The 70,805-nt window shown below is 41.0% G+C and overlaps 1 protein-coding gene and 1 non-coding gene across 3 annotated transcripts; one reads left to right on the top strand and one right to left on the bottom strand.

Annotated features, from left to right (window-relative positions):
- The first annotated feature begins 12,106 nt into the window (after positions 1-12,106).
- On the top strand, positions 12,107-21,441 carry LOC122236191 (ral guanine nucleotide dissociation stimulator-like). 2 transcript variants are annotated; one of them, XM_042977082.1, is made up of 13 exons: positions 12,107-12,334; positions 12,803-12,910; positions 14,369-14,556; positions 15,893-16,086; positions 16,235-16,611; positions 17,401-17,616; positions 17,998-18,101; positions 18,604-18,673; positions 19,294-19,362; positions 19,801-19,875; positions 20,458-20,490; positions 20,845-20,966; positions 21,171-21,441. In XM_042977082.1, the coding sequence occupies exons 1-13, from the start codon at positions 12,149-12,151 to the stop codon at positions 21,205-21,207; spliced, it is 1,779 nt and encodes a 592-aa protein (XP_042833016.1). In that variant the 5' UTR covers positions 12,107-12,148; the 3' UTR covers positions 21,208-21,441. The 2 variants fall into 2 exon arrangements, with proteins under 2 accessions (XP_042833016.1, XP_042833017.1); XM_042977083.1 differs by having other exon boundaries at positions 12,256-12,344.
- Positions 21,442-64,961: 43,520 nt separating this feature from the next.
- On the bottom strand, positions 64,962-65,173 carry LOC122236193. Its single transcript, XR_006214310.1, has one exon. It is a non-coding gene; the product is annotated as a small nucleolar RNA U3 (small nucleolar RNA).
- Positions 65,174-70,805: the final 5,632 nt, after the last annotated feature.

The following is a 70,805-nucleotide window of genomic DNA, read 5'->3' as shown; positions in this document are numbered from 1 at the left end:
TGATGGGCATTGAGGAGGGCACATGCTGGGATGAGCACTGGGTGTTGTATGGAAACCAATTTGACAATAAATTTCATATTTAAAAAAAAACTTAGAAAAACAAAGTTTAAAAGAAAAAAAATAAAAATTTAAAAAAGCTAATAAGAGATATGGAAAATTAATTACATGTAATAATGGCAGTATATTAAGGCTTCATGCATAAAAGTGCAATATAGGATGAATAGTATTTTAAAACTATTTTCCAATCATTCTTCCAAATCAAGGTCTTTAAAGATAATAAATTCTGTGGCAAGTAGCAATATGCCTAGAGAAGTGTCTTTAATTCAGTGTGACCATGGTTTAGAAAAGTCCAAGTTACAGTATAAAAGCAGAAGCAAACATTCATTAAATAAAATATTTAAATTGTAGTGCAATTTTTATAGAACACTAAGATATTTTTATTTTTAACATTTTTCTATTTTTCATACAAAAACATAGTTTGCCTGTCTGTAACCTGAAGTTTCCTTCAGAATATTTATTCTATCTGTTAGAATGTATATAAAATGGGAAGTCTATCCAATTTATCAGGTACCGAGTGTGCAATGTCTCCTTTGTAATGTTCTTTTTCTTAATCAAGTGTGAGCCAGTGAGCAGTGTGTGAGGAGACATTCATGTGCATGAACAGTTTTCACTCTGAGTTAATCACACTAGAACATGTTTTAGAGGCAGTTCTATATGTCATTCAACACCTTTACGTATTTAAACTTTAGAAAGTTCCATGTCTCATGCAAGTCCTATAAAGGACATTTTCAAAGGGTTTTAGGTCTTCCTTTTTCAGTAGGGACATTTTGTTGATATATAATTGCAGTGTGAGGTATTGAAACACACCAGGGTACTGGTTTTAATGAGTCATCTGAGAACACAGAGCTAGGTAACAGGGGTGATCATAAATGTACAGTATTTTTTAAAAATTATACACATGTGAATGGGGGATGTCTATTGATTGGGGAGAAGGAGCACATGAGAAACCATGCAAGAACTGCACTGTTCTTCTTAACAGCCAAAGTCAGAGGCTTCAGCACTGCAGCTCTGATGTACAGCAAAGCTAAAAAATCATGGTTCATGCCCATCCCCACAAGACTTGAAAGTACCCCTTTCTGATATAGGAAGTTTAAACCAGTGAACTCATCATTATGCTTCCTTGTTAATGGAAGAAAGAAATGCACAGAGAAGTTCAGTAATTTCCCCAGGCCCCAGTGTTAACTATGCAAGAAAACCAGGCTTACAGCCAGCTCTTATTATACTGTTCTACTTATCATAGAATATCATAAATGTTTTGTTTCTGTGTGTCCAAATAGTCTCCACAGGGAAAAAATAATAAATGGAACAGTATCTTTTTAAACTACGATAAAAAGGAGCACCTGGGTGCCTCAGTCGGTTGAGAGTCCAGCTCTTGATTTCAGCTCAGGTCATGCTCTCACAGTTTGTGATATTGAGCTCTGCACAGGATTCTATGCTGACAGGGTGGAGCCTACTTGGGATTCTCTCGCGCGCGGGCATGCCTGCTCTCTCTCTCTGCTCATGAATGTGAATGCACTCACTCTCAAAATAAACAAACAAAAAAAACCCTCACCAGCCTGTGAGCTACATCGAGGCAGAGACACTGAGCTAAGCCATACCGAGATCACTGGTCCACACAAATTGTGAGTTATTAAAATATATGTAGTCTTAAAATGCAATGTTTTGGGGCAATGTAGTCAGAAAGGAGACTATAACAGCCTACCAGGCCCAGAATGAGGTCCTGCCATGCTTTCCTTTCCGTCCTCTCTCCTGCCAGGTTCTCTCCAGCCTCTCTGGCCAACTTTCTACACTCCTTTGGTCAAACCAACTTCTGGCTCTGAGTTTCAGCACCCATTGTGGCTTCTCTCTGACACACTGCTCCTAGACTTCTTCAGGGTGGCTCCCTCTTGTCATTCTGGTTCTAGCAAGATTCTCCTAGTGACACTTTAAGACTGCCCTCCCCAACCCTCCTTCATTGCACCCTGCAGTGTTTGCACTACACCACTTTCTCTTTTCCTTCACATATCTTTGCTTTTGTGCTCTTATCTATCTCCACTTCAGACTGTGACCTCCTGGCAAGCAGGGACAACTGGGTTACTTTCAACCCCTCACTTAGGCCCACTAGGATTCCTGGCACAGGGTGAGGGTTTGGCACAGAGTTGTTGAATGAACATATGGGAAGATCTTGTGCCCCTCTTTCTACTTTTAACAAACTCAAATAGTGGAGGTGAACACTGCTGATAAAGGGAGATGCAAGTTGTTTCTGAGGCAGGGGGTGGGGAGAGACAGCCCAAAAGACCTCTGCCTAAAGGCACAGTGGGCTCTAGAAGTTTAAGGTGTATAACATAATGACTTGGCATATACATATTGTGTAATGGCTACCACAATAACTTTAGTTAACATTCACCACCAAAAATAAATATATACATTTTCCTTTGTTATATTTTAGGGTTTACTACCTTAGCACCTTTGAAATATATCACATAGCATTAATAACTTATAGAATGTTGTATGTTATATATCTCCACAAAACTGAACAAAAAAAAAAAAAACCCCAGAAAACAATAAAGGAAAAAACTGCCCCAAAACTCAGTGGACATAAAAGACATGAGCCTGCCTTTCTCCTGGAGGTCAGCACCAGCACTGCATCCCAGGCAGAAACACAACCAAAAACAGGCATCTTTATTTGAGTGTCTGCATAACAGAGACTCTTCAGACCCCTAGGGTAAAGGAGCAGGACCTGAAAACTTCCAAGGCTGTGAGAGGGACATCAAGAACCTCCCTTGCTCTCTGATTCCTATCCACCCCCACAATGCCCTCTTTACTTGTGAGACATCCTAACTTACTTCCAGATGAGAACTCTCAGGGTACAACAAGCACTGATCTTGTCCTTAGACAGTGGTATGAGTGCACAGTACTCTGGCATATTCTTCTTTATCCCAAGCTCTTATCCACACAATCCCTGAAGCCTCTGTCAGTTCTAAAGGATCTCCAGGGAGTGTAAATCATTTTCTCAGGTTCTCAGTGCACAGTGGGTCATCACTGGAGATCCAAGGCCATTAGGAACTTTATGAGCATATGAAATTCTTACAGTCACCAACAGGAAGGAAGTTACTTTATATAGGAGGACACTGAACTTTTTATCATATACCCAGTCTACCCAAGGCAAGATGGTCTTATCTTAGCTCCAGGTATCCACAGATGTGGAAGACAAGACCCCAGTCCTGACTTCTTCAGGCTGGGCCAGGGATAGCCCTGAACTAGGTAGAAATCTAGAAGTGTAGGGATCCCCTCCCCATTTTTGAGCTCCCAAGCATGAAGCCAGGAGAATGGATACCCCTGTTCCATGGAAGAGCTGCTTTCATGCTCTTTATCCTCTGCCTTATGTCCCTTACCTGGTTTCTACTCTTCCTTGATTGTACCTTCATGGTCCTCACTTGAGAAGTCAATATGAGCTCTTGTGCCTGTGTACATGTGAGGATGCAGGGATGAAAATAACCCCATATGGGGAGGAAGTGGGCAGGGTTCCTAGGATCTTAGGGTCTCTCATTTCTAAAATAAACCTGAAGGGAAGGGTTGAGACTTGACCAAGGAAGCTGGAGCTTGGCCTAATCTTCAGATAACCTCCTGTGGGATGAGTCAGTACCTACTTCTTTCTGGGCCACAATTTCCCAATTGTACATCAGGATTTAAGATGTGGAACAGCATAAGCAAGTGATCAGCCAGGGTAAGTTTTCATGCTCAATTAGTACTGAATGGGGTGTCAGTGTGGGACGCTGCTCAGGTAAGCATAGGTACAGAATGCTTATTATCACAGGGGTGCATTAGGGGACAAGCCACTAGTCAACAAGGCCTCATTTCAAGACTGGTAGACAACAAAAGCCAGATGCCCTACTGAGGAGAGATTAGGCATGTTGTGCATGCATAGACAGCATATCCATCCCTTTGGTCATGAAGTGCCAGTCTCAGTGCCCTTGCCCCCTCCTCGTCCAATGACATTCCTTCTCTTTCTATTAGAAAATAACATAGATGTTGGCCATGTAAAAGCATCAGATATGAGAATTATCCAATCTGCCTTCACTCTTATCTCTGCCACTATGCACAGGGGAATATGTCCCAGAGAAGTGACCTCTCTTGTCCAAGGTCACACAGGAGAGAGATACTCCTTTTTCATTAGGAAACAACAACAACAACAAAATCCTAAAGGAAGGTTATGCAACTTAATCTTGAAATTCCCACTATGGCAGTTCTTACATTATCTGTCTTTTTGCTCCAACATCTTAGCATGTGGTCCCTATCATCAGGGCTGTCCATGGACCAGGATGGCAGTTGGAGCTTCAGGCTAGACCAACCACCCTGTCTTCATTTCAGACATCAGGCAGGAGAGCAGAAGGAGAGCAAAGCAGGCCCTCCCAGCTGTGTCATTTCTGTTTGAGCAGCCTCCCCAAAGTCCCACAGCATGCTTCTGACCACAAAAAATTGACCTGAATTTCATCTTGTCACTCCTGGCTTCAGTAGACATTGGGAACATTGCCTTGTAATTTTCTGAATGGCTGCCTGAAAAGAAATCTTTCTCTGTATAGATTAAGAGATAATGGAAAGGTGGAAACTACCAGAAGTTGAAGAGGAGAAGAGAATTTTATTGTCACACAAACTGGGCTTTTGTTCACTTTCCATAGCCTCTCTTTTCTATTTCTTTATTCAGCCACAGAAATAACAAAAGTCTTGCTTTGAAAGCAGAAATTTGAGTGGAATCCCTGATTTCTGTTCCCACCTGAATGACCAGAGAGAGGCACTAGATGGCTTCCATCTGACTGTTACTTGTAAGTAGTTCTAAGCAAATCCTTTCTATTTCATACAAGGAGTGGGATGATTCTAAGGTTGTAGCGCCTGTTAGGTAGACACCGTGTTCCTAAAGAGCTGAATCAAATTAGGTTTCTATAATTCAAAATAATACAATGTTTTGACACTTTTTATTTTCCAATAATATATACTTAGAACCTACCTGGTGCATATTATTAGTTATGATAATCTTCACAAAACAGAATAATCAAATGGTAAATAGTCAAATGTTATAATTAACTAAACATTGATGGAACTAAAAATGTATCTGGATATGTTTTAATAGGAATTATAAAAGTCAGAGAGGTTGACTTGGTAGAAATAACAACACCTAAACAAAACTTAAAATAGGAGAATCTGTAGACCTGTAGTCAGTACATGATCATATGTATTAAAAAATCAATCCAGTGGTGCCTGGATGGCTCAGTTGAGCATACAACTTTAGCTCAGGTCATGATCTCATGGTTCATGCGTTAGAGCCCTGCATTGGGCTTGTTGCTGTCAGTGAGAAAACCACTTTAGAACCTCTGTACCCCCCGTCCAACTCTCTCTGCCCTTATCCCACTCATGTTCTCTCACTCAAAAATAAATTTAAAAAAATCAATCCATTTGCGTAACCTATATTAACAGGGCGGTAAAAGATTCAATCAATTAAAAATAATGAGTAAACTAAGATTGTTTTAGTGTGATATTCACTATACATTGTGGTATAATGAGCATACAGGTTTCAGGTTCAACAAGTCTGTATAATTATATACTTGGTGATCACCACGATAAGTGTAGTCACCATCTGTCACCAAACAACGTTACAACTATCTTATTGACTATCTTGCCTGTGCTATACTTTTCATGTCTGTGATTTAATTATTTTGTAACTGGAAATCTGGACCTCTTGATCCCTTTATCAACTTCACCCATCCTCCCACCAACCTCCCCTCTGTTGTTTTTTGTATTTAAAAATCTGTTTTTTGTGGGTTTCTTTCTGCTTTGCTTGTTTTGTTTATTTTTTAATATAATTTATTGTCAAATTGGTTTCCATACAACACCCAGTGCTCATCCCAAGAAGTGCTCTCTTCAATGCAATCACCCACTTTCCCCTACCCCCCACCCACCATCAACCCTCAGTTTGTTCTCAGTATGTAAGAGTTTCTTATGGTTTTCCTCCCTCCCTCTCTGTAACGTTTTCCCCTTTCCCCTCCCCCATGGTGTTCTGATAAGTTTCTCAATACCCACATATGAGTGAAATTATATGGTATCCGTCTTTGACTGACTTATTTCACTTAGTATAATACCCTCCAGTTCCATCTATGTTGCTGCAAGTGGCCAGATTTCATTCTTTTTCATTGTCAAGTAGTATTCCACTGTATACAAAAACTACATCTTCTTTATCCATTCATCAGTTGATGGGCATTTAGGCTCTTCCCATAATTTAGTTATTGTTGAAAGTTCTGTTATAAACATTGAGGCACATGTGTCCCTATGCACCAGCACTCCTGTATCCCTTGGGTAAATTCCTAGCAGTGCTATTGCTGGGTCATAGGGTAAGTCTATTTTTAATTTTTTGAGGAACCTCCACGCTGTTTTCCAGGGCAGCTGCACCAGTTGGCATTCCAATCAACAGTGCAAGAGGGTTCCCGTTTCTCTACATCCTCACCAGCATCTATAGCCTCCTGATTTGGTCATTTTAGCCACTCTGACCAGCATGAGGTGGTATCTCAGTGTGGTTTTTATTTGTATTTCCCTGATGAGGAGTGATGTCGAGCATCATTTCATGTGTCTATTGGGCATTGGGATGCTTTCTTTGGAAAAATGTCTATCCATGTCTTCTGTTCATTTCTTCACTGGATTATTTGTTTTTCAGGTGTGGAGTTTGGTGAGTTGTTTATAGATTTTGGACACTAGCCCTTTATCCGATATGTCATTTGCAAATATCTTCTCCCACTCCATCAGTTGCCCTTTAGTTTTGTTGATTGTTTCCTTTGTAATGCAGAAGCTTTTTATCTTCATGAAGTCCCAATAGTTCATTTTTGCTTTTAGTTCCTTTGCTTCTGGAGATGTGCCTAGTAAGAAATTGCTGCGGCTGAGGTCAGAGAGGTTTTTTCCTGCTTTCTCCTCTAGGGTTTTGATGGTTTCCTGTCTCACATTCAGGTCCCTTATCTATTTTGAGTTTATTTTTGTGAATGGTGTCAGAAAGTGGTCTAGTTTCATCCTTCTGCATGTTGCTGTCCAGTTCTCCCAGCACCATTTGTTAAAGAGACTGTCTTTTTTCAATTGGATATTCTTTCTTGCTTTGTCAAAGATTAGTTGGCCATACTTTTGTGGGTCCAGTTCTGGAGTCTCCATTCTATTCCATTGGTCTATGTGTCTGTTTTTGTGCCAATACCATGCTGTCTTGATGATGACAGCTTTGTAGTAAAGGCTAAAGTCTGGGATTGTGATGCCTCCCATTTTGGTTTTCTTCTTCAATATTACTTTGGCTATTTGGAGTCTTTGGTGGTTCCATACAAATTTTGGGAATGTTTGTTCTAGCTTCGAGAAGAATGCTGGTGCAATTTTGATTGGGATTGCATTGAATGTGTAGATCGCTTTGGGTAGTATTGACATTTTAACAATATTTATTCTTCCAGTTCATGAGCACGGGATGTTTTTCTGTTTGTGTCTTCTTCACTTTCCTTCATAAGCTTTCTATGGTTTTCAGCATACATCTGAAAACATCTTTTACATCTTTGGTTAGGTTTATTCCTAGGTATTTTATGCTTCCTGGTGCAGTTGTGAATGGGATCAGTTTCTTTATTTGTCTTTCTGTTGCTTCATTATTAGTGTATAAGAATGCAACTGATTTCTGTACATTAATTTTGTATCCTGCGACTTTGCTGAATTCATATATCAATTTTGCAGAGTTTTGGTGGAGCCTATCAGGTTTTCCATGTAAAATATCATGTCATCTGCAAAAAGTGAAAGTTTGACTTCATCTTTGCCAATTTTGATGCCTTTGATTTCCTTTTGTTGTCTGAATGTTGATGCTAGGACTTCCAACACTATGTTAAACAACAGTGGTGAGAGTGAATATCCCTGGCGTGTTCCTGGTCTCAGGGGGAATACTCTATTTCCCCATTGAAGATGATATTAGCCGTGGGCTTTTTATAAATGGCTTTTATGATGTCGAAGTATGTTCCTCCTATCCCGACTTTCTTGAGGGTTTTAATCAAGAAAGGATGCTGTATTTTGTCAAATGCTTTTTCTTCATCTATTGACAGGATCATATGGTTCTTATCTTTTCTTGTATTAATGTGATGTATCACATTGATTGATTTGCGAATATTGAACCAGCCCTGCATCCCAGGAATGAATCCCACTTGATCATGTTGAATAATTCTTTTTATGTGATATTGAATTCGATTTGCTAGTATCTTATTGAGAATAAAGAAGGAGGTGTGGAAAAAGAAACAAAGATAAAGTTACCCAGACAGAGAAACTAAAGGGCTTGATTATTCCAGAGAGAGAAAGGAAAGAAGTAGGTGTAGAACATATATCAAGAGAATGGATTAAATATGTCTGCTTAAACAAACCAACAGAGTAACCAGACTAGAGGAGGGAAGAGATTTGAAGGAGAAAAGGAAGGAAGAATATAAATAGCAAGAATTGTCTGAGAATTAATCCAGGCAATGCAGCAGTGCTGGTCTGGAGAAGGGGGCTGTCTGGTTCCTCAGTGTCTATCCCACTCCAGTAGATACAGTTACCTGGCACAGAGGAGTGTGGTTTGGTGTAGATGGGTCCCACTTCCACTGTGGACTCTGTGAACTGATCTCTGAGGCCCCATGTTGCTGGTGGTGGGAAGAAAAATGACGACCACCCCGCAGTCTCTTCTCCACAGACTTGGTGTCCCAAATCACTCTGTTCAAGCTGTTCTCACTGTGCTATGGGTGCAGAGGACGCAGTCTGCCTCACTCCACCAACTCCCGTGCCCCAGTGCTTGGCTAGGATTCAAACCCCCCTCTCTGTGCACCCTGATACTGGGGAAGTGTCTCTCCATGCCACCCAATATGTGGTCCCAGCTGGTTTTGTCTTATCCTGCAGCCCTTCAGGAAGGGGACCGCTTTCTCCTACTGCAGACAGCGTCCTGACCTAGCCACTAAGCCTGGGGTTGGCTCCCCTCCTCCCCAGGTGTGTGAACAGGGCAGCCAGCTCCAGTCTGGAGAAAGTCCCACAGTTAGAGATGGGATCCCTCTCTGTCCCAATCGGAGGTTTATCTCTTGTCCACATACAGCCTTAAGCTTCCCCAGACTCTCTTTCTCTTCCCCTTGTCTCTCCACAGAAGGGGATCCCTTCCCTCTGTGCCAGCGTGGCCCATTGTATCTCTCCCAGTCCACAATCACCCACCTATGGCCCCTCAGGTTGTCCCGGTGTCTCCCTGGTAGCAGCTTAGTCTCTTTTCCTCCCAGACTCAAAGTCATTTGGCTTCAAATTTCAAAAACTTTTCTGTGTCTTGACTGTTGAAAATAATGCCTTCTGAACATGGAGATGCAGAGATTTCTTGGACATATTGTTTTGTTTGCTATGGATGTGTTCCCAGAAGTGGAATTGCTAGATTATGTTCTATTTTTAATTTCTTGAGAAATCTCCATACTATTTTCCATAGTGAGTGTACCAACTTTCTATCCCCCCAATAGTGGACAAAGGTTCCCTTTTCCCCACATCTTCACTAGCATTTATCCCTTGTCTTTTTTATGATAGCTATTCAAATTGATGTGATGTGATATATCAATGTGACCTTGGTTTGCATCTTTCTGATGGTTAGCTACATCAGGCACCTTTTTATGCACCTGTTTGTCTTTGTTTATATTCTCTGGGAAAATGCCAGAGCACTGTACACTGCATCTGGGGTCCATGGACAAGACCAGTCTGCACTGAACCTTCAGGGTCCTAATTGGATATGCAATGGTGGGTGCAGAATCACTCTTCTGGCTGAGGTGAGGGTGATGTATTAGTAAAGAGGACACCATGGGAGTGGACAGAAAAAAGAGTAGGAGGAGGCATCTGAAATCCTTTGCTTTGGAAGCTGAAGGTCCTGTTCTTTTGCCCACGTGACTCTGGAAAGCCACTGCCTTGAGGATACCCAAATAAAGGTATCCCTTTTTTCCGTGGTATGCCTGCTTGGGGCTATAATGCTAGAGCTGGAGAACAGAATTCAAGAAGTCTTCTTCCATGATACCTAGGGTGTTCTGCTGGAGGAACTGGAGCATGAAAAGTCATGTACAGGCCATTGTGGTTGTCCTCCTGCCCAGAAACAACTTGAAACTGTTAGCAGTATTTCTCTCTTCAGTGTAGGTGGTTAAAAGGGGAGATGGGCTCCAAGACCTTGTCATTTATTTATTAACTATGCACTAAGCTTTTAACCTGATGCCAGGTACCTTGTTGGGCCCATGTGTGGAGCTGAAAATACCAAGAGCTACCTGCCTTCCAGGAACTCAAGTCTAGAGATAGGCAATAGCACAAAAGCAAAGGCATGTGAAAGAAAAAAGCAAATGATGTGTGCTATGAATGAAGGCTGGAGAGTCATTGGGTAGGAAGGTATGAAAGGCCTCACTGGGGATGACATTGCTGAGAACAGAATGACAAAAGGGAGCTAGACTTGAACAAGTCATCGTGCAGTGTGTCAGGAAGAAGCTACCACTGCTTCAGACACTCACTAACAGAAGCCAGTTTGTCCAGAGGAGGTGAAAAAGGCAGCCAGTGTGGCTGGAGGGAAACTAGGAGGAGAGCAAAGGGGAGGGAGGAGGGGCAGGGAGAAGTGCTGAGGCCTGGTAGAAAGTTATCTGTTGCTCTTCTGTTACTGCATTGTCCCAATACCTTGCACTGTAAAACACATATATTTAATACCTCACAATTTTTTGTGGATGAGGAAACCAGGCACATATTAACTTGGTTCCCCAGCCTCAGGGTATGTCAGAAGCTGCAGCTGTGGCCTCAACTGAGGCTAGATTGGAAGAATATTTTCTCCCAAGTTGACTCATATGATTCAGGATGCCATTTGGACTCAGAGCCTGGGTTCCTATGTGTCTTTCAGCCTGGACACTGCCTCAGTTCTCTGCCATGTGAGCCTCTATATAATGGCAGCTCAAAACACTACTTGATTTTTGGTTAAAGAAAGGTAAAGAAAAAAGGGATAAAGAAAAAGGGAAAGGGAAAGAGGAGAGAAATGGTACATGAGAGGAAGTAACTAGGAAGTGAAAGACTATTTGAAATTGAAACTTAGACATGACTTTCCATCACATTGGCTGTATCCTATCGGTCAGAAACCAGTCGCTAGCCACTTAGGAGTTACAAAACAATATACCACAAGTCAGCATGGGGAGCCATTGTGAAGGCTGCCCCCTCATAGATTGAAATGAGACAACTGAGTCTCATTCTAAATACAACAGGAAACAACTGGTTTTACTACCATTCTACCCCATCATGGGACCCGTATTAAAATAAGGCCAAGAGGAAGAGTGGCTGTTCCATTACTACACTGATGTCTCTTTTGAATAGTACTCCATGCCACATCCCGCCCCTTTTTTTAATTCTTCCATACTTGATTTTGGGCCTCAGATACACTGGACAACAGCCCACACATATTAAATTTTTTTTTAAGTTTATTTATTTTTGAGACAGAGAGAGACAGAGCATGAACGGGGGAGGGTCAGAGAGAGAGGGAGACACAGAATCGGAAGCAGGCTCCAGGCTCTGAGCCATCAGCCCGGAGCCCGACGCGGGGCTCGAACCCACAGACCGCGAGATTGTGACCTGAGCCGAAGTCGGACGCTTAACCGACTGAGCCACCCAGGTGCCCCAGCCCACACATATTATAAATATTATCCATATATTATCCATTTACACCCGATGAGGCTCCTAGGAAGTATATTCTAGCCTGATCCCAACATGCACATTAGGAAACTATGGAATACTTGAGAGACACATTGAGTTAGGACATATAACTGGTAAAACAAAGAAAAAAAGCTGAATTCAGTTCTGTATCCTCAAAATTAGAACCCTACTTGCATTTCCAGGGAGTTGTGGCTATGGCATTTTTGACTCATTGTTTACAGTTAAGGAGATGACATTGGAGGAGAAAGATAAGCAGTCAACTATCAATAAGGGGTTCTAGATAGGTCTCATTTAAAGAAGGGCCCCAGGTACTGGAATCTTGAAAAAGTGACTTCACTTCCTTGGTGATAGGCTTCAACAGAACTTAGAACTCTGGTAACCAGGTGCCCACATTCTAGAGATGGCCTGCTTTCCAGCTCACTTGCCCAGAGTCACTCTAGAGAACAAAATGTTCTGTTGCTGTATCCCCATTTTCAGGATATGTGGGCTTAAGAAAGCCCAGAGTGAGAAACCTTTATGTCACTGTAGACATCAGCTCAGCCCTCATCTCCGAAGCTGTTGGTCATTTGGCAGGAGGCGCTCACAGGTAACACAAGGTAGCTCAGGGCAGCCCACTGGAGAGCATGCCACAACTCTGATCCTGCCCAGAGCAGGCCTACACCTCTTGCCCCTCGTGTGTGTGTGTGTGTGTGTGTGTGTGTGTGTGTGAGAGAGAGAGAGAGAGATCAGGGGAGGGGACAGAGGACGAGGGCTATGCCCTTCATGAGCAGAAGCAAGATGTCAGGTGTTGAAAGCCTAGCACATCTCTCATGTTCATACCCCAGGTCTTGGCAGGCAGGAGACGATAATTGCTGGGGACCAAGTTCAACTACCTATATGTTAATTACGAGCCCTAGAGTTTCTTCTGGTTTCCTCCTTGCTGGATGTCTTTACAGCTTCCCCTCTTAGCCTGTACTGTAGAGAACACAATTTCTAATGGGGATGTCCCCTTGTGGCAATGTCCAGGGAGGACCCTAAGGTCTCTTGGCCCGACTACGGGGCACTGTACTTGCAGAGCTTCACCCAAGATATCTTTGAGGAGCTGGTCCATGGCTTCAACTACGGCAGCGCCCTAGATAAGTGTCAGGTGCAGAAGGATACCAAGAATCAGCGCTGCTCTGAGGTAAGAATGGGAAGAGGGTTTTTCACACCCAGGGCCTGCACATAAATATGGGGCCAAACCTGAGGCCCTCACATTGTATTTCCACATGAGCGTCCCACAGGCCCAACCACAAAATAATCTGAATATCCAAACCTCTGCCACCAGCTATGTGGTAAGGTAGGAGGACACTCTTTACATATGTTGGAATGGTAGAGAATGCATGTATTGTGTATGTATTTTATTTTTTATATTTTGATAGAGAACATATTTAATGTTTTTAATTAATCATTTTTATTTATTTATTTATTTTTTACTTTTCATGAGGCCATGAGTATCTTTGCATTTTACTGCTGTTTTATTATTTTACCTACTTGCCCCAGATATCCTGGGTAGCACTCAGCTCCACTGTCCTTGCAGAACTTCTCCAAGCCCTTACATATCATCACACAAAACAGGGTGATTTAACACAAAATTAAGGGTGGGATGAAGCCATTCTATATGTTTCTGTAATGTCTTGTCTCTCAGAACACATTAAATTATTGTAGGCCCACCAAGTCATGAGCTGTGTTCTTATATGTCTTCATAATATTCCATAAAGGAGGTTGTGTGCCACTGTTTCAGCCTTTCAAGTCTGTTGGAACTTGACAGGATTCAATTCTGTTTTCATGTCAACAGTGATGCAGGGAAAATCTTAAGTGTCCTAAAAGAATGTTTTAGGTTGCTAGATCTGCCATAACATGGAAGCACTAATTGGGTGGAAGGACTTTGATGCCTCCTGGCTGAGATACCTGCCTCTGTCTTTTAAGAGTTTCACCCAGGAAATCTTTGATGAGCTGCTCTAAGGATTAAATTCCATCTCCCTTGACAAGCAGCAGGTGCATCAGTCCAGCAACAACATCAAGTGCTGGTATAGGGTGAGAACAGGTCCAGATTCATGTCCTTTCTCGGGACCCAGAGATGATCAGGGTAAGCCTGGAACCCAGACTACAATTGACTGGCTCCCTGGGGCCTGCTGAAGAAGGTGGTTTCCCCCAGAAACTTTCTCCCTATCAGGAACAGACCAAGCCTCATTAGCTTAGAGGAAATGCAGCCCATGCTTTTGACAATTCTCAGGACTAACCTATATGATCTTGAGCAGCATTCGAAATTCTAACCCTCTGTTTTCTCATATCTACAGTAGGGATGTTTACTGATGACTCACTGGCATAATGCTCTTAATATAGGCTATTAAAAGAAGTGCTATTGTTGCTCAGCTAAGAGAATGCTTGGAAGTTACCAATGGTTTATCATTTCCCCCATAAAACCAATTGCAATTTTAAGCCTAGAACCTTATTCTGTGTGGGCACCCGAGTCCCTTCTCTTTCACAAGTTCCCAAAGGGATGGGGGTCTTTGGTCTGAGAACCAGACCCTGATCTTCCTGGTAGTTCATGGTATTGAAGCTGACTACATGCCCCTCCTTGTCTACCCGGTGTTAAAAGGAATCAACCCTGTCCCTGGATGAGGCCTGTACAATGCTGAAGCTCAAGGAAGGCACAATGGAAAATTTTTTACAGTCCCTGCTACAATCACCTTTCCAGGATAGAAACATCTCAAACATCACAACCATTTTCTGCATATACCAGGTGTTCCCCATGGCCCAATTAGTCCTGGGACAGCAGTTCAAAAGGTGAGTGCTTGCCTCATACACAGCACAGGGGGGAGCCTCCCATTTACTACTTGTGTATCTTGGGAATGTCACTGCACCTCTATGAGCTTCACTTTCCTCTTCTGGGAGTGCGGTGGTAAGAGGATGAACCTCACAGTGTCAACTGTAGTAAACTATGGGAGAAAACATGGCATGGGCTTATCTGGTGCCTGACTCTGTAGAAAGGGCTGCTGGACATGCTGAGTATCTTTAGGTTTAATAGTTCTCTCTCTCTCCAGTGAAGAAGCTCTCAACCTCAACCCTCGCAGGCCTGTGGCACTTCTGAATTTAGAAAAGGACATGGAAAGCAGAAGTTGTCCTGTTTGCAAAGGACTTCTGAGATTCTATCTAGCTGGGCTTGGTATTTTTCCTTTATATGGCCAGACTAGGGCTTGCTGGGGGACAGGCAGAGGCACCCATGGCCCACACAGTTATCTGAAAAGTACTGGTTGGGTTAATTCAATCAACAGTATATGTTAATCACCTAGTAATGCAGGCACTTTTCTAGTCACTAAGATAATTCAGTGAATAAAGTAGACACAATGCCTTGGTGTCAATTCTAGTCAGAGAGTAGGCAATCACTCTACACTCATGTCCTTGGTTCATTATATGTGACATTTTCATGGCGTCCTCTGGGTATGAAAGGATTGTCCCTTATTTGACCATTATGACAGACTACAAGACCAAGTAAACATACTCATGTTCAGGTCTTCAGGTTCAGTAGGAGGGCCTCCTGCATCCACAGAGCAGCATAAGAGACTTTAGGGGTTGTGGCTGGAGGAGGACTTTCAGAACCATGGAACTCACAGATCTCTTGATTTCCATAGGAGGGCTTATGTTTGGGGGCTTCCTGTGAAGAAGCAAATGAGTCAAAGAGAGCTGTGGATGGGGCCCCAAAACTGGGAAGCAAAGCACAGTCTGGGTTCAGTTGGTGCCTAAGAGACCCATCCCTTCTACTGTTCTATCTGGCTCTGCCTGCTTCTCTCCATATCTACCTCTGCTTACCACAGCAACTAGGGCCAAGAACAGAAGGTGTAGTGAGAAGACTGCTCATAAATCGGCCTCAAACGTAAGCCCTATTACTGGTCTTTACTGAGGATGGCATTGACTATGCCCAAGGCCGTGGTGAGAAGAGTATCAGTGAAAAAACCAGACTCACACAGGTTTTCTGGATGACTAGGCCTTCCACTGCAAAGGCGGGGTTGGAAGTGGGCTGGGCCATCCTCTGGGATCCATAGAGAAATAATGATGCTGTGGGAGTACAGTGTGGAATAAAAGGCCAGGCCTCTGATGCTTCTCCACACATGACTCTACCCAGCACCCTCTCTCCCATCTTGAGTACATGGCCTGACCAGAAATTTCAGGATACCTGGCAGTCTCTGAATTTTACCAGTTTCAAAGTAAAGACAGCCTATGTGGATATGAAGCTGCATGACTGGAACCTGAAGAACCACACCGCCCTTATCCTGGTGCATCAGGAAACTCTGGAGCCCACTGAGGCAGAGTCAGATGGTAAAGGGGATTAAAATCTGGGAAGACTAACTGGGGTGGGGTTCATGGGCTGAATATTGTTTTGAAAGCAATGGTACCTGTCCTGTTTTTGGGAAGGCACCTGGAAAGTCAGTTATGTGGATGAACCTTTCTCTTTATCCTGGTCCAGTGCCAGCCCCAGGGCTCCTTCCAGTTGCAGAGCCAGAAAAGGGGTCTACTATGGAACTAGAGACAGCGCCAGTTATGTTTCAACCATCACCTCAAGCGTCAGAGCCAGCATCACCTCCATCAGCTGTTCCAGAACTGGAACAAGTGCTAACATCTTCTTCAGCATATGTGCCAGGTCCACAGCTACAATCAGCTCAATCATCAGCTTTACTTAGAATTTTAACTCCAGCTCTAAAAATAGAGACAGAGCCAACTCCAGCGCCAGAGCCTTCCTGCCACGGGCATGTGACCCCAAAGAACCAGCTGAATGAGGAGAAGCCCAGCCTCATGGACTTCCCTCCCAAGCTGGTGGCAGAGCAGCTAACGTACATAGATGCGGTAAGAAGCTGGGCTCTCAGGGCAGGACAGGGCAGGGCACTTTCTACATTTTTGCCGTCAGCTAACCCAGACCTGCCTTTCCCTGATGTGGACTACTATAGTCCGGGTCCAAATTTCAGCTCGACCACTTATCAACCATGTTACCCTGCCAAGGTCCTTAAATCAAGCTTTCACTGTCCAGCTGCAAACTGTAGAGATAGGCACTGATAAGAATTGATGCAGAGTTACTGTGTAGATTAAATGAGATAGAACAGCTAGAAAAATGGGTAGGCCCTGGTCCTTCAGGTGGAGGAAGACAGCTCACTGGGTGCAGTCAAGTCCATGGGTCACCCACCCATCTTCCTTGGAGTCTTAACACCCTGTGCACTTATTAGGCATCTGACATGTACATAACTACAAGGGGAAACAGAGAAACCTATGGTTGTAACTGTCATGGGGGAATGTGCATCGAAAGGAGAGTAGGACCAAAGGGAAAAACAGGTGGAGTGGAAAATGCCCCCTTGTGAGGAGTCACATTGAACTGTCATCTAGAGGCTGGGGTTAGCAAGGATGACCAGGGTACAAATTCTCTCCTTCCTTCCCTGCCAGTATTCACTCCTAGGTCTTCCTGTACTTGACTCCCTCAGTGAAAATAGAATGGAATGAAATCCAGGGATTCCAATCAGGCTCAGGCCACATTCTCAGCTTCAGGAACTAAAGCTCTGACCTGGTAACCTCCTACCTAGGACACTAATCCTGAATGTGAAATGGCTGGCTGAACACTCCTACCCTCCCCACCCCATTCTCTAGGAGCTGTTCAAGAAGGTGCTGCCTCATCAGTGCCTGGGCTCCATCTGGTCCAAGCGGAATAAGCCTGGTAATGAGCACCTGGCACCCACAGTCTGTGCTACCGTCACCCAATTTAACAGTGTGGTCAACTGTGTCATCACCACCTGCCTTGGAAACCCAAGAATGATAGCCCAGGACAGGGCCATGGTGGTGGAGCACTGGATAAAGGTGGCCAAGGTATTTTATGGGAGGCCAAGATGAGTCACTCTTCTGAGCCTTGGAAACTGATATTTCCTTTATCAATTCTCAGGGTTGGAGTCCCTAGTCTAAGCCCTAGGGTCTGCACAGTCCCTAGGCTCTTCCCTCCAGGGACATGCTGACCTTTACTTGCATGTCCCAATGGTGGAACGCTCAGTTCCTACCTGGCTCCTTCCTTGGAATGAGCTAAAATCTTCCCTCTCCCCAGCAGTGTTACTCTTTGGGTCTTATATGTGCCCTTCTGCAGGCACCTGGATATCTGTCATCTTGGAGGGAAAATTTAAACTGAGGGAGACTGATACTTTAGAGCAAATAGGACTCCTGCTACCCACATGACCACTCATTCTCTTCCCTCCCCAGGCCTGTCAAATCATGCGGAACTACTCTTCACTGCATGCCATCCTCTCTGCTCTGCAGAGTGCCTCAATTTACTCTCTGAAGAAGACATGGGAGAAAGTTTCCAGGTGAGTATGCCTCTCTCCATAGAAGGATCAGGGTGGATGAGGGATTTCCCATATGCACATCTTTTCCCCCTCAGTAACTGGGACCCTCCTGGGAGGCAGCAAACCCTGGCAATAGAACCTGGGCTGGTGTACAGGTCTATAACCCACCCTGGAGAATAGTCCACCCTGACTCCAGCTACAGAAATATTTTTTCTTAAATATCACGCACTGAGTTGACCCAAATTAAATATTATCAAGCGCTTACTTTACAGCAACAAAACTCTCTGCCCAATTGAAACCACACCTGACTGAAACAGAGTTGCTCAATTAATATGGAAATGGTGGCACTGGATGACTCACATGAGAGCTCCCTCCATGTCCTACAAACACCTTAGTTCTCAGAGGAATCCAGAGAAAACCCTAATACTGGCAGTTTGACTTTTTGGAGTACTCAAATAAGAGGGACTTACATTCAAGCCACATGATTCCTATAATTTTTTCTGCCATTTTTTCCTCTATTCAGGAAGAGCTTTCAAAAATTTAAAAAGCTGTGCACTGAAGATAACCCACAGAGAAGGGAACTGTTCCTGAAGGTATCATGGGAGGAGGAGGTTTGGGAAGAGAGAGGGTGGGGCCTGAGGGAACAGGGTCCTGAGTGGATGAAGAAAGACTGCTGTGTAGGGGAATGATCTGAAGCATTCCTTGGGGAGGTGAAGCCTTTGGTATGAATATGGTTACAGTTTGGGGTGAAGATTCCATTGGGGGTGGAGCAAGAAGGTGCTGTTCAACCAGATGCTATAGACACCCTGTCTCTCCATATTAACAGCTAGTCCAGATGGGGACCTGTATACAGCTTGAGAGCCCAGAGGACAGCCCTCTGCTCAGTAGTGGGGTTGGGATGGGTGGAGGGAAACAATAATGATAGTAATAGGACACTGAGTCCTCAGAAGACCATGTGATGTAGGTGGTGTTCTCACTTTTCTCAATGAGAAAACAAGCTCAGGAAGGCCAGGCTGCAAGTTCAAGGTCACACATGGAGTGAATGTTGGAGCTGAGATTGTGCTAGAATCACTCACAGCATGTTTAAGGATAATGTAGCATTGGTACCAGCTGACTTGGGTCAGATGTCCAGGGTCTCAAGTCAAAGATGGTGGGGGGGGGGGAGTGGACTGAGGATATTATGGTCTCAATGAACTTGTCCTTGCCCCTGCAGGAGCGGCCATCTAAATGGGCCACCCTGATGATGAGCCGCCAGAGAGCCCAGAAAAGGCTGCAGAAGAAGGTGAGTGTTCCTGGGGAATAGAGCCTCCAGAGTGAGAGGAGAAGGGCTCCTCTCTGACAGCTGGAGGCCTCCAGATCAAGACAGGTGGACCTTTCTACTCCAGCTCCTCCTCTTGTTGCCACAGCTTCCAAAACTCTTATTTTAAAGTGACTGGGAGGAGGGTCTATCCAGCTGGATGCAGAATGGATTTGTGGGTGGAGAGGGGCCTAGGACTACATACAATTTGATTTTCTAAAAGCAGGCCCTGGTGGTGATTAGGAGAAGTCTGATGTCCTTGGAGGGTGAGGGTAAGGGGGAATTGAGAGGCGGCTGCTAGGGATCCTAGGCTGCTCCATGTGAGAACCTGGGGTGGACCAGGAGGCTGAAGCATTTTCAAGGGAGGGTCCCTGTGTGCACCTGAGAGCAGGGACTCATCCCACCCCTACTCTAATGACACAGGGTGTTGTCCCCTTCCTTGGCACTTTCCTCACTGACATGGTGATGCTGGACACTGCAATGGAGGACTATCTGAAGGTGAGTGAACCTCTAGATTGTGTAGGAGGGCCCAGAATCCTGAGGTTTGGGAGTGGAGAACCCCTGTAATGAGTCCTGAGACCTCAGTACTTGGCAAACCTCCCCTCATGAGAGCTTCACAGCTACCCCTGTGAGCTAGAGTTTCTCATCTCAGTGATGAGTGAAGGGAGTTTGCACTTATGACACTGGTCCTGGTGCCCAAGACTGTCTGAATGCAAAGCTGCATGAAGTTTGTCTGAGTTGACCTCAGCCTCTCCCTCTCAGGCTGCTTATGGGGGGAGAGCAAAGTCAGGCACCTCCACATCGGCAAGCACTTACATAGCCTAACAGCCCCCTCCCCCCAGAGGTTTCAGCCTCCCCTTCTGTCATCAGAGAGGGTTGTGCTATAAGGTGCTTGACTGTCCACCCCATGTCCTCCTTTCTCTGGACCCCAGAGCCTGGCTTATATCCCAGTCCTGTTATCTGTGTATGGACAGTCTTCTAGTGTGTCCTGGCACGAGAACAACATGAGAAAGGATGTGTATAAGGAACAAGCAATAACAAGGGGCTCTTTCTGATGGACTTTGGCTATTTGCTTTCTAGGGCGATGAGATCAACCATAAGAAAAAAACTAAGGTGAGCATTTGTGGCACTTCCTATTAGGGAAGTGTAGGGGAGTGGATACCAGAGATGCCCCTGGGAAGAATATTTCTTGGCTTCATCCCCTCCATCACACATTTACTGGAATAGTTTGATAATGAAAAAGTGTAAGACCCATCCATCTGGTAAGTGAAGTCAGGGGAGTGGCATCAGGGATAACTTCCTGCAGGAGGAGGGGCTATTTATACTCACCTCTGCGAACAGGTTGAGACTGGATGAATTTATCAGGGAAGGAAGGCTGCCACATGTGCAAAGACCTAGGACTGGTCCCCTATCCCACTGCTCAACCCACCCAGGCTCTGTGTGCATCCTGTTCTTCTCTTGGCCTAGGAATACGAAGTAATGAAAGAGATCATGCTCCTCCAGGTGGCTGCAGATAACTACACTCTAGAACCGAAGGAGCAGTTTAGAGCCTGGTTCCAGGCTGTGGAGCGACTCAGTGAGGATGAGAGGTGAGGCCCATCAGGAGCTGAGCAAAGGCGTGGACTCTTTCTGGTGGCCACTCTAGGGATCCTGCATCCATGGCTCCCTGGGCAGCCTCAAGCCTTGTTTCCTGGTGATCACTGGAACACCAGATTCCAGCTACTGGGAAAACACTGGGAGAGACACCTGAATTGTAGCTCCTGGTCGACTCACAGGTGTCATTCTCTCTTTAGCTACATCCTGTCCTGCCAGCTGGAGCCCCAATCCTAACTGACCAGTGGAACTCAAGAACAAGAAGAATTGGCCACAATCAAGCTCAGGACTGAGTGAATGTCCAGTGATAGTGCAACCTTTCCTCAGCAGCTTGGACACTTGCTGTGATGAATCCCATCTCCTTGACACTTTTTCCTCCCATCTATTTACCTACTTGGAGTGGCAATATTTATCTTAAATAGTAAAAGCTAGATTTGAATATTATTATATTAAAGCCTTCTTTCTTTTATAGCCCAGGAGTTTGGTTTGGTTCTATTACTTCCTACAGCAACTTAAATGGTGTACAGACTCTCATATTCTTTCTTGAACTAAGAAATCTTACAGAGTCATCAGCTATTGTATGTGGGAGGAAGGAGAAGAGCCAGCCCTCCTCCCAAATTCCTCTTAGAGAACAGGTTAATTTCAGTATAATGAATTTGGGTAAAAAAGAAGAGACAGCCCCTCAGAATTACTGAGATTTAGAGGTTGAAGTTACTTTCACAGGAATGGCAGCAACCATTGAAATTAGATGTCCTTAAGTGTAACAATTTCCAGGACTACTACCTGCCCCAGGACAGTGGCTGCTTTCTACACTTTAAAGGAAAAGGTTTGTTTCCTGCTTCTTTTATTGAGGTGTTGTTTTTTCTTTTGGAGTTTTTTTTTTTTTTTTTTTTACCAAATATTTGAAACTTTAAGTTTTCTAGTTCAAACTCTGGAATTGCATTAGCCAAAAACATGTAAAGAGGTCAAACCCTACATGTGGAAAGGATAAGGACAGGAGAAGGTAATTTGCAAATTGACTAAGGGCAGGCAGGACTTTCCATTTTCATTCTTCCTCTAGGGGCTCCATGTTAACACTTTACCTAGATTTAAATCCTCCAGGGATCCCTTTCAATGACCTCTGAATCCCCTCCTCTGCTTGTTTTGTATTTGGGGGAAAGATGTGTGATGTACTTTTATGGCCACAGCTGCTGAACATGGTCCCATAAACATCTATGCTAAGAGCTAGGATGTCTAGCATTCCTGCATTTCCTTATGCAGCTTTTTTTTTTACATTAGTTAACATACAGTGTAGTCTTGGTTTCAGGAGTAAAACCCAGTGAATCATCTCTTACATTTGATACCCAGTGCTCATCCTGAAAAGTGCCTGCCTTAATGCCCATCACTGATTTAACTCACCTTCAAACCTACTGTCACCCTTAACCCTCAGTTTGTTCTTTGTATTTAAGAGTCTCTTATGGTTTGCCTACCTCTCTGTTTTTATCTTATTTTTCCTTCCCTTCCCCTATGTTCATCTGTTAAGTTTCTCAAATTCCACATATGAGTGAAATCATATAATATCTGTCTTTCTCTGACTGACTTATTTTGCTTAACATAATACCCTCCATTTCCATCTATATTGTTGCAAATGACAATACTTCATTCTTTTTCATTGCCAAGTAGAATTCTATTGTGTGTGTCTGTATGTGTGTGTGTCCCACATCTTTTTGTTTTAATGTTTATTTTTGAGAGACAGAGTGTGAGTGGGGGAAGGGCAGAGAGAGAGGGAGACACAGAACATGAAGCAGACCCCAGGCTCTGAATTGTCAGGACAGAGCCCGATGTGGAGCTCCAACTTACAAACCGTGAGATCATGATCTGAGCCAAAAGTGGGAGTTTAACCAACTGAGCCACCCAGGCGCCCATTTTACATTAGTACATCTTCTTAATCCATTCATCAGTTGATGAGTTCATGGACATTTGGATTTTTTCCATAATTTGAATATTGTTCATGGCTCTGCTATAAACATCAGGGTGCCTGTGCCCTTTCAAATCAGCACTCCTGTATCCTTTGGATAACTTCCTAATAGTGAAATTGCTGAGTTGTAGGGTAGTTCTATTTTTAATTTTTTAAAGAATCTTCATACTGTTTTACAGAGTGACTGCACCAGTTTTCATTACCACCAACAGTGCAATAGGGTTCCCCATTCTCCACATCTTTGCCAAATCTGTTGTTTCCTGAGTTGTCAATTTTTGCCATTATGACACGTGTGAGGTTGTATCTCATTGTGGTTTTGATTTGTATTTCCCTGATGAGGAATGATGTTGAGCATCTATTCATGTGTCTGTTTGCCATCTGGATGCCTTTTGGAAAAGTGTCTATTCATGTTTTCTGCCCATTTCTTCACCGGATTATTTGTTTTTTGGGTGTTGTGTTTGGTAGGTGTTTTATAGATTTTGGATACTAATCATTTATCTTATATGTCATTTGAAAATATCTTCTCCCATCCCTCAATTGCCTTTTAGTTTTATTGATTATTTACTTTGCTGTGCAGAAGCTTTCTATCTTGCTTGATGGGGTCCCAATAGTTACTTTTTGTTTTGTTTCTCTTGCCTTTGGAGACATGTCAAGTAAGAAGTTGCTGCAACTGAAGTCAAAGAGGTTGCTGCCTGTTTTCTCCTGTACAATTGTGATGGTTTAATGTCTCACATGCACTTTGAATTTATTTTTGTGTAAATTGGAAGTGGTTCGGGTTCATTCTTCTGCATTTTGATGTCCAGTTCTCCCAGCACCACTTTATAAAGATATCGTCTTTTTTCCATTGGATGCTCTTTCCTGCTTTGTTGCAAATTAGTTGGCCATATAATGTGGGTCCATTTATGGGTTCTCTATTCTATTCTATTGATCTATGTGCCTGTTTTTGTGTCAGTATGATACTGTCTTATGATTACAGCTTTGTAATACAAGTTAAAGTCCAGGATTCTGATGCCTCCAGCTTTTGTTTTCTTTTTTAACATTACTTCAGCTATTCAGGGGGCATTTGTGGTTCCACACAAATTTTAGGATTTTTCTAGCTTGTGAGGATTGCTGATGCTATTTTGATAGGGATTGTGTTGAATGTGTAAATTGTTTTGGGTAGTTGTGACATTTTAACAATATTTGTTCTTACAATCCATGAGCATGGAATTTTTTTTTTCATTTCTTCTGTCTTCAATTTCTTACATAAGCCTTCTATAGTTTTCAGCATACAGATCTTTTACCTCTTCCATTATGTTGATTCCTAGATATCTTGTGGTTTTTTTGAAATTGTAAATGGGATTGATTCCTTAATATACCTTTGGGCTATTGTTTCATTATTGGTATATACAAATGTAACCCATTTCTGTACATTGATTTCATACACTGTGTCTTTGCTGAATTCATGTACCAGCTCTAACAGGTTTTGTGTGTGTGTGTGTGTGTGTGTGTGTGTGGCATATTTTGGGTCATCCATGTACAGTATCATATCATCCATGAAGAGCGAAAGTTTGACTTATTCTTTGTCAGTTGGATGCCTTTTATTTCATTATGTTGCCTGATTGCTTAGGCTAGAACTTCCAACACTATGTTGAACAACAATAATGAGAGTGGACATCTCTGTCATGTTCCTGATCTCAGGGGGAAAGCTCTCAGTTTTTCCCCATTGACGATGATATTAGTTGTGGGCCTTTCATATATGGCCTTTACTATCTTGAGGTATATTCCTTCTATCCCTACTTTGCAGATTTTTATCAATGAAGAATGCCATATTTTGTCAAGTGCGTTTTCTGCGTCTATTGTCAGGATCATATGACTTATCCTTCCTTCTATTAGTGTGGTGTATCACGTTGATTGATTTGCAAATATTGAACCAGCCCTGCAGCCCAATGAATCCTACTTGATCATGGTGAATAATTCATTTAATATACTGTTGAAATCAACTTTCTAGTATCTTGTTGATAATTTTTGCATCCAGGTTCATCATGGATATTGGGCTATAATTTCCCCTTTTTAGTGGGGTCTTTGTTTTTGGAATCAAGGTAATGCTAGCTTTATAGAATGCATTTGGAAGCTTTCATTCCATTTCTATTTTTTGGAACAGTTTGAAAACAATAGGATTAATTTTTTAAATGCCTGGGAGAATTCCCCTGGGAATCCATTTGGCCCAGGATTCTTATTTGTTTGGAGATTTTTGATAACTGATTCAACATCTTCATTGGTTATGGGTCTGTTCAAATGTTCTTTTCTTCCCATTTGGGTTTTTGTAGTATGTGGTTGTCTAGGAATTTTTCCATTTCCTCCAAATTGTCAGTTTGCTGGCATATAATTTTTCATGGTATTGTCTAATTGTTTGCATTTCTGTGGTGTTAGTTGTGATCTCTCCTCTTTCATTCATGATTTTATCTATTGGGTTTTTTTTTTTTCCTGGCTAGGGATTTATCAATTTTGTTTCTTCTTTAAAAAAACCACAACAGATCTTAGTTTCATTGATCCGTTCTACTGTTTTTTTTTTATTCTATACTGTTTATTTCTGCTCTAATCTTTACTATTTCCCCTTATCTGCTGGTGTTGGGTTCTATTTGCTGCTGTTTTTCTAGCTCCTTTATGTGTAAGGTTAGGTTGTATATTTGGGACCTTTCTTCCTTCTTGAGATAGGCCTGAATTGCAATGTATTTTCCTTTTAGGACTACCTTTGCTGCATCCCAAAGGATTTGGACTGTCCTGTTTTCGTTTTCATTTGCTTACATTTTTAAAAATATCTTCTTTAATTTCCTGGTTGATCCATTCATTCTTTAGTAGGATGTTCTTTAACTTCCATGTATTTTCGGTTTTCCAAATTTTTTCTTGTGTTTGGTTTCAAGTTTCATAGTGTTGTGATCTGAAAATATGCATGGTATTATCTCAATCTTTTTGTACCTGTTGAGGGCTGTTTTGTGACTCAGTATGTGATCTATTTTGGAGAATGCTCCACGTACAATCAAGAATAATGTGTGTTCTGCTACTTTAGGATGTAAAGTTCTGAGTATATCTTTTAAGTCCATCTTGTCCAACGTGTCATTTTTTCCTTATTGATTTTCTGCCTAGATGATCTGTCCATTGTTGTAACTGGAGTACTGAAGTCACAATAACAGTCTTATTATCAATAAGTTTGCTTATGTCTGTGATTGACTGAATTATATACTTGGGTGCTCCACTTTGGAGGCATAAATATTTACAACTGTTAGCTCTTTGTGATGGATAGACCCCTTAATTATAATATGATGCCTTCATTAATGTCTTGTTACAAGCTTTGTCTTAAAATCTAGTTTGTCTGATATAAGTATGGGTACTCCAGCTTTCTTTTGATGTCTGTTACCATGATATATGTTCTCTATCCTCTCACTTTCAATCTGCACATGTCCTCTGATCTGAAATGAGTCTTTGGGCCAACATGGCAGAGAAGTAGGGGGATCCATACTTCCCACCTCTCTCAAACAAAGAGGTGCTGAAGCCAAAGGACTTTGAACTCCAGAGTCTGGTATGAAGAGACTGAATCTACCAAGAAGAAAATGGGAAAACCAGAGAAAAGATAGGTGGGTGATTGCAAACTGTGGGAAATAAAAAAAGTCCATGTGAGTATGGAAGGTAGGGACCCCCTTCTGCGGAGAGACAAAGGGAAGAGAAAGAGCAGCTAGGGAAGTGTAGGACCATATCTGGGCAGGAGAAAGACCTCAGACTTAGACTGAGAGGGATCCTATCTCTAACTGCAGGGCTTTCTTCAGACTGGGGCCGGCTCCCTGTTCTTGCACCTGGGGAGTAGGGGAGCCAGCCCTGGGTGTGGTGGTAGGTCAGGGTGCATGCAGTCCACAGTGGGAGAAAGTGGTCATCTCCCTGGAGGGCTGTGTGATAGTACAAAGCCTGTGTCTGCCACCCCTGGGCTCAGTGGCTTGGCCTAAGGTGCAGTACACAGTGGGACAAAGCATCCCCCTCCCTGGAGTGCTGTGGGAAAAGACAAAGCCCGCCTGCTGCCTGCATCTGCCACCCCCAGGTCTCAGCAGCGAGGTTGGCAGTGCAGTCTGCAGTAGGAGAAGGCAGTCCTCCCTGAAGTGTGCCAGCACAGACAAAGACAGCCGGGACCACATATCGGACCGCACTAAGAGGCGCTTCCCCAGTGCCAGAGTGTACAGAGTGGGACTTTGAATCCTAGCCAAGCACAGAGTCAGGGGAGTTGGCAGAGTGAGAAGGACCATCCCGTCTGCACCCACGGCACAGAGAGAATGACACAGTCCACTGGGTCTAACTCCGTGAAGAAGACACTGGGGGATCGCCATTCCCCCTCCACTACCACCACCAAGGTGGGGACTCAGGGATCAGTCCCAGGGCCCATAGTGCAGGTGGGTCCAGACTACAAGGGATGACACCCCTTCACACTGGGTAACTGAGTATCTAATGGAGCTGGACAGACACTGTGGACAGCTCCCCCAGACCAGTGCTGCAGCACTGCCTGGATTAACTCTAGGTCACCTCTGGATATATAGATATATTCTACCCCCATCTCTCCTCCTTATCTCTTCCCTCCTCTAGGCTGGTTAGTCTTGTTTATGGTTTGTCTAAATGGATATATTTAATACATGCTCTTGATACATGTTCTACACCTCCTTCTTTACATTCCTTCCTCTCTCTCTGGAATAATCAAGCCATATAGTTTCTCTGTCTAGGTAACTTTATTTTGGTTTTTCTTCCCTGCATCCTTCCTTATTTTCCTTTCTCTCCCTCTAGATTAAGACTTTTAGTTTCTCTGACTAGTCAATGTTTATGTTTTTCTTCATCCCTGCTCCTGTCATTTCTCTTTGTCTGTGCTCTCCCATCAGGACTGCCTCCACCATGTTCTTTACTTGCAGTTGGTGTTTGTGGGATTTTTGTTTTAGTTTTCAGTTTTTTAGCTTTCTTTGTTTCTCTTATTTGTTTGCTTGCGTGTTTTTGTCTCCTGTTTGTCTATCTGTTTTCCTTTACAAGGCTACTCCAAGTAACAAAGCGCACCGGGTGGAGGGTGAAAATACCACTAGAGTAGGGAAATAAAATAACCAACATCACAACAGAGAGCAAGTAAAAATCTCCAAAAAAACAAAAAAAACAAAAAAAAAAAAAACACCTCCTGAAGGGCCAGGCACTGGACAGTGTGTGACCTTCCATTCAATATTGCAGTGCTCACAGGTGCAGAGAAGACACAAGCTTTTAAAATGCATAAGGAACAACAACAAAAAAAAAACTAGCCAAAATGACAAAACGAAAGAATTATCCTCAAAAGAAACTCCAGGAAGTAGCGACAGCTAACGAATTGATCAAAACCAATTTAAGCAATATAACTGAATATGAATTTAGAATAATACTCATAAAATTAATAGCTGGGCTTGAAGAAAGAATACAGGGCAGCAGAGAATCTATTGCTACAGAGATCAAGAGAATAAGAAACAGGCATGAGGAGTTAAAAAATGCTGTAAATAAGGTGCAAAATAAAACGGAGGTGACCACAGCTCAGATTGAAGAGACAGAGGAGAGAATAGGTGAATTAGAAGATAAAATTATGAAAAAAGAGGAAGCTGAGAAAAAGAGATAAAAAAATCCAGGAGTACGAGGGGAGAATTAGAAAACTAAGTGATGCAATCAAAGAGAACAATATCGGTATCATAGGAATTCCACAAGAAGAGAGAGAGAAAGGGGCTGAAGGTGTACTTGAACAAATCATAGCTGAGAGCTTCCCTGATCAGGGGAAGGAAAAAGGCAGTGAAATCCAAGAGGAACAGAGACCTCCCTTCAGACGTAACATGAATCGATCTTCTACAAGACATATCATAATGAAACTGGCAAAATACAAAGATAAAGAGAATTCTGAAAGCAGCTAGGGATAAATGGGTCCTAACATACAAAGATAGACACATAACTGTAGTAGCAGACCTATCTACTGACACTTGGCAGGCCAGAAAGGAATGGCAGGAAATCTTCCATGTGATGAACAGAAAAATTATGCAGCCAAGAATCCTTTATCCAGCAATCCTTTATCCTAGTCTGGCATTCAGAATAGAAGGAGAGATGAAGGTTTTCCCAAACAAACAAAAACTGCATGAATTCATCACCACTAAACCAGCCCTACAAAAGATCCTAAGGGAGATTCTGTGAGTGAAATGTTGCAAGGACCACAAAGTACCAGAGACATCACTACAAGCATGAAACCCTACAGATATCACAATGATTGTAAACCCATATCTTTCTCTTTTTTAAAAATAATTATCATTGATTTGTATTTTTTTAATATGAAATTTATTGTCAAATTGGTTTCCATACAACACCTAGTGGTTATCCCAACAGGTGCCCTCCTCAATACCCATCCATATCTTTCAATAATAACACTGAATGTAAATGGACTAAATGCTCGAATCAAAAGATATAGGGTATGAGAATAGATGAAAAACTAGACCCATCTATATGCTGTCTACAAGAGACTCATTTTAGACCTGAGGACAGCTTCAGATTGAAATTGAAGGGATGGAGAACTATCTATCATGCTACTGGAAGTCAAAAGATAGCTGGAGTAGCCATACTTATAGCAGACAAACTAGACTTTAAATTAAAGGCTGTAAGAAGAGATGAAGAAGGATATTTCATAAAAATTATAGGTTCTATCCATCAGGAAGTGCTAACAATTATAAATGTCTATGCACTGAATTTGGTAGCATGCAAATGTATAAAACAATCACAAACATAAGCAACCTTATTGATAAGAATGTGGTAATTGCAGGGGACTTTAATAATCCACTTAACGTAATGGATATATCATCTAGACAGAGAATCAGTCAAGAAACAATGGCCCTGAATGATACATTGGACCAGATGGACTTGACAGATATATTTAGATCTCAGCATCCCAAAGCAACACAATATACTTTCTTCTTGAGTGCACACGGAATATTCTCCAAGATAGATCATATACTGGGTCACAAAACAGCCCTTAATAAATATAAAAGAATTGAGAACATATCACACACACTTTCAGATAATAATGCTATAAAAGTTGAAATCAACCACAGGAAAAAGTCTGGAAAACCTCCAAAAGCATGGAGTTGAAAGAACATCTTACTAAAGAATGAATGGTAAACCAAGTAATTACAGAAGGAATTTAAAAATATATGGAAACAAAAGAAAATGAAAATACAACAATCCAAATGTTTTGGGATGCAGCAAAGGCAGTCCTGAGGAAAACACATTGCAATCCAAGCCTATCTCAAGAAACAAGAAAAATCCCAACAAGAAAAATATAAAATCTAACAGCACACCTAAAGGAAATAGAAGCAGAACATCAAATATATCACAAAACCCAACAGAAGAAGAGAAATAATAAAGATCAGGGCAGAAATAAACAATACACAATAAAAAAAAAAACACAGTAGAGCAGATCAAGGAAAGAGTTGGTTTTTTGAAAAAAAAATTAAACAAAATTAATAAACCTCTAGCCAGGCTTCTCAAAAAGAAAAGAGAGATGAACCAAATAGATAAAATCATGAATGAAAATGGAATGATTACAACCAGTCCCTCAGAAATACAAGCAATTGTCAAGGAATACTATGAAAAATTATATGTCAACAAACTGGACAACTTGGAAGTAATGGACAAATTCCTAAACACCCACACACTACCAAAACTCAAACAGGCAGAAATAGAAAACTTGAACAGACCCATAACCAGTGAAGAAATTGAATCAGTTATCAAAAATCTCCCAACAAATGAGTCCAGGACCAGATGGCTTCTTTGGGGAATCCTACCAGACATTTGAAGGCAGAGATAACACCTAGCCTTCTCAAGCTGTTCCAAAAAATAGAAAGGGAAGGAAAACTTCCAGACTCATTCTATGAAGCCAGCATTACTTTGATTCCCAAACCAGACGGAGACCCAGCAAAAAAAGAGAACAGCAGGCCAATATCCCTGATGAATATGGATGCAAGAATTCTCAATAAGATACTAGCAAATCGAACGCAAGAGCACATGAAAAGAATCATTCACCACGATCAAGTGGGATTCATTCCTGGACTGCAGGGCTAGTTCAACATTCACAAATCAATCAATGTGATACATCACATTAATACAAGAAAAGATAAGAACCATATGATCCTGTCAATAGATGCAGAAAAAGCATTTGACAAAATACAGCATCCTTTCTTGATTAAAACCCTCAAGAAAGTCGGGATAAGAGGAACATACTTCCACATCATAAAAACCATTTATAAAAAGCCCACAGCTAATATCCTCAATGGGGAAACACTGAGAGTATTCCCTCTGAGATCAGGAACATGCCAGGGATATTCACTCTCACCACTGTTGTTTCACATAGTGTTGGAAATCCTAGCATCAGCAATCAGACAACAAAAGGAAATCAAAGGCATCAAAATTGGCAAATTTGAAGTCAAACTTTCACTTTTTGCAGACTTTCACTTTTCATAAGTGGCTTTTATGATGTCTAGGTATGTTTCTTCGATACCGACTTTCTCGATGGTTTTTATTAAGAAAGGATGCTGAATTTTGTCAAATGCTTTTTCTGCATCTATTGACAGGATCATATGGTTCTTATCTTTTCTTGTATTAATGTGATGTATCACATTGATTGGTTTGTGAATGTTGAACTAGCCCTGCAGCCCAGGAATGAATCCCACTTGGTCATGGTGAATAATTCTTTTCATGTGCTCTTGCGTTCGATTTGCTAGTATCTTATTGAGAATTCTTGCATCCATATTCGTCAAGGATATTGGCCTGCTGTTCTCTTTTTTTGCTGGGTCTCCGTCTGGTTTGGGAATCAAAGTAATGCTGGCTTCATAGAATGAGTCTGGAAGTTTTCCTTCCCTTTCTATTTTTTGGAACAGCTTGAAAAGGATAGGTATTATCTCTGTTTTAAATGTCTTGGTAGAATTCCCCAGGGAAGCCATCTGGTCCTGGACTCTTATTTGTTGGGAGATTTTTGATAACTGATTCAATTTCTTCACTGGTTATGGGTCTGTTCAAAATTTCTATCTCTTCCTGTTTGAGTTTTGGAAGCGTGTGGGTGTTTAGGAATTTGTCCATTTCTTCCAGGTTGTCCAGTTTGTTGGCATATAATTTTTCATAGTATTCCCTGGCAATTGCTTGTATTTCTGAGGAACTGGTTGTAATCATTCCATTTTCATTCATGATTTTATCTATTTCAGTCATCTCCCTTTTCTTTTTGAGAAGCCTGGCTAGAGGTTCATCAATTTTGTTTATTTTTTCAAAAAACCAACGCTTGGTTTCATTGATCTGTTCTACTGTTTTTTGGATTCTGTATTATTTCTGCCCTGATCTTTATTATTTCTCTTCTTCTGCTAGGTTTGATGTGTCTTTGCTGCTCTGCTTGTATTTCCTAATACCTAAGTATGCTATTAGACTGTGTATTCCAGATTTTTCTTGTTTCTTGAGATAGGCCTGGATTGCAATGTATTTTCCTCTCAGGACTGCCTTTGCTGCATCCCAAAGCATTTGGATTGTTGTATTTTTATTTTCATTGGTTCCCATATATTTTTTAATTTCTTCTCTAATTGCCTGGTTGACCCATTAATTATTTAGTAGGGTGTTCCTTAACCTCCATGCTTTTGGAGGTTTTCCAGACTTTTTCCTGTGGTTGATTTCAAGCTTCATAGCATTATGGTCTGAAAGTATGCATGGTATGATCTCAATTCTTTTATACTTATGAAGGGCTATTTTGTGACCCAGTATGTGATCTATCTTGGAGAATGTTCCATGTGCACTCAAGAAAAAAGTATATTCTGTTGCTTTGGGATGCAGAGTTCTAAATATATCTGTCAAGTCCATCTGATCCAATGTATCATTCAGGGCCCTTGTTTCTTTATTGATCCTGTGTCTAGATGATCTATCCATTGTTGTAAGTGGAGTATTAAAGTCCCCTGCAATTACCACATTCTTATCAATAAGGTTGCTTATGTTTGTGATTGTTTTATAGATTTGTGGGCTCCCATATTCGACACATAGACATTTATAATTGCTAGCTCTTCCTGATGGATAGGCCCTGTAATTATTATAAAATATCCTTCTTCATCTCTTGTTACAGCCTTTAATTTAAAGTCTAGTTTGTCTGATATAAGTATGGCTACTCCAGCTTTCTTTTGGCTTCCAGTAGCATGATAGATGGTTCTCCATCCCCTCACTTTCTATCTGAAGGTGTCCTCAGATCTAAAATGAGTCTCTTGTAGACAGCAAATAGATGGGTCTTTTTTTTTTTAAATCTATTCTGATACCCTATGTAGGTTTCATGCTTGTAGTGATGTCTCTGGTACTTTGTGGTCCTTGCAACATTTCACTCACAGAATCTCCCTTAGGATCTCTTGTAGGGCTGGTTTAGTGGTGATGAATTCCTGCAGTTTTTGTTTGGGAAAACCTTCATCTCTCCTTCTATTCTGAATGCCAGACTAGGATAAAGGATTGCTGGATAAAGGATTCTTGGCTGCATAATTTTTCTGTTCATCACATGGAAGATTTCCTGCCATTCCTTTCTGGCCTGCCAAGTGTCAGTAGATAGGTCTGCTACTACAGTTATGTGTCTATCTTTGTATGTTAGGACCCATTTATCCCTAGCTGCTTTCAGAATTCTCTTTATCTTTGTACTTTGCCAGTTTCATTATGATATGTCTTGTAGAAGATCGATTCATGTTACGTCTGAAGGGAGGTCTCTGTTCCTCTTGGATTTCACTGCCTTTTTCCTTCCCCTGATCAGGGAAGCTCTCAGCTATGATTTGTTCAAGTACACCTTCAGCCCCTTTCTCTCTCTCTTCTTGTGGAATTCCTATGATACCGATATTGTTCTCTTTGATTGCATCACTTAGTTTTCTAATTCTCCCCTCGTACTCCTGGATTTTTTTATCTCTTTTTCTCAGCTTCCTCTTTTTTCATAATTTTATCTTCTAATTCACCTATTCTCTCCTCTGTCTCTTCAATCTGAGCTGTGGTCACCTCCGTTTTATTTTGCACCTTATTTACAGCATTTTTTAACTCCTCATGCCTGTTTCTTATTCTCTTGATCTCTGTAGCAATAGATTCTCTGCTGCCCTGTATTCTTTCTTCAAGCCCAGCTATTAATTTTATGACCATTATTTTAAATTCTTGTTCCATTATATTGCTTAAATCGGTTTTGATCAATTCGTTAGCTGTCGCTACTTCCTGGAGTTTCTTTCGAGGAGGATTCTTCCATTTCATCATTTTGGATAGTCCCTGGAGTGCCACAGAACTGCAGGGTACTTCCCCTGTGCTGTCTGGAGTAACTTGTGTTGGTGGGTGGGGCGCAGTCAGACCTGATGTTTGCCCCTAGTCCACCGCTGGGGCCACAGTCAGACTGGTGTGTACCTTATCTTCCCCTCTCCCAGGATAGGACTCACTGTGGCGTGGTGTGGCCCCTGTCTGGGCTACTTGCACACTGCCAGGCTTGTGGTGTAGCCTGGATGCGATCTGGTGTATTACCTGGGGTGGATCTGCAAGGTGCACAGGGGCGGGAGGGGCAGGCTCAGCTCGCTTTGCTGATGGTGGTCCCCTGCAGGAGGGGCCCTGTAGCACTGGGAGGGAGGCAGGCCCATCGGAGGGATGGATCCACAGAAGCACAACATTGGGTGTTTGTGCGGTGGAAGCAATTTTGGTGATGGGAACTGGTTCCCTTTGGGATTTTGACTGGGCGATGGGAGAGGGAGATGCTGCTGGCCAGCGCCTTTGTTCTCCCTCCAAGCTGACCTCTGTCTTCTGGGGCTCAACACCTCTCCCTCCCGGTGTCCACTCTCCCTCCCACTCTCCGAGCAGAGCTGTTGACTTATAACATTCCAGATAAGTCCTGCTGGCTGTCAGAACTCATGCAGTCCTGCCCCTCTGCTTTTGCAAGTCAGTCTTGGGGGCTCTGCCTTGCCGGGCCAGCTGCCCCTCCATCACCCCACCTCCTTCCCACCAATCCATGTAGTGCACGCCACCTCTCCACCCTTCCTACCCTCTTCCGTAGACCTCTTGTCTATGCTTGGCTCCAGAGAGTCCATTCTGCTAGCCTTCTGGAAGTTTTCTGGGTTATTTATTTAGGCAGATGTGGGTGGAATCTAAGTGATCAACAGGACGTGGTGAGCCCAGCATCCTCCTACGCTGCCATCTTAAAGCCCACACAGAAATCTTGGCAATTAGGTGTATATACATAGTTGGAATACATGCATATACTTGCTTGCACAGTCTATTAAACACATTTAGTTCACACATGTAAGATTTTAATACCATTCTCTAATACAAGGAGCCAGGGTTCTTTGAAGAACTTGTTGACACTAGGACTGAGACAGTAAATAAAAAGCCAGGATGATCTTGAAGTATCAGAAAATAAGGCAGAACCAAGGGGACAAAAATCCACAGAGATGCAAATATGTCAAAGGAAAATAAGAGTCAATGGATAATGTTTTCAATAGTCAAAGCAGGAAAGAACTGAGCAACCAAATACAGGAGTGTTGGACTATAACCAAAAGATTGAAATAACTATCCAGATATTTACACTGGTAAAAAGTAAATTATTAATTTTTTTATGAATGGGGTTAAATACCCCTCTCCTGTGCAGAAGAATTCCAAATAATTGATGTCAACACTCAGCTACCCATCAAGGAAATGGAGCTAACTCCCCTCTCCTAAAGTGTTGGTCTGCATATGTCTTCATCCTAAAGATACACTGTATGTACATGGGGAAAAAGTAACTTTACTGTGGGGAAACCTGACAAACACTATGATAACCAGGAGACCAAAGTTAACACTAGCTGTGGTAAGGGGTCTCCAGAACATGTTCCCTTGATAAAAAGTGATGAGAGAGCACATTACCTCCATGATTTGCTTCCTCAAACCCCCAAATCCCAATATAAATGAGGAAAACACCAAGAAAAGCCCAACTCAGGACTTTCTACAAATCTGACCAGTCCTCCTGAAAACTACCAAGGTCATTGAAAGGAGGCAAGTCTGACAAACTGTCAAAGCCAAAGCCTAAAGAGACATGACTAAATGTAACATGATGCCCTGCATGGGATACTGGATTTGGAAAAGGTAGAATGAAGTAAACCTGAATAAAATATGGATTTAGTTAAAAATAATGTATCAGGGTGCCTGGGTGATTCAGTAAGTTAAGTGTCCTCCTCCTGATTTCAGCTCAGATCATAATCTCACGGTTTGGAAGTCCCAGCCCCATGTCTGGCTCTGTGCTGACAGTGCAGAGCCTGCTAAGAATTCTCTCTCTCCTTCTCTGCCTCTCCCCCACTCACGCTTGTGCATGCTCGTTCTCTCTCTCTCCAAATAAACTTTAAAAAATAATGTATCAATATTTGTTCATTAACTGTGACAATTCTGAAGAAAAACAGAGAAGAGAAATTCCAAGTCAAGTAAGAGAAACCCACTGCATCACACTGGAAACCTAAAGGAGTTGGGTGATTTCCTAGTAAAAATACACCTTAACTAAACAGCTCCTAAAATAAGGAAAATATAAAGAGGTTAACTAGCTGCCCAGGGATCTCTTTCCCTGATGCTTCTCCTCTCATTGCGCTGGTGTGTCCCTCTCCAGGGACAGGGAATAGACACGGACAGTGTTGTTCCTCAGCTCCACCAAGACTTTACCATACCTACTGTCTCCCCCAGCTATGTCCCACCCAGTGAGGACACCATGCAAGAAAGTCTCAGGGATTATGGATTCTGTGTCATAAATAAATAAATAAATAAATAAATAAATTCTTAAATAATTTTGAAATGGTAGAAGTAAATTAATGCTTCCAAGTGGCAAGTTTAAGAGTGGGTTTGGATCTGACAAGTCCAGGGGCTCACAGTCTCACAATGTGACCTGGATTCTCTCCACCCTCCATCTTGCTAAGTGCTTTTGAGGTGGCCCCATTCTTAGGCATAGTATCTCTCACTGCATCTGGGGCCTCCAACAACTCCAGGCTGAAACCCACTCAATGCAATTCTACTGGGGTTTCTCCTTCACCTAAGTTCCATGAAAAGTCATGGCTTTATATTTCTTTGGCCTGGCTTGGGTCACATTCTCATCCTTGGAACCATTAGAGCATCCTAAGGATGGAGTTGGCAAGACTTGGCTAGATCATACACTCATCTTAAAGGTAGGTAGAATGTGGGGTCTGTCCCCTGGAACTGTTGGGATGGGATGCAAATGAGATATATTTCCCAAAGGAAAGCTGAGGTGCTGGACTTGGGCATGAGAATAGATATCAGGTTGGGAAAGCAGCAGATTCCACATCACTGATGGCTGACCACACAGCTGTGGAATCTGAAACCCAAGGAAGGAAGGGGTTCACATCAGGTCAGGGGATGCAGCCCTCCATCCAGTACTCTTGGTGGCATGGCATCCCTCCATCCAGTACTCTTGCCATGATGGCAAGAAGCTATTTTTAATTTCTGAAACAGTAACTTTGCTGTTGGTGGTCAAGGCTTCTCCTGTCTTTGGCATCAGGTTCTCGAATCTTAGAGGCTGGGAGGCAAAGAAATCTCATTTATTTCCCTGGGAAAAGGAGCCCAGGAGAAACACCTGGCCTCTGGACACCCATTACTAAAGAACAAATTAATTCATGTTTCAGTCTCTTCTTTCTCCTTTACAAGAAGAGAGAGGAAAAGCTAATAATGAAAATATTACTCAACGAAACAGTATGAGGCTCAAGGATTATTCCATACCATAGAATCCACAGTTATCTGGTTTCTTAGACCACTACGTCTGGGCTTATGGCTCTCCAAGACCATGAAGTCTCAGTGAGAAACTTCCTATTTGGAGATGTAGTCACTCTAAAAGACTGACTTTTTTTAAATGTTTATTTTTAAGAGACAATACAAGCAGGGGAGGAGCAGAGAAAGACAGGGAGACATAGAATCTGAAGCAGGCTCCAGGCTCTGAGTTGTCAGCACAGAGCTCAACACAGGGCTCAAACCCACAAACTGTGAGATCATGACCTGAGCTGAAGTCAGATGATTAACCAACCGAGCTACCCAGGCACCCCAAAGATGCAGTCACTCTGTATATTTGATTCTTGACAAGCATAAATGCCAAAGGTTTATTACAACTGGAAGGCCACAGGATTAGAGGGCCACAGTATTCTGTATGATTGCCATGGCCAGGGTCAGATTTAATGTTTAGAGGGTTATGACTTCTCTTGGCAGGCTATAAGGCTATGAGAAAAGAAGCACCTATCTCAATCACAGATGTTGGGAATTGAAACATCCCAAGGGACTGTCTATACTTCCCAGGTAGCTGTTAAATTGCCCAGTGGTATGGTCAGCTAAGTAACTGGTCATGGGGCTTGACAGTACCCATGTTAGTCTGAGCTGGAGGACTATGGATACCTGCCAGCATAGTCAGAGGCCAAGGGCTGTACTGTCTAAAACCCTACTGTCTACTGCTGCCCATTAGAATGGGACAAAGGATCCAGCCAGTCCAAGAGGACTCCATCAATCCTCCAGATGACTGCGTATGGAGGTTAACAGGTTTATGCAACCAGCCCTGTATAAATCCACATTTGTCTGACTCTGCTTATGTGTCAAGGCTGTGCTGAAACCTCCTCTGCTGAGGCATAGTAGGTGGCAACTCTCCCCTGGTGGCAGGGTGAGAAGTCTTAGGCCTTTGAAGAGAAGAAAAATTTCTCTATTTATTAAGGTCTTCCAGCTGGACTAAGTATTAAACTGACATGAGACAGATTAGCAGGATAAAATATTCAAAGGTTTGTTATGTGCACCCAGATACAAAATAAAGAAATTTTCACTCAAAGAAATGGCCAAGCAAGGCAGTTTTTATACTTTTTGGCAGGGAAACAATAAATTGGTGAGGAATTTACAGAATAAGAAAACTTAACTTGTGAGCCTCAATTAATAAGGGACTCTAAACAGATTTTGGGATGCGGCAGTAAATTTGTAAAAAGTAACAAGGGTGGCTGGGAAGATGGTGGAGAAGGAAAATCCTGATTTCATCTCATCCTATGGACACACTGAGGTAACACCTACATCTGTGAAACTAACTCTGAAAACTACATGGAGACTGATGGAACATGCTTTCTACAGTTAATCCCAGAAAGGAGGTCACATCACAAAGAGTAGGAAGGGTAATAACATGGTTGGGAGCCAAACCATTAGCAAAAATATCCACATATGTGGCAGGGGTGGGGAGCAAAACAAGCACAAAGAAGCAAAAGGAGACCCCACACCAGCCACCCCAGGAATGGAGAACTTGCACTGGGAAGATGAGTCTCCATAACATTTGACTTTGAAAATGAGTGGGGCTTAGTTCTCAAATTTTTACAATCAATGTAGCTTAATTCCAAGTACTTTAAAAATCAGTGGGATTCACTCTTGGAGAACCAGAGGGCAACAGGAAACTGTGTCACCACCCTTAAAAAGCCAGCCTAACAAACAACTTGGCCTAGACAGACAAGTAGCAGTTTGAAAAGTCCCTGTGGTATATAAGATTTATTTACTAATCTCAGAACATGTACTGGAGGGGAAGAGATCTTAAGGAGACTTCTCCAAGAACAAAGGAGCTGGCTAGCACCATATCTCTTTCCCTCCTAGGCCTAGGTACTAGAACACTGGCAGGAATAAGCTGGAACCACTCTCCACATGTCTTGTTAGCACTGAGCACCCTGACCACATTCTCCTAAAGACTGGCCCCATCAAATCCCTTCCACTCATCAGGAATCCCTTTAATGTTTCTCCTTTCCCAACACACCCTTCACACAGCCCTGGCATGGAGCTGAGCCACTCCACAGTGACTATTGCCACCAAGAAGAAGGGAAGATAACCACACACACCAGAGGACACACAGTTCCAGCACTTGATCTTTAGAGCTGGCAGCAGAGAAATTATACCCTGCCAATTGATGCCAGCAGATGGACTGGGGTCCCTGCAACTACAGCACCAGGAGTCACACTACAGTCAGAGATGCAGTCTGACTGCTGACACCACCCATTGACAAGTCCAGGGCAGCTTGAGACAAGGCCTCTTAATAGTGAAAGAGAACATGTGTGGCTTGTTAACAAACCACATGTGTGGCTCTGGCCCAGCCTCCACACAAACACTTCTCGGCTGGACCCCTTCCAATGCACTAGGGCTCTGGATGTCCATATAGTCATGAAACCAAAATGTCGTGGCCCTTTTGACTCAACCTGTTCTGCAGTCACAAGGGCTGTTCCAGATTGGACATGTGCAAGCTGAAGATACTACCCTGAAATACTGAATTTTTATGTATCCCAAGAGGATCCTTGGATAAAAAAGATATATGGTGAAAATTGATACACAGAGGGCCAAAGTAATTCATTAAGGATGAAAACTGGATAATATTGAGAATGAACTGACTAGCATCATATATTAGCAAGCTCACTTGGTGGGGAACCAGAAGAACCTCTTGTCAGCTTTCACAACAGGAGTACTCCAAAGGATGCCATTTGAGAGCAAGAGACCGACATTCTACCTTCAAGGAAAAGAGTGAAACTTTGGCTTTTGCAGTGCTTCTGCCCATTGTTTCAGTAACAAGGGCAGCAGTGACTGAGATATGAGGAATGTACTTCCAAGTGAGGATCAAGAGATGGAAACGAGGAATTTGTGCACGATTTATTCAAAGGGCTTTTTGTGTGCTGCTCAGGTCATGGAGCATACTGCATATGCACAGACTAGTTGTTCTTCAAAATGAGGGTATGTCTTACAATTAGGGGTGGGATTCCATGTGGCTACCCATTCTCTTGATTACTGCAGCCTTCTAAGCACTGAGGGCTCAAGGACAGGAGGTCTAGCTGTCTTCTGGAATAGGAGACTCTTAGAGCCCTCCATTGGCTCGGGAAATGCCTGGAGACTTACCTTCAATCCTTGGACTAGGTTGTGTACCAGACCCCATGGATTTGGCGTGTACCTGAAACCTTGTTAGAAACACAGCAATGGGAAAGGATTACAAGGTGAGTGAAAGTTCTGCATTCAAATGGGCACGGGTCCAGTCAAGGAAGGAGATATCTATCTTCCTTTCCTCTTCCGCACACAGGAGGTGGGATCCTACCAAAATTCTGGCTTATCCCACACACAAGCATTCTCCTTGTGTACATTCACACACCCTAAGTTTGGGGATGGCCACAGAATTCTGAAATCAAATTGAGAAGGGCCCAATGCAATACGTATACCACCATCACAAGGACACTACCAGACTCCCAAGGAAAAAGATGAGGATGGTACTCTATGACATTGGCACTGAGCAGATTCCATGAAGATCCTTTTTTTTTTTTTTTAATGTCTCATTGGTGGAAATGGAGACACACACTGACAGAGTTCATCACACATGAGATTTGGAGAGTGTTGAGAATGAAGTAGCCAACACAGTCTGTTTGTCTTTTGTCCTAAGTCCATTTTTCCCCAGACCTCAACTGTGGGCCCCTCTTAGGGCCAGGGCCCAAGGTAGGGTTACGGTTAGGTCCCAGGAGTTGACAAGTTTGGAACTCTAGCAGCACAGTGGTCTCCTTGGACGGCTTCAATTTAGCCTGAAGGTCAGGCTTAGTGTTTGGGTTTAAGAGCCGGCCATGGTGTTGGCCAAGGTTGGGTTTGGCTTCAGAATCCCCCTAGTACAGCTGTACCCCTGCTTTGGAAATGGCACAGTGACTTTCCAAGTTCCATGCTGAATAATTCTGCCCCAGATAGGGGCTCCAAATCTGTTCTGTTCTCAGACCTAGGAATTGGGCCTCCACAGGGAAAGGGCCTTGGCTAGGGTGAAGGTTATGTCCCAGGAGATGTCAGCGGCTAAACCAACACCAGTACATTGACATCCCTGGAGGGTTGTGTTGAGGATGCCTGTTAGGGTGCAGAACAGATATAAGGTTTTGGTGCAGTGGATGCCTGATTGTGTGCTCCCCATTTATATTTTGGCTTCAGATCCCATTCTGAAGCTCCATGCAGGCCGTGAAAATATCATGGTTAGGTCCTGGGTCCCTGTTAGGTCCTAGGATGTGACAGGTCTGAACCCAGGCAGCATATGGGCTACCAGAAGGCAGAGTTGAGGGCGGAGTTTTGGATGTGGGTCAGGCTTAGTCTTTGGATTCAAGGGCCGGCCTATAGGGGGGAGCCAAGCTTAGGTTTGGTCTCAGGATCTTCTTTGTGCAGCTCCATTCCTGCTTTAGAAATAGCATGGCCACTTTCCAAGTTCCATGGTGAAGAATCCTGCATCAGTTATGGGCTGCAAATCCGTTCTGTTCTCGGACCTAAGAATTGGCCCCCCAAAGGGAACGAGCCTTGGCTAGGGGTTAGGGTTAGGTTCCAGGATATTTCAGGGGCTGAATGAACATCATTCCGATGACCTCCTTGGAAGGGTGAGTTGAGGGCAACTTTTAGGATGCAAGACAGGCATAGGGTTTGGTTGCAGTGGACGCCCGATTTTGTATCCCAGGTTTAGATTTGACACTAGGTCTCCTTCTTATCTTCCATTCAGGCCCTGGAAATATTATGGTGAACTCCTGAGTTTTTTGCTAAACAGTTTGATGCCTTGCATTGATCCTTAGTCTTTTTTTAAATCTCAGACCTAGGAGGTGGGCCCTGTTCGAGCCAGAGCCATGGCTAGGCTTAGATTTGGCAACCAGGAAGTGCCAAGGGCAGAACCACCCACAGTACAGTGATCTCAGAGGAGGGCTGAGTTGAGGGTGCATGGTCGGGTGTGGATCAGGCTTAGAGTTGGATTCAGAAGCCAGAAGATTGGGTGGGCCAGGGTTAGGTTAGGTCCTACAATCCCCTCCTGCAACTCCATCCCAGCCATGGAAATGTTATGGTGACATTCTGGCTTCTACCCTGAAAGAGTCCATATTGGCCATTGGCCCCAAATCCATTCTTTTCTCAGACCTCTATGGTAGGCCCCCTTAGGGCCAAAGGCCTGCCTACGGTTAGGGTTAGGTCCTGGGAAGTGCCAGATGCTAAGACTGCAGCCGTGCAGTGATCTCCCCAGAGGGTTGAGTTGAAGGCGTGTGGTAGGGTGTGGGCAAGGCCTCACTTTCCCCTTGGTGCAACTCCATCCCTCCTTGGAAATGTCATGGCCATTATTTGTTCCCTCGGGATTAACCTGCGCTGGTCATGGCCCCAAATGTGTTCTTCCTTCAGACATAAGGGGTGGGACCCCTGAGGAAAAAGCCTGGGGTAGGGTTATGGTTAGGTCTTTGGAGGTGCTGGGGCCTGAAATGTCACCATTTAAGGGATCTCCCTGGAAGGATGAGTGTCAGGTACTGTTAGGGTGTGGGATACCCTTAGCATTTGTGGGAAGGTGACAGATAATTGTGTGTCCCAGGCTTAAGTTTTGTCACTGAATCCCCTTCTGCAACTCTCTTCTGACCCTGGAAATGTCATGGCCATCTCCTGTTTCCCTCGTTGCATAATTCGGTGCTGGTCATGGGACCCAAAGTGTTCTTTTATCTGCTTTAGTAGGTGGGCCCCTTTCGAGCTATTTTCCAATTATCAGAGAAACCACCACACACATACCACAGAAACACACTTCACATATACACTACCCACCCCAAGCTTACACCACATATACAGAAGACACATGCCACTTCCTTTGCACATATACTACACATATACCACACACACTGCATATATAGATACAAACATGACACAATACACACCCCTACACCACACCTATTCTGAACACAGCCCACACTTTGTACAAACACATACATCACGTAACACAAGATTATCACACACAACCACATCATACATAAACCACACATACACCACACAAATATCTTCCACAATTTACTACACATAATATACATATAACACACACACAATCCCAAACATGTAACACACAAACACACTCCACGTATATAGCACATACATACCATACACGCACCACACACATCACAATTATATTACACAAACTCCCATATGCCACACCACAAAACCATACATGCACCAATGACACAACACATGTGCCATGCAGAAATCTACATTACACGTGGACACGAATACCACAATCACAACATATACACCACACTTACAGAACACAAAAAGACACTTACAGCACCTGTAAACCACTAACACCCCATACACACACCACACATGCCATACAAATGCCATACACAGACACAAACCACATATACACAACACATACCATAAATGCAGAACAGACAAATGTTCTCAACTACAACCATTCCAAACATATACCAAACATACCACACATGTACCTCCTGACTCATACCAAGACACCGCACACACCTTGTGATTAAATGTCTGAAACTACACTTTTCAAGTGTCTTTCACATTCATCTCATAGGAAGGTTGTTGAAACATTCTTTATTAGTGTGTGTTGGGAGAGCTAATATGGCAGAAGTGTATCTCATCCCTTGATATGAGATAGCTTGATAGCTAGCACATCATTCTAATACTCAAGAAATCAACCTGAAGACTGACGGAACAAAGTCCGCAACTACATGGAGAGAAGAAGCCACATCAACGAAGGTAGGAAGTGCAGAGAGGTGGTTTGGGGGAGAAACAGATAAAGGGTGCTGCAGAGGAGATGTAGCCTGCATTGGGGAAAAGGGTGACAGAGAAAGGAGCACACAGGGGAACACACAAGGTGAGTATTTCCCCTGTGAAATACGTGAAAATTTGATCAACATCACTCCTCATCAGGGAAATACATATCCAAACTGCAATGAGATACCACCTCACTTCTGTTAGAAGGACTAAAATTAACAACACAAGAAACAACAGGTGTTGACAAGGATGTGGAGAAAGGGAAACCCTCTGACACTGTTGGTGGGAATGCAAACTGGTACAATGACTCTGGAACACAGTAAGAAGTTTCATAAACTGTTAAAAATAGGACTACCCTAGTGCACCTGGGTGTCTCAATCAGTTATGCATCTGACTCTTGCTATCCACTCAAGTCAGGATCTCAGGGTCATGGGATTGAGCCCTCTTTGGGCGCTGCACTGACATTGTGGATCTTGCCTGAGAGTCTCTCTTCCTCTCTCTCTCTGCCCCTCCCCACTTCTTTCTCAAATAAACTAATTACTTTGAAAATCGCCCTTTAAAAAGAACTATCCTATTATCCAGCAATTGCACTTCTAGATATTTACCCAAAGTTTACAAAAATAACAACTTGAAGAGATACGATGGTTTTAGCTGCATGATGAACAATAGCTAAAATGGAACAGATATAGATATAGATACAAATAGATATAAAGAGTGCACTTTGTAATGTGTACTGGGTATTGTATGGAAAGGTGGAATTATTGAATTATACCCCTGAAATTCATATTACACTGTATGTTAACTAACTGGAATTTAAATAAAAAATTTTAAAAAAATTCTATATTAGCCATAGAGAAAGGTCCTGTGCTGAAGTGCCTAAAGAATCACTGTGCTTCAAGTGACACTCTTTTTTAAAAAATATAATGTATTGTCAAACTGACTTCCATACAACACCCAGTGCTCATCCCAACAAGTGCCCTCCCCAATGCCCATCATCCATTTTGCCCCTCTCTCCCGCCCCCCATCAACCCTGTTCTCTGTATTTAAAAGTCTCTTATGGTTTGCCTCCCTCCCTCTCTGTAACTTTTTTCTCCTTCCCCTTCCCCTCCCCCATGGTCTTCTGTTAAGTTTCTCAAGATCCACATATGAAAGAAAACATATGGTATCTGTCTTTCTCTGACTGACTTATTTCACGTAGAATAATACCCTCCAGTTCCATCCATACTGCTGCAAATGGCAATATTTCATTTTTTCTCATTGCCAAGTAGTATTCCATTGTTTTTAGCAGCACTTTCAACAATAGCCAAATTATGGAAAGAGCCTAAATGTCCATCAACTGATGAATGGATAAAGAAGATGTGGTTCAAGTGATATTCTTGTCCCTCATAAACATATAGTAACACTTTCCCCACAACTTCTCTGTGTAAACACTTAAGCTTTACTGCTGATAACTACCCTTTGTTCCTAAAGGGTTTTGAAAGCTTCTTGGGGATATGTAGTCAAAAGTATTCTTAAACCCATGTGTAGAAGTATTAGGAAATGGCCTAGCTTTAGGTGCCTAAAAGTACAGTGTGATAATGCATTCTTCACACAGCATTAAGTGTATATATAGTAGGAAATTTTGTTGAAACCCTCGAATTTGCACGAGGGAATGTCCATGTTCTTTGTTCCCAGAAAAATTGCTTTTCTTTGTCTTCTTTTTTTAAAATTTTGTTTTACTGTTTATTTCTGAGACAGAGACAGAACATGAGCAGGGGAGGGGCAGAGAGAGAGGGAGACACGGAATCAGAAGCAGGCTCCAGGCTCTGAGCTGTCAGCACAGAGCCCGACACGGGGCTCGAACTCACAAACTGTGAGATCATGACCTGAGCCGAAGTTGGTCGCTCAGACGACTGAGCCACCCAGCCACCCCAAAAATGCTTTTCTTAAAGCATTTGTGAATTAGCTTCTCATAAATATCCAGTAAGAAGTTTGCCTTCATCCATCTGTATAAGAACTAGGGAAGGCCCATGTACTGAACTACCTGAAATAGCTGTGTTCTAAATGAGGATTTCAAATTCCTTTTCATTACATATAAGTACAAGTGTTCTTAAACTTGTTTTTATGAATGCTACGGAAGGGACTTATATTTAACTGCCTAACTACAATGTGCTTAATACATCTTTAATTTGGTGTTTAATTTGCATCTATTTGGGTATTTTGTTTAATGTTTCTTTATTATCAAATGGCTATGCACTTAATTGCCACAAACACCATTGTGGCTGAGGCAATTTGAGTTAGCTTCTTAGATTCATCCAATAAGAAGTGTGCTTCAATCCTCTGAATAATCACTAGGGACTGTACAGGTGCTTTGCCTGAAACAGCCATGCACTCAGTAAAATCTCTAATATTAAAAAAAAATGAAATAACAAGTTTCTTTGTATAAACACCTATAGTTAATGGCTTAAAACTACCCTGGTTCAAGACTGGTTAATGACTTTCAATACACGCAAATACAGTCATTGGAACACTCTATAGGAGAAAGAGGAAATGGCCGAGGGTTGTACCCCAGAGATACAATGTATCTCAGAGATATCCTTGGGAGTAAGATACTGCCTCCTCCATGCATGCAGAAGAGAGAGGAAAGAAGACAATGTTTGTTGAGGGGTGAAATATGTGCAATGCTCTCTGCCCAACTAGCTCTAACCCTTTCCCTGAGCAGAAATGAGGGATGGGGTTGGTGCACAGGGGTTAACAATAGGCCAGCAGTTCCATAGATGGTGGTACAGGGTGGGGTCTGTGGTGTGGTCCTCCCACCCAAAAGTTCTTGCCCTTTTCTTTAGCCCATGCCACCACTGGCTGCCCTCCCTCTCCTTCCCATCCCCACTGCCTTCTCCCATGTGCAGATGTGCTGTATAGTGAGTTCATACCTCTTGCTCATGGTTGGGGGAAAGGTGAGGGGCATCTTCCCACTCTGGAAGCCAGGTCCAGCAGGGGCAGGGCCTGGGGTGAGGGTCCATTCTCCTGCCCCCTCATATATTATGGGAGGAGCAGTCATCAGGAGGAAGTGGCCATGTGGCCATACTCAGTGGGTGCACAGACCTCTGCTTGAGAGGAGCTTGGGGGATATGTGGCCCCAGAGTTCCTGGTACCCTCACAGCTGGCCCAGCCCTGATGTTTGTAGTGATGCCTGCAGGTGGGAGGCCTGCAGCTGCTGGAGTGGGAGAAGGGTGGGACAAGTGAAGTCTACCTACCTCAGGCACAATATCTAATGGAGCACCAAAGACTTAGTCATCAAGCTGAATAATAGTTTAATGCGATATTTTAAATCTTGTATTGGCAAACCTCAGCCCGGAGGCCTGCATGTGTGTTTGGAAACAAGTACTATTGGGAGTCCTGGCTATCGTCTCCCTACCTGGCCATATTCTTGGTGGGAGACATGCCAAGTTGACTGAGGTCAGACTGAATCAAATCTGTGCTCAGTGTCCCCATGGGGGCCACAGCAGGGAAGATTATACCATGGGCATTGGTGAATGCTGTGAACCAGGGCTTTTCCCAGAGAGCTGTGTGTCCAGAATCTGCATGACCCCGTGGGTCTGGAGCCTAGTCAAGATGCCTTCTGAAACAAAGCCAGTGGGAGCCTCATTTCTTTCACTCTCCGGGTGGATGTACAGATGGAGTGTGGACTGGGGTATCCTCCACCCAGCCTGGCAGGGGCGGGGCTACAAGCATGGTTTCATGTTTGAAGACTCACTTCTGCTTCTTGTTAAGTGACCATACTTTGCTCATGAGGTAAGTAGACAGAATTCCAACTGGGTATTTAATGCAAGATTTTAGCCTTAATTCTTCAGAAATATTTGATGTAAAGTGAGTTCTGTCTGCCCTTAAAAAGTAAACATAATAATGACAATACCAAATAGCAGCTTCCTAAAGTTCAACCCAGGTGGGAGGGCTTTCTTCAAGTGGTGAAACAAAATTTAAAATAGAAAAACTGGGAAGAGTTAATGGTGGAGAAGTAACGGGACTCTGGGTGTTCTCAATCCTCAAACACAGCTGTATTAACGTCAGATAACTTGGAACAGCCAGGAAATAGATCTGTGGAGTGGCAGAAGGATCTCCACAGTTAGAAGGACACAGTTTGGCTAATTCAAGGTGTGTGGATGTGAATTGGGGGAGAGAAAACAGCAGAGATGCAGAGGGGAGGGATCCTTTCTGTGGAGAGACAAAAGGGAGAGAAAGAGAGTAGATGAGAAAGTGCAGCATTGAGTTAGCACAAGAGAAAAACCTCTCTGGACCAAAGACTGGGGAGTGAGAGTACTGTGTGTCCCAGTTCTTTTTTTGCAAACAGTTTCTGTAGCCCAAACTGAGGTTTTGGAAGTACTTGACTTTCTTCAGAGTGGAGGCGTGGTTTATGTTCCTGGAGAGGAGACAGCTGGTCCCAGAGTGCATATTGTGGTGTAGAAATCTTGAGGTGCCCTGGGAGAGAACAGTCCCTTTCCTGGAATACTTTTGGAAGAGGGTTTACTGCCTCCCATGGACAAAAGACCCTGCAGTTGCCAGCCAAAGGCTTTTATCAGCAAGGTGGAGAGTCTTTACTCTGGAGGAGGGGAGTGGATCCAAGCAATGCTGGTTTCAAGACTTTGGGTTTTGAATCAGCTGCACAACAAAGAAAAAATACAGAAGACAGTTTCAGTGCAGGGCAAGCTGACTTCCCTTGTATTCAGTGAGGGCTACCACATTGAATATTCAGTGGGGGATGAGATCCCAAGTCAAAGGACTAGAGAATGGGGTGGCAATATTCCCCATTATCCCCCTCACACACCAACACAGTGAGGCAAGATCTGCTTACACCAAACCCTGCCCCTCCATGCCTGCAACTGCTTATTTACTTGGGCAAGACTGACACTGACCCAAAACAGCTGGCCTCTCCTCGGGACCTACACAGCCACCAACAGCCAGGCATGAACAAACAACTCTTTCTCTTTCTTCTTTCTTTCTTTCTTTTTCTTTCTTTTTCTCTCTTTCTTCTTCTTCTTCTTCTTCTTCTTCTTCTTCTTCTTCTTCTTCTTCTTCTTCCCTTCTCCTTCTTCTCCTTCTCCTACTCCTCCTCCTTCTTCTTCCTCTTGATTTGGAATTAGGCGCATAGTTTCTGGCTTATTTTCTGGCATTTCCTTTTATCTTTTTAAAATCTGTTTTTTTATTCTTTTCCTTTTCCTTCTTTTCCCTTCTGCCTTTTTCTCGTTTTTACTTTCTTTTTCCTTGGAACCAGCCTCTTAATTTTTTCTGTTTTTTGTTTGTTTGTTTTGTTTGTTCTTTTTCTGTTCCTTTTCCCTTTTTATGGGATCAGCCTTCCCCCCTCCTTTTTCCCCCTAAGGTTACTCAACAAACAAATCAAAGCAGACCTAGTTAAAGGTGCAAACACTCCACCTCTGCAAACAAGGAGGAACTCTACAGAGGACTAATAAAAGGGTAAGAACCGCTAAATGCAACAGAATGCACACAGCATACACCAGAAACACTTCCTGAAGTGCCAGGCCCTAGAAGTGTATGACCCCTTTTAAATATAGTAGTATTCTCAGGTGCAGGAAAGATAATAAGCTTTTAAAACACTTAAAACACAGAAACGTAGCCAAAGTAACAAGGACAAAGGCATTCTTCCTTCCCGCCCCTGCCATATGTCAAGCAGAAATCACAGCCAAGGATTTACTCAAAGCGGATAAAAGCAATATATGTGAGCCATAATTTAGAAAAACAGTCAAAAGATTACTAGCTTGGCTTGAAGAAAAGCATAGAAGACACCAGAGAAATCCTTGCTGCAGAGATCAAAGACCTAAGAACTAGTTAGGATGATTTCAAAAATACTATAAGTGAGATGGAAACTAAACTAGATACAGTGACAGTGAAGACTGAAGAAGTAGAGGATAGAGTAGGTGCAATAGAAGTTAAAATGATGGAAAATAATAGAGCTGAAAACAAAATAGGAAAAGGAAATAGCCAAATAATGAGGGAAGACTTAGAAGGTTTATTTGAAAAAATTATACCTGAGAACTTCCTTAATGTAGGGAAGGAAACAGGCATCAAAGTCCAAGAGGCACAGAGAACTCCCTGTACAATCAACAAAAACAACTTAACACCAAGATATATCATAGTGAAACTAGCAAAATACAAGGACAAAGAGAAAATTCTGAAAGCAGCTAGGGACAAACAGTCCTTAACCTGCAAGGATAGACACATAAGGTTAGTAGCAGACCTGCCCACTGAAACTTGGCAGGCCAGAAGGGAGTGGCAGGAAATATTCAATGTAATGAATAGGAAAAATATGCAGCCAAGAATTCTTTACCCAATAAGCCTGTTATTCAGAATAGAAGAATAGATAAAGACCCTCCCAGACAAACAAAAGCTAAAGGAGATAGTGATCACTACACCAGCCCTGCAAGAAATTCTAAGGGGGAACTCGACGAGTGGAAAGCAGCAAACATACAAAGGACCAGAAACAATACCACACAAATGAAATCTACAGCTTACACAGTAATTCATGTCTTCCAATACATATCTGAATGTAAATGGACTAACTGCCCCAGTCAAAAGACACAGGATATGAGAATGGGTAAAAGACAAGATCCATCTATATGCTACCCACCTGAGACTCTATTTAGACCAGAGGACACTTGCAGATTTAGAATGAGGGGATGGAGAATAATCTGTAATGCTAATGGACATCAAAAGAAAGCCAGAGTTGTAATTTCCTTATTTGACACCATGAGGTCTTTTATTCATGTGAACATTCATCAGCATTTTATAAAGTGTAATAAACTTTTAAGCTTAACTGCTACTAAAAAAAGCCAGAGTAGCCATACTTATATCAAACTAGATATTAAAACACACTGTAACAAGAGATGAATAAGGGCATTATATCATAATTAAGGGGTCTATCCATCAAGAAGAGATAACAATTGTAGGTATTTATGCCCCCAACATATATATGAACCAAAATATATAGATCAATTGATCAAAAACAAGCAAACTTGTTGACGATAATACCATAATTATAGGAGACTTTAATACTCCATTTGCAACAATGGACAGATCATCTAAGAGATAATCAATAAAAAAAAAACAGTGAATCTGAATAAGGGACAGAGGGACAGAGGGACATTGGGACAGAGGGACTTGACAGATATATTCAGACCACTTCATCCTAAAGCAACAGAATACACATTCTTTTTGAGTGCACATGGAATTATACAGAATAGATCCCATCTTGCATCACAAATCAGCCTTCAACTGGAACAAAAAAACTGAGATCATATCATGCATATTTTCAGATCACAACACTATAAAACTTGAAATCAACCCCAAGAAAAAAATTGGAAATCCCTCAAATACATCGAGTTTAAAGAAAATCCTATTAAAGAATGAATGGGTCAGCCAGGAAATTAAAGGAAAATTTTTAAAAAATCCATGGTAGCAAATGAAAATGAAAATGACAGTCCAAACCCCTTGGATGCAGCAAAGGCAGTCCTCCAGAGGAAAATACATTGCAACTCAGGCCTCTATCTCAAGAAGCAAGATAGGTACACAATATTCGATTAGGTTTCTGGAAAAGAAGCAGCAAATAAAGCCCAAAGCCAGAAGCAGAAGAAAAATAGATTAGAGCATAAATAATGACATAGAATGAAGAAACAGAATAGATCAATAAATCTAAGATACGATTTTTTGAAATAATGAACAAAATTGATAATCCCTAGCCAGACTTCTCAAAAAGAAAAGAGAGAAGACTCAAATAGATAAAGTCATGAATGAAAGAGGAGAGATCACAACTAACACCAAAGAAATACAAACAATTACAAGAGAATATTATGGTCAATTAAATGCCAACCAATTGGGCTATCTGGAGGATATTGATAAATTCATAGAAACCTATGAACTACTGAAAACTGAAACAAGAAGAAATAGAACATTTGAAGAGACCGTAAGCAGTAAAGAAACTGAATCAGTTTTCAAAAATCTCCCAACAAACAAGAGTTCAGGACCAGATGACTTCCCAGGGGAATTATACCAAAATTTTAAAGAAGAATTAATACCAATTATCTTGAAACCGTTAAAAAAAATAGAAATGGAAGGTAAACTTACAAACTCATTCTATGAAGCCAGAATTACCTTGATTCCAAAACCAGACAAAGACCCCTCTAAAATAGAGAATTATAGACCAAAATCCCTGATGAACATGTATGCAAAAATTCTCAACAAGATACCAGCAAATTGAATTCAACAATACATTGAAAGAATTATTCACCATAATCAAGTAATATTTATTCCTGGGCTGCAGGTTTGGTTCAATATCCACAAACCAATTAATGTGATACACCACATGAATAAAAGAAAGGATAAGAACCATACGATTGCGTCAATAGATGCAGAAAAGTACATTGGACAAAATACAGCATACTTTCTTCATAAAAACCCTTAAGAAAGTAGGGATAGAAGGAACTTACATCCACATCACAGAGGCCATATATGAAAGACCTCAGCTAATATCATCCTTGATGGGGGAAAGCTGAGAGTTTTCCCCCTAAGGTCAGGAACATGACAGGGCTGTCCACTCTCACCACTGTTGTTCAACATAGTACTGGGATCCCTAGCCTCAGCAATCAGACAAAATTAAGAAAGAAAATGCATGCAAACTGGCAAGGAAGAAGTCAAACATTCACTCTTCACAGATGACATGATACTCTATAGGAAAATCCAAAAGACTCTACCAAAAACCTGCAAGAACTGATATGTGAATTCACCAATGTTGCAGGATATAAAATCAAGGTACAGAAATTAGCTCCATATCTTTACACCAATTAGGAAGCAGCAGAAAGAGATATCAAAAAATTAATCCCATTTACAATTTCACCAAAAACCATAAGATGCCTAGGAATAAACCTAGCCAAAAAGGTAAAATACCCGTACACTGAAAACTATAGAAAGCTTATGAAGGAAATGGAAGAATTATTCCATGGAATAATGGAAATGGAAAAATTATTCCATGTCCATGGGTTGGAAGAACAAATATTGTTAAAATGTAGGTACTACCCAAAGCCATCCTCACATTAAATGCAATCCCATCAAAATAACACCAGCATTCTTCACAGAGCTAGAGCAAGCAATCATAAAATTTGCATGGAAACGCAAAAGAATCGAAATAGCCAAAGAAATGTTGAAAAAGGAAACCAATGTGGCAATAAATTTCATATTAAGAAAAACTACAACTATAAAACCTCCAAACAAAATAAATAAAAGCCATGACAAAAGTTTTAACTCTAGGTTATAAAAACATTTTTAAAGATATGACACCAAAATAAATGTCCATGAAAGAATAAGAAATTGGACTTTATTAAAATTAAGTGCTTTGAGAAACACTTTAAAAAAGAATCAACAAAGTTTTTGACTGGGAGACAATTTTACAAACATAAAAAAAAAAAAAAGAAAGAAAACCAAAGTTGGAGGCTTCACAATCCCAGGCTTTAAGCTGTATTACAAAGCTATAATAATCAACACAGTATGGTACTACACAAAAAAAGACACATAGATAAAGGGAATAAAATAGAGAATTCAGAAATGGCCCCACAAATATATAGAAAATTAAACTTTGTCAAGCAGGACAGTATCCAATGGAAAAAAGACGGTCTCCTTAGCAAATGATGCTAGGAGAACTGGAGAGCAACATGCAACATGAAGAATGAAACTGGACCAATTTCTAACACCACCCACAAAAATAAATTCAAAATGGATGAGAGACCTAAATGTGAGACAGAAACCTACAAGTAGGTTTCAAGACAGGAAATTCTACAGTAAAAACAGACAGCAACCTCTTTGACCTGGGCTGCCACAACTTGTTACTTTACATGTCTCCAGAGACAAGGGAAATAAAAGCTAAAATGAACTATTGAGATCTCATCAAGACAAAAAGCTGCTGCACAGTGAAGGCAACAATCAACAAAACTAAAAGTCAACCAACGCAATGGGAGAAAATATTTGCACATGACATCAGATAAAGGGTTAGTATCCAAAATCTCTAAAGAATTACCAAACTCAACACTCACAAAGCAAATAATCAAGTGAAGAAACGGGCAGAAGACATGAATAGACACTTTTCCAAAGAAGACTTCCAGAAGGCTACCAGACACATTAGAAGATGCTCAACATCACTCACAGAAAAAAAGCAAATCAAAACCACAATGAGATACCACCTCACTCCTGTCAGAATGGCTAAAATTAAGAACTCAGGCCACAACAGATGACGATGAAGATGCAGAAAAAGGTGAATCCTTTTGCACTATTGGTGGGAATGCAAACTGGTGCAACCATGCTGGAAAACAGTATAGAGGTTCCTTGAAACATTAACATTAGAACTACTCTATGACCCAGCAATTGAACTAGGAACTAGGAACTTATCCAAAGAATAAAATATTGCTGATTCAAAGGGCACATGTACCCCATTGTTTAAAGCAGTGCTGTCAACAATAGCCAAATTATGGAAAGAGTCCACATGTTGGATGGATTAAGAAAATGTACTATATGTGTGTGTGTGGGCATGTGTGTGTGTGTGTATATATATATATATACATACATGTATACTTATATATATACATATATACCAATTGAATACACAATGGAATACTACTCAGCGATCATAATAATGAAGTCTTGTCATTTGCAACAACATGGATGGAACTACAAGGTATTATGCTAAGCAAAATAAGTCAGTCAGGGAAAGACAGATACATGATATTTTACTCATATGTGGAATTTGAGAAATTAACAGATGAACATAGGGGAAGGGAAGGAAAAAGGAGATAAAAACAGAGAGGGAGGCAAAACGTAAGAAACTTGTAAATTCAGAGAACATACTGAGGGCTGCTGGAGGGTGTGTGTGTAAGGGATGGCCTAAATGGATGATTGGCACTAAGGAAGGCAGCTTCTGGGAAGAGCACTGGGAGATATAAGTGATGAATCACTGGGTTCTACTCCTGAAAACAATACTACTCTGTATTTTAACTAACTTGAATTTAAATAAACACATTAGTAATTTGATAATATGATAATATAAGAGGCTTATATGTATCTTCCTAATGCTGACTGAATATCACTGTTCTTTAAAAATTACACATTTAAAAGATATATCTATTGACTTGGAGAGAGAAAAGTTCTTTACTTTTCTTCATTGAGCAAGGAACCTAAACCAGGTGTCAGAAAACCTTACTTGTGTTATCCTTCCAGTGATGCCCTCACTGAGCCTTAGTTCATTTACCTGTAAAATTGGGATACTAGAGGTGCTCAATATTTACCAACAGTTTTTTTTTCTTTTCAGAATTAAAAAAAATTAATTCCAGAATAGTTAAGATACAGACTTATATTCATTGCATAAGAACAGTGATAAAAGAGAAGGCACTCAGTTTATGGACAAGGAAACTGAGTCCTTTCAAACTATGGTCCCCATTTTACTGTGGCCTAGCGTGTGTGCTCATCCTAGTCCTAAGAGCTGAGAATGGTGGATGACAGGACCTCAGACTCTTCTCCAGAGACTACTATGGAGATGGCCTGTTCCCCTGCGAGACAATGGGAACTTTAAGAATCCCCTTCATGCTATGGAATTTTGTACATGTTGCCAGGAGAATAAATGTCCCTGCTCCATGTCAGATCTGTCTCCAAGTCTTTCCTCCTTTTTCCCTAACACTTACAGGCTATAAGCCCTTCCTTAACCACCATCCCATTATCTCCACCGATGCAATCCGTTTCTGTGTATGCTTGTCTGTGTGCTCAGTTTAATGTGGAGAGGAGAATGATCTAAATTGGGAGGAGTTAGGTAGGGCTCACCAGGATCCACCAGGATCTTGGGCCATTCAAGCCCAAGAGGCACAGGGAACTCCCCTCAATATCAATAAAACAGGTCCACACAAAAATATATCATAGTGAAACTTGCAAAATGCAAAGAGAAAAAGAATTCTGAAAGAAGCTAAAGAAAAAAGGTCCTTAACCTATAAGGGTAGATCTATAAGGTTAACAGCAGACCTGTCTATAGAAACTTGGCAGGCCATAAGGGTGCGGTATGATATATTTAATGTGCTAAATGGGGAAAATATGCAGCCAAGAATACTTTATCAAGCAAGGCTGTCATTCGGAATAGAAGGAGAGAGAAAGAGTTTCCAAGACAAGTAAAAACTAAAGGAGCTACTGAGCACCAAGCCAGCTCTGCAAGAATTGTTAAAGCGGACACTTTGAGTGGGAAAGAGAGGCCAAAGGCAACAAAGACTAGAAAGGAACAGAGACATTCTACAGGAACAGCAACATTACAGGTAATACAATGGCACTGAATTCATATCTATCAATAATTATTTGAATGTAAATGGGCTAAATGCTCCAGTCAAAAGACATAGCATATCAGAATGGATTAAAAAAATCAAGAACCATTGAAATGGTGCCTATAAAAGACTCGTTTTAGACCCAAAGACACATTGAGATAGAAGGTGAAGGGGTGGAGGGCCATTTGTCATGCTAATGGACAACAGAGGAAAGCTGGAGTAGCAATACATATATCAGACAAACTAGATTTTAAATGAAAGATTGTAATAAGTGATGAAGAAAGTCCTAATCGCTTCTCAGCCTTTTGGCTAAGATCAAGTGTAGAAAGTCTTATGTCATAATAAAGAAGTCTATCAAAGAGGAAGATCCAACAATTGTTAATATTTATGCCCTCAGCTAGGTACAGCCAATTATATAAACCAATTAATAACAAACTTAAAGAAACATATTGATAATAATACAATAATAGTAAAGGACTTTAACACCCCACTTACGTCAAAAGATAGATCATCTTAGCAGAAGATCAACAAAGAAACAATGGCTTTGAATGACACACTAGACCACACGGACTTAACAGATATATTCAGAGCATTTCACACGAAAGCAGCAAAACACACACTCTTTTTGAATGCACATGGAACATTCTCCAGAGTAGATTATACTAGGTCCAAATCAGCCCTCTTATATTCAGACCACAATGCTATGAAACCTGAAGTCAACCAAAGGAAAAAAAAATGGGAAAGACCACCAATACATGGAGATTAAAGAACATCTGACTAAAGAATACATTGGGTAACCAGGAAATTAAAGAGTAATAAATAAAAGAATCAATTTAAAAAATACATGGAAGCCAATGAAAATGAAAACATGACAGTCCAAAACCTTTACTATGTGGCCAGGCGGTAATAAGAGGGAAGTATATAACAATCCAGGCATTCCTCCGGAAAGAAGGAAAGTCTCATGTACACAACCAAATCTCACACATCAAAGAGTTGGAAAAAGAAGAGCAAATAAAGGTCAATGCCCGCAGAAGAAGGGAAATAATAAAGATTAGAGTAGAAATAAATGATATAAAATTTAAAAAAGTAGAAAAGATTAATGAAACTAGGAGCTGGTTCTTTGAAAGAATTAACAAAATTGATAAACACCGAGCCAAAGCTATCAAAAAAAAGAGAGGGTAAAGGAACCAAATAAATAAAATCATGAATGGAAAAAAGAGAGATCACAACCAACACTGCAGAAATACAAACAATTACAAGAGAATATTATGAGCAAGTATATGCCAAAAAAGTGGATAATCTGCAAGAAATGGATGAATTTCAAGAAACTTGTAAACTACCAAAACTGAAACAGGAAGAAATAGAAAATACGAACAGATACATAACCAGTAAAGAAATTGAATCAGTAGTCTCAAATTTCCCAACAAACAAAATTCCAGGGCTGGATGGAATCTGAGCACAATTCTATAAAAAAAAATTTTTGGCATTTATTTATTTTTTATTATTTTTAATTTTTTAAATATAATTTATTGTGAAACTGGTTTCCATCAGTGCTCATCCCAAAGATAGATGGTATCTATCTTGCTCTGCCTGGCTTATTTCACTTAGCATAATACCCTCCAGTTCCATCCACATTGCTGCAAATGGCCAAGTTTCATTCTTTCTCATTGCCAAGTAGTATTCCATTGTGTATATAATCCACATCTTCTTTATCCATTCATCAGTTGATGGACATGTAGGCTCTTTCCATAGTTTGGCTATTGTTGAAAGTGCTGCTATAAACAGTGGGATACAAATGCCCCTCTGCATCAGTACTCCTGTATCCCTTGGGTAAATTCCTAGCAGTGCTATTGCTGGGTCATAGGGTAGTTCTATTTTTAGTTTTTTGAGGAATCTCCACAACGTTTTCCAGAGTGGCTGTACCAGTTTGCATTCCCACCAGCAGTGCAAGAGGGTTCCCGTTTCTCCACATCCTCACCAGCATCTATAGTCTCCTGATTTACAAAACATTTAAAGAAGAATTAATACTTCTTTTGAAACTGTTCTAAAAAATTAAAACGGAAGGAAAACTGTTAAACTCATTCTACAAGGCCAGCATAACCTTGTTTCCAAAAGCAGACAAAGATCTCACTAAAAAGGAGAATTACAGACCAATATCTCTGATGAACATGGATGCAAAAATTTTCAACAAAAGCTAGCAAAGCAGATTCAACAGTATGTTAAAAGAAGTATTCAACATGATTCAGTGGTATTTATTCCTGGGCTGTGGGGCTGGCTCAAAATCCACAATCCAACCAATGGGATACATGTCATTAATAAAAGAAAGGATAAGAACCATATGATCCTCTGAATAGACGAAGAATAGGCATCTGACAAAATACAGCATCTTTTGTTGTGATAAAAACTCTCAAGAAAGTAAGGATAGAAGGAACATGCCTCACCATCATTAAGGCCATATAGGAAGGAAGCCAGCATCCTGTAGGAAGGATGAGTTAATATCATCCTTAGTGGGTAAAAACAGTTTTCCCCTAAGGTCAGGAACACAACAGTATGCCTATTCTCACCACTGCTGTTCAAAATAGCACATGAAGTTCTAGCCTTAGCACCCAGAAAACAAAAAGAGAAAAAAAAATCCAAATTCACAAGAAGTCAAACTTTCATTCTCTGAAGACGACATGATACTGTATGTGGAAAAGACTCCACCAAAAAAATTGCTATAATTGATACATGAATTCAGGAAAGTTGCAGGATATAAAATCAATGTACAGAAACCTGTAATATTTCTACACACCAGAAATGAAGCAGCAGAAAGAGAAATCAAGGAATCAATCTCATTTACAATTGCACCAAAAATCAGGAGATACCTAGGAATAAACCTAACCAGCGAGGTAAAGATCTGTACTCTGAAAACTATAGAATACTTACAAAAGAAATTGATGAAGACACAAATTAATGGAAAAACATTTTCTGCTCATTGATTCAAAGAACAAACACTGTTAAAATGTCTATACTACCCAAAGCAATCTACACATTTAATAATACCAGCATTTTTCACAGAGCTCAGATAAAAAATTCTAAAATTGTATGGAACTAGAAAACACCATGAATAGCCAAAGTAATGTTGAAAAACACAAGGAAAGTGGGAAGCATCACAATTCCAGACTTCAAACTGTATTACATATCTGTGAAGACAGTATGGTACTGGCACAAAAACAGATAAATAGATCGAAGGGACAGAATAGAAAACCCACAACCACAAAATGGACCCACAACTATATAGTCAACTAATCTTCAACAAAGCAGGAAAGAATACTCAATGGAAAAAAGTCAGTCTCTTCAACAAATGGTGTTGGGAAAACTGGACAGCAACGTGCAGAAGAATGAAACCTGGACCACTTAACACCATACACAAAAATAAATTCAAATAGATGAAAGACATAAATATGAGACAAGACACCATCAAAACCCAGAGTAAAATATAGGCTGCAACCTCTTTCACCTCAGCCAGAACAGCTTCTTACTAGACACATCTCCAAAGGCAAGAGAAACATAAACAAATGTACACTATTGGGACTTCATCAATATAAGAAGTTTCTGCAGAGTGAAGGAAACAATCAACAAAACTAGAAGGCAACTGATGGAATTGGAGAAGATATTTTAAAATGATGTACCAGATAAAGAACTGGTATTCAAAATCCATAAAGAACTTATCAAACTTAACACCCAAAAAACAACTAATCTTGTTAAGAAACGGGGAGAAGATATGAACAGACATTCCTCCAAGAAAGACATAAAAATGCCTAACAGACACGTGAAAAAATGTTCAACATCACTCATCATCATGGAAATACAAATCAAAACCATGGATAGAGTCCAAAGTCCATTGATGAATGGATAAAGAAGATTTGGTATATACATGTATATATATATATATACACACACACACATATATATAATGGAATATTGGTGATTACAAAGAATGAAATATTTCCATTTGCAACAACGTGGATGGAACTAGAGTGTATTATGCTAAGTGAATAAGTCAGAGAAAAATAAATATCATGATTTCACTGATATGTGGAATTTAAGAAACAAAACAGATGAACATAGGAGAAAGGAGGGAAAACTAAGATGAAAACTGAGAAGGAGGCCAACAATAAAGGACTCTTAAATACAGAGAACATACTGAGGGCTCCTGGAGGGAGGTGGGGGGGGGTGGCCTAAATGGGTGATGTACATTAAGGAGGGCACTTGTTAGGATGAGCACTGGGTGTTATATGTAAGTGATGAATCACAAAATTCTCCTAAAGCCAATACTACACTATCTGGTAACTGACTTGAATTTAAATAAAATGTTTGAAAGGAAATAAAAAAGAAAGAAGTCTGGGTATTCAAGGGATATCATATTTAAATATAAAGATACCATAATGATATGTTAATATACCATAATTTTGTTGTTAGACATTTCTCAACTGGTATGATTACAGACTACTTTCTTGCACATAAAAATGTAATTGGATAGAGTGGTCATAAGCATCATGTTCTTCCCTATCTCATTAACTTCTGATAAGACTTGTTAGGTGAGAGAAAACACAATTCAATTCCCTCCCTGATGAGCTCAGAGGCATACCAGCTGTATTCCACTGCTTGAAAGTAAATGTCCCTGCACTACAATTTCCATATGAGCATGAGCAAAAAAAAAAAAATCCTTCATTTCTGCCTTAGTTATCTGTGATTTTAATCAAGGCCACACAGCAGTTTATCAAGGAGGATCTTTTCCTGAAAGAGCTGAAGCCCTCTCTAACCGTCTGAACATCTAGTGGAGAATTTAATGGTTGAAATGGGTGGATCTTTTGTAGGGACTTGAGACTTGATTCTGTCACTGTGGCATGGCATAGGGATGATGTTTTTGAGATGACTTAAAACCCTGATGTCTTTTTTCTTCTCCAAGCCATTACTTCAAGGGCATGTCCCAGGCAGGAGAGTGGGCATGAATGAAGCAGAGCAACACCAGTGTCTTCCAGAGGCTGGGGCACTGAGATTTTTAGTAACTTAGCACTTTGGCCAGGAGGGGAGCAAGTCCACCTGCAGGTGAACCCCAAGGGTCCTGTGCTGCCCTCATTAGCCAGCAGGAGGCACACAATTCCACCATTTCTGAGCTGCCCAGAGCTCAGGAGGTCAATAGCAGGGTCAGTGAGAAAGAGCTTCCTTCCCTCAGCACAGTGACTTAAGAGACAACACTCTGGTTTGGGGCTGATGTGGGACAGAGTCCCCATGAGAAGAACTCTGTATCCTAGCTCCTGGGGCTGAGGAGAGGCCGTGCCATCAGGGTGTCCAGAAAATTTTCCCTCTGTAGCCAGCACTGAGCCTTTATTATCTGGACCCTTCTTACATCCTTTATTCCCTGCTTTCTCAGGTAACACTTGAACAAAAGTTATTTTACAACAGGATCTGTTCCTAAAGGGGCTTGGTGGGCAAAGTCATGCTGTCATGTTTGCTGTGGACTAAAACTTAATTTGTGAGAGAAATTCCTGCACAGATTCAGAGTCAGGGAAACAAATGTATAACTATGAAAGAAATATACAGCTGCCAGGAGCACCAGCCCAATATGATGGGACACACAGGATGTGTATGGCCAACATATACAAAATCTTTAGATGAATGGGGAAAAAATGTTTACAATTATGTACATACTTGCATTTATTTTAATGCTTAATTTTTCATCTAACGTGGAAGTATGTTAAAATGTAGAAAAGGTAAAGAGGTGTGTAAAACTCCATTATTTTAAGATTCAGTGTTTTCAGTTTTGCAAAATCAGAATTTATTATAATTCTACTTTTCTGCTATAAATTAAGCAAAGGTCTATATACTTAAAATATACTTCTGTGCTTGTTTTCCAATGGGAATATTGTGTTTTTTGATATTTTATCCTAACAGTGACATTGTGAAATGTTTTTAAATATTAGTTCACTGGAAAATCTTTTTCAGGACTGCAATGTGAAAAACATTGTTAAAAATGATAATAAATCCAGGTGACACCAAATTTTGTGTACGAATGTAATAAGAAAATCTCATGTATCAGTTCTAGACTATTCGATGCAATGGCAATTTTTAAAATGCCAACCATGGCATGCTGCTCAAAACCATTTGAGATGAAACATTTTTAAACTTAAAACTTCAGAATAGTAAAGAGCCCATAAAATGGCTGCTTTTTAAAATTAGATGTATTCATTGCAAACAAATTATATCCTATTAAAAATGTTAACTCTGAAAGCAGTTAGTTTGGTATTAAATTTTTATTCAAAAGCTGAAATTAGGATATGTATATTATATCTGATATAAGTCATTTTCCCATAAGAGTTGATATTTGTAGCCATAGATTATCCACTGTCCATTGCTTTAATTTTCCTGTTTATTTCTAAATCAGGAAGTATATTCCTATGATTTGTGAAGGCATTGTTTTTCTCACATGTTTCGAAGTTACTTTTTTACTTTGTAAGCATGGGTTGAGGCTTTTTAATAAACACGCGTCTTTGCATATCATGATGAGTTTTCATTGGAGAGCTTTCTTAACTATTTCCACTTGAGCCTAACATCATACCATTAAAAAGAAAAACACAAAAAAATTAATCTATATGTGCTAAGATGCATCTGACTACAGCATAGTGTATTTCATAATTTGACTTTACATTACAAAATATAATAATAAATTTTATTTTATATTACCATACACTAATACATTATATATCTGTACATATATATCTGTTTGCTAGTTGAAATGAATTTGCATTGGGTGGTGGCTGATTGCATTTGATCTTGTTGCCAACTGGATATTCATATGTGTGTCTAAAGTTCTTTTTAGAACAGACATCTACTCATGGAGTTCACAAAGCCTCTTATCTACAGTAGGATACTTAAAGGACATCTTACTTTATTTCACGGGAGCAGAAATTTTGTCTAAGATTATGAGCTGATCAAGGCACAGATATGGCACTATCATATTCAATGGAGGACTAATGGCTTCTCTCTCCTTGTACAACTGCCATCGATGCTTCTGTATAATTACTGTGAACTTAAGTGTTTTTATGTCAACATTATCTGTATCCCATTTACTAACAGTTATCTAAGGTACAATATATACATTTTTTTTTCTTTCATTTCATTACAATCAGTAAATCTTTGTGGTGATGGCAGTGTTTTTAACATGAACATTGTCATCTGACATCTTTGTTCATAATGAGCTACTTGTACAGTCAAAAGTTATGAAAAAGTATGATTTTCTTATTCTCAAATGTGTATCAGCTTTATGCACTTTTCTTTGAATCATTCCACATGTCTCTTGTGTTCTATTAAACTCATAGAAAGAAATCACTTTTTATCTTTCCCAACAGGGGCAAGACCAAGTAAAATGCCACAAAAAAGAACATGACTGGCTTGTTTATGAAAGGATAAATATCATATGGCCTGTTAGAATTGAAAAGAAAAGATGATTAATAAATGCAACACTTAGACACAAAAGATAGATAATTATATGAGGTGACAGAGGTGTTAGCCAATCTTATTGTGGTAGTCATCTCAAAACATATACATGTATCAAATCATCATGTTGTAAAACTTATATTTCCCAATGATATATGCCAATTATATCTCAGTAAAACTGGGAAGAAAAGAATTTCAGGATTGCAACAGCACAGTATGCAAATAAGCACAAACTTTTCTAAGCAAAAACCATTGTGAGACAGCACTAGTGTTACATCCCGGAAGTCGTGAAGCGGGCCCTGGTTCTATCTGCAAATACGTCCCAAACATCTGACCACTTGTCACCATCTCCACTGCTAACAAACAGCCTAATTTCCCCTCTAGGTTACTACACCAGTCTCTTAAGTAACCTCTTGCCTCTGCCTTTGCCTTTCCAGTTGATTGGTAACATAGAAATCAGATTAATTCTGATAGACCTCCTCTTCTGAAAATCCTCCAATGATTTTCCTTTCACTCCAAGAAAAGTCAAAGTCCTTGCTGACAAGGCTGACAAATCTGTTTACACTCCAAGTGCTGTCTCCTTGCTCACTTAACTTCACCCACACAGCATTCCAATGGACAATTAACAAGCCACACATGTGGCCTTCTTTTTTAGAGAAACTACTCAGACAACGGGCCACTTTCCTCTTAGTCCCCCAAAGGAGGAGGGAACAATTATCAATGACAAGGGCAGCTGTGGAAACCACACCCAGAGTCGGTTTTACAGTCAGGAAGGGACACTATTTATCCTCCTCATGCTTTCAGGGACTCCACACTTAGAGAAATTTCTCTAGTGACAAACTTTAGAAACAATCCCTGAAAGTACAGTCTTCACATTTCCAATCATTGAAAAATCCATGGTCCTACCAACACGTCCCAGTTCTATCTAAAATTCCCTCCAATGTGATGTCCTTAAATATAAAAAAGATTAGGGGTGCCTGGGTGGCTCAGTCGGTTAGACATCCGACTTCAGCTCAGGTCGTGATCTCACAGTTTGTGAGTTTGAGCCCCGCGTCGGGCTCTGTGCTGACAACTCAGAGCCCGGAGCCTGCTCCAGATTCTGTGTCTCCGTCTCTCTCTGCGCCTCCCCTGCTCGTGCTCTATCTCTCTCTCATTCTCTTTCAAAAATAAATATTTTTAACAAAATTTTTAAATAAAATAAAAAAATTAGCAACAAGGGAAAAGAATGAAGATATAACACGAACCCAAGAATTCAGCAACTTCGTTACTGGATTATCAAAGGTTGAATTTTTTTTTTTTTTAGTTTAATAATAGGAGAAACAAACTTCTTATCCCAGAAATTAGTTACACGACAGGTCTGTGGTTTGGAATGTTAAATTATCCATTTAAAACAGAAAGTCAATTTATATTTCTCAGAAACATTTATGACTTAATTGCTGTTATCAACCTAATAAATTACCCTAGTAATTTGGTTTCCACAAACTGGTTATACACTCAAATTTCATGTCTGATGAAAGAATAATTGTATCAATATTCTGCAAATATGGAAAGGAAATTAGCTCATTGGCCACAAGGGAAAGGCATATACCTTGAGTGTAAACGCATCTATCTGTTTCTGTCTTTAAGCAGGCAAATTAAAATGGGAAAGAAACAGTTTGTGTCTCACAGGAATAATGTGTAATATGTGAATTGCTTTTCAAATACCATAGCATGACTCAAAAATATTCTTTGTGTCTAATGAGAATGTCATGTACTCTTGTGAACTCTGTATTTTAATGTACATCTACTGGCAACAAGTTCAATTACATAGATTCTTTTTATAACACAAGAAAACAGATACCTGAAAAGGGTTAACCCAACCCAGAAGATCATGAATTTCCCTTGGAACGTAACAATGGTCATGAAGACATGGAACATCTTGTAGAGAATATGCTATGGCAATAGTCCAGAAAGCTAAGAAGAAATTTTAAGTGGAGAAATCATAGCCACTAAGATCAAAACAGTGAGCATATTCATTTCGGTACCCATTCAAGAAACATTTATGTCATGTCTGTGTGCTAACTGCGCAGATGAAAATATAAATGAGACCTGCTTTTCAATCTCCCAGTGCTCACATTTGGAAACGTGAAACCAAAGACATAGTAACATACTTAATATTAATATGCACCAAGTATAATACTAACATCAAAGTAATAGTGGTTTCATTGTGTAGAGAATTAACTTCAAAAACGAAGCTACTCAAAGACGGATGAATATAAATATATTAGGTTAAAAAGAGAAGGAAGTTCAGACAGAGAAAATACCATGAGTGGCAGCACATAAACGAAATAGCCACTCTACATCTGACAACAAACAATTGTAGCAGAACATAGAATGGAAGGCAAAGAAAAGTAGGATAGGAAATGAGAGAGGTCGTCAGGGGCCTACTGAAATAATTTGATGCCATGCTAAGAACTTTAAAGTTTATCCTGAAGGTGGAATTTTGCTGGTAAATAACGCAAAGCACCCTGTTTGCATTTTTGCAAAGGCAGACTGTCAGAGATAATGGAATATAAGGGAAGAAGTTGGGAGGGGGGCAGGACAAGCAGTTAGGAAATTATCTCAATGATCCAGGCAAAATACATGGGCCTGAACTAGCCAGTGGTCATAAAGATGAAGGTGTGAGTCCAAAGCAAGAGTTGTAAAAGGAACTGAATCAGAGGATTTCAAGATAAACTGAGGAGGAGAGTGGAGAAGACTCTCAATTTTCTGGATTGAGTGATCACATTAAAAAAAGATAGTACCTTTAGCTAAAAGAAAAATACAAGAAGAAAATTTAGCATTGATGAGAGATAAAAAAAAAAAAACAACTAGATTTAGTCTGAGACCTTTTTTAGATGCTTGAAGTCATCCAAATTAACATGTCACATAGGCAGCCGGGCATAGGTCTGGAGCTTGGGAGAGTTTGGTACTAGAGAAACACATGGGGGTACAAGGGATTCCAAGAAAAGAGGCCATTTAGTGGGAATCAGGTGGGGCAAAGGACAGAGCTCTAGGGAAAAGCCTTATTTAGGTGGCAGGAAAGAAGAGAAAACCACGGAGACTGAGGTATAATGGTCAAAGAGGCAAGAAAAAAATGAAGCAAAATGAGGTTATTCATGGAAGTCCAAGGGAACAGGATGTTGAAGAAGTCATCCGTGGAAAGAGATGCTTTAGGATGACGAGGGTTAGCTCCAAAGTTAAACCTACCCAAGTGGCTGGTTCCTAAGGCAGATGGCTTGATGACTTTAAGCTCTCCAAAATCCAAGATTCCAAGATAAAAGATATATTGATTCTAACCTAACCTTTGACCTTGTTAAAGTACATGGCAAGGTCAAAGATCTATATTCTCTTGTTATAATTATTATGTATCATTTTAAATTATTATCAACAACCTTTCACTGTATTAGTACCTTTTCTCCTTCCTTAAATGTAAGTTCTGACAGTAATTACAACCCTTTGGCCAAACTGACTGACTCACTTTGCCTCATCTGCGATCCAGCAGGTACTGTCATTCCTTCATCCATATTCTTAATTTCCCAAACATTTCTTGAGAGCTTACTAAGTATGAGGCAGTGTTACGCACCAGAACTGAAACTGCTACCACAAAGTAATTTCTTTGATGGGACACAATTCAAAAGGATATGAATTATTAAAACACATGAAAAACTTGGACATCTGCTGCTTCTTTTAACTGTTCATGAAAAACTCCCCGTGGAAAGAAAGGCATGGGTTGGAGTTGCTTGAAAGACAGGAAAAGTCTTATTACTTTTCAGCAATCTGCTAAGAAAAGGCAGCTGTGTTAGCTTTGTTGGCTGGATAAGGGCTGTTTACCTAAGCGTGTAGTACTAATTGTTAGTTCCTTTTGGTCTCTTCTTTTAGTCTCTCTCAATTTATCAATATTGCTATGTTCTTTCTGCCACTGAGACTCCTCTTGCTTTTCCCTATAGCCTCTCACCCCTCACCCTTGCTAACGTCTCAATGGAAAAATTAATGGCTCAGCTCTCCCCACCACTTATCTGTTCTGCACATGGCACCTGTGTAAGGCCTGTACTACATGAATTTAAACTATCAACAATGTGTGTGGTCTTGCCACAGCTATTTATCTGCTAGAATGTTCTGCTCCAGCCTGGCAGCAGTTAAGTGATGAGAAAATTAGCCTTTCCTTACTGTAATTTACAAGGCTGTGCAAAGCTTAAGTAAGTATGGCACACAGATAGAAAGTTGTATAGGAATTCCAAAGGATCTCTCTACTTTTCCCCAGTCCATTCCTGCACACAGATACCTTCCAGGTACTGATTTTAAATTAATTACTCCTTACATAGGAATACAGAGTGGTCACTAAAGGATGACTATTTTATCATACATAACAATTATACTAATTTTATTTATCTGAGCATAAAATTAATCTATGTGCAATTCATATTTGCATAATTATAAACGCACAATCATAAATAAAACACAATGGACTTCAGAGGACCACAACAAGCAAACTGCAGAATTAGTATTATTGACATTAGTAAAAGAAATAGATGGTAAATCAAAGTTACTTGCCATGATTTGGGAAACTATTTGAAGTGTTTGGGTCTAACACAAGTACACACCAGTTTTATACCTTATTTTTTAGCATAGGTTTCAGCAGTAATAAAACTTTAATTCGCTTTTTCAAGTGTGTGGCAATTTGAATGCAGCTCCTTACCTTTGACTATAAATATCTAATATTGTAGAGTCTATTTCAGGAGATTTGTCAATATCTACTGAATTTATAATATAAAGTTTGTTAAAGTAGCAAACCTTGAAACTCAGTATCTAACTTTTAACCAAAGAACTGAATGTAGATCATTTTCCCAAAAGAAATCAATGTTAAAAAACTTTTAATGCAAAAACTTAATAAAAACTGTATCTCACTAGCACCTGGGTTAACTAACGTTTTAGTGTTTGCCTCAACCAGTCTACAGAATGTTTTTGTAGATGATGCCATTAATTCTAATAACCAACCTAGGTAACCATTTTACCTATGGAAACACGAAGGCTTAGAGACCTGCTCAAGCACCAGGAAAGGCAGAGAGGTAACCAAGTTAGTCCCATTTGAAACACAAAACTAATGGCTTCCTCTGCTTCCAGACCCACGAACAACAGCTGATCTACCCGTATTGTGTGGGGACACCGGAAAGACTTTTAAATTTTCTTGTCAGACAGAGCAGAAGAGAAACATGGACACTTCTGGTTTTTAGAAAGAAGTTAGTAGCAATGTGAGAAAATGGGCTGAAGAAGGTTGGAAGGATGGAAAGAAAGCCACTTGCTAGGCCACTGTCGAGATATGACAGGAAGATCTGGCAGAATCAAGTACTCCAAAATATTTATTAACTACTAATCATGGGTGAAAGATGATTAAGGGAGGAGACTGCAATAGAATTTGCTCCTCAAGGATTTCTCAGCCCTGTCTTGCAAGTAAGACTTGTATTTATGACCCTCATAAAATGTGATAAAGGCTAACGAAGGGGGGACAGATGAGGTGCTTTGGAAATTTACTTAGGAAATTTTGGTGTAAAAAGGAACTTTATTTCTCAAATATTAGAGCTTCTGTAAAATACAACAAGAAATCACCCCCAGTGATTTCCTCCCAATAATATCTTGCAAAGGCAGAAGGTCCACCTATGAGGGATGCTAGGTACAGACTTTCTATCTTATGGTAAGTTAACCACATGACCTCCAGTATCTTTACCAACTCTGAAGTTTTATGGCGCTCCCAAGAACAAAAAAGCCTTTGCGATGAATTAGCTTCAGAAATGAATAGATTCTGCAGGTTTCCCTCCCTCTTACTCCTCAAGAATACTTAGTGCCTTATTAAAATGTCCTAAGTTTTCTTTGTTCACACCATCTAATTGAACATCACTTTTCCCCCCACCTTTTAAATGTTTCTTAAACTTTATAAAATGCTTAAAAACAAGTATGCAATGATCAACCAGGAACAAACTTGACTCAGGTCAAACTTAGGTAGCTGATTGCTCTAAACTTCTAGTTACAAAGACCCAAGTTAAAAAAATTTTTTTAATATTTATTTTTGAGAGACAGAGAGAGAAGACAGAGCACAAGCGGGGGAGGGGCAGAAAGAGATGGAGACACAGAATCCAAAGCAGGCTCCAGGCTCTGAGCCATCAGCACAGAGCCTGACGTGGGGCTCGAACCCGCGGACTGTGAGATCATGACCTGAGCTGAAGTTGACGCTTTAACCGACTGAGCCACCCAGGCACCCCAACACAGTTTTTTTTATGGATGTTACTGTGTAAAGACCGTATTGGGGAAGATTGTATCGTACCCACAGCCCTTCATCAAATAACCCTTTGAACCAGGCAAAACTAGCAAATTAATACGTGTGCTGGTGTCATCCCTTTTAAAAAATCTGTAATTCTGGGGGCACCTGGGTGGCTCAGTTGGTTAGGCGCCTGATTTTGGCTCAGGTCATGATCTCACAGTCCGTGAGT

This window comes from Panthera tigris (genome assembly GCF_018350195.1).
Source record: "Panthera tigris isolate Pti1 chromosome A3 unlocalized genomic scaffold, P.tigris_Pti1_mat1.1 chrA3_random_Un_scaffold_65, whole genome shotgun sequence".
NCBI classification, from domain to species: domain Eukaryota; kingdom Metazoa; phylum Chordata; class Mammalia; order Carnivora; family Felidae; genus Panthera; species Panthera tigris.
The sequence above is the reverse complement of the archived record's forward strand: the minus strand, read 5'-3'. Positions and strand labels throughout refer to the sequence as shown.

Bases quoted from the DNA above. Each gene is read 5' to 3' on its own strand.
- LOC122236191 (XM_042977082.1), top strand. From the start codon at position 12,149: ATGGCCTGCTTTCCAGCTCACTTGCCCAGAGTCACTCTAGAGAACAAA. The intron at 16,087-16,234 runs GTAAAGGGGATT...ATCCTGGTCCAG, and splicing joins CACTGAGGCAGAGTCAGATG to TGCCAGCCCCAGGGCTCCTT. The intron at 16,612-17,400 runs GTAAGAAGCTGG...CCCATTCTCTAG, and splicing joins AGCTAACGTACATAGATGCG to GAGCTGTTCAAGAAGGTGCT.